The sequence below is a fragment of the Pholcus phalangioides genome, unplaced genomic scaffold (assembly GCF_987345545.1).
Source record: "Pholcus phalangioides strain wild (caught in Gottingen) unplaced genomic scaffold, Ppha-v1.0 ptg000004l_1, whole genome shotgun sequence".
Lineage (NCBI taxonomy): Eukaryota > Metazoa > Arthropoda > Arachnida > Araneae > Pholcidae > Pholcus > Pholcus phalangioides.
The window spans coordinates 35,362,946-35,435,034 of record NW_028301597.1 but is presented as its reverse complement, the minus strand read 5'-3'; positions in this window follow the sequence as shown (position 1 = coordinate 35,435,034).

Below are 72,089 nucleotides of genomic sequence, written 5' to 3'. Positions count from 1 at the left end.
TTTCTTTCTTATATATTTTCTTTTAGATGTATTTTTTTCTTCTTCATCCCCATCAGTGGTGATGCACGTTTAGAATTCATTGATGCGTCCGGCTGGTTTGAAAAGCTCACTTGATCCTGCGGTCATTTTGGTATTTGTCATCCTTTGGGTGCTGAAGAAAAGACAAAAAAATAAAAATAATGTTTAAGAAAAAGTGTATAAAGAGAAAAAATGGTGTTCAGTGTATTTCAGTATTTTTGATGGTTTTACTCTATTTTTTTTTTATCTGGTTTCGAAGGTCGAATCTATTTGACACTAATGGGTCGATCACTACCGATGTTGGAAGAAGACAGTTTGACCGTTTCGTGATTATATAGTGCTATCATATTTATGTATTTTTAGAACATGGGGGGTTTCAGATGGTTTTCGGTTGGTTTTCTCGTGGTTTCTGTCATGTTGCATATGTTCCGGTAATAGTTTAATAGAAAATTATCAGAATTCAAGTGACATTTTTACATATGACTATTGAAAACATTCTGTAACTGATCATTCAATTTTTTATCACGCAAAATGAATTACTGATATAAATATCAACTGAAATACCGTATTTACTCGCGTATAGTACGAGGTTTTCAACTTTCACTGCTTCAGAAACCGCTTGAGCATCAATCAATCTCGCTTGAGCACATAGGACAACCTATATACTCAAGCGAGTATCTAAACACAAAATTTCACTAAGAACAAAAAAAATCAAAAATGGGAATTAATTTATTACTCCAGAACTAATGGTAATTTTGACTGATTGATGATGATATAATTCGGGATTTATTGGAAATTCAATATTGATGAGAAAATTAGTCAGAATCAGGGTATAAAATAATCCCAAACTGACGAATAAAACAATCAAAAACGAATGAAAGAAAGAGTTAAAGAATTAATGAAAATTTAGATTTTATGAAAGATGATTTTCGGAATTTGTGAAAGTTTCCAATGTGGGGCATTTATTTAGGGTTTCCTGCTTGATTCAGGACCCTGGGTCGCACAAGGATCCTGACAGTGGCGTCAGAATCCAGAGTTGCAATGGGTGTTCAAATAACCACAGTATTTTGCAACACCATTCTTCGCGGGCCCCAGAATTTATTCAGAAATCCCACACACACACACACACATATATATATATATAAAAACGGAATAAGTAGGTGATTTAATAAATATAGTTTCTTTGTTTGGATTTCTTAAGATCATGCCTCGTTTTATATGCAACATCATCATATACGCGAGTAAATACGGTAAGTGTAATTTGAAGTGAAAGATTTAGAGGTGAATGATTATGAACATAATTAGGAGTGAATGATTTTATGAACATAGAACATCAACACAAACAAAAAATACCTTAAAGTAATGTTTCTGTATCAATTATTAAAGTAAAAAAACTTCAAAGTAGAAGGATATGTTTCTTGAATAATTCAAATTTCCACTTGACTATTGAAGTCTTTTGATGCTAAGTAAGCAAAACACTTGCGAAAAAGGTTTTCGTAAAAATTTACACTCATGAAAAAAAAGTTACACAAATACACAAAACTTTTATACAGATACATACAAAACAAATAGTTGAAGTGACAAGTAACCCATAAAAATCATGGGATTTTTGCAGATTTGTTTACTTACAGACAATTATTTTTAATGTTTTACTGTGTTATATGATTTTTCGAAAGATTTTACATTTAATCCATCATACAGGGTAGATTGGTAATTTTTTTATGCTCATCAATCACAAATTATTGATATAATTATAGTTAATATAATAATATTGATATAATAATATTCTATAATTATGTCAAATAGATTCTATTTGCCCGAAAAAATGTAGTGGTACCGGTTGTATAGTTAACAGATGCGCTGTAGTTAACAGAAAAAATGCGTAGTCATTATTTTTCTATTGTAAGTACAGCTTCACTGCATACCGCATATATGTGCAAAATAAATGGTTTTACAGGAGTAAAAGTTCTAAGCACAAGTCAAGTACTTGGATTGATAAAGAATGATAGCCTAGAATGATTTTCGTATCTAGAAATAAAAATCATACGGGAACACCGGGGCGAAATTTCGCCCCTGACATTCCACCTGCCCTAATTGTATGAGCGACAGAGTGACAAAATGAGTAAGTGACTGACAGTGTGAGTAGCCAAGTGATTGGGTGAGTGACTATGAATGTGAGCGTCTGCATGACTTACCAAGTGAGTGGCTATGAGTTACCAAGTGAGTGGCTATGAGTTACCAAGTGAGTGGCTATGAGTTACCAAGTGTGCAGTGAGTAACCAAGTGAGTGACCGCATAAGTAAGTGAGTGACCGCATAAGTAAGTGAGTGACCGCATAAGTAAGTGAGTGACCGCATAAGTAAGTGAGTGAGAGTAACTGTATTGGTGAGTGAATGAGTCATTCTTATTTAAAATTAACATTTTCAAAATTTCAAAAAAAATATTTTTTTTGTAAATCAAATATGAATAGATTTGAGAAATATTTTAGTTCATTTTATGAAATGAACCGTTTCTTTCATTCTAATTTCAATATTGTATGGTTATATTGATGCCATGTCATTTTATCAAGAGCGCAAGCTGTTTTTAATATATTTTTTTGAAAATTAAAAAATAAAATAAGTATTAAAGGTATGTAAAATTTTATTCTAGCATTGGATAGAATATTTAATAAAAAATATGTGAAAAAAGTTCTTATAAATCAGTGGTTAAACAGTATTTTTGATAATATTACGACTTTTTCCCATGTTAAGAGGTGTGTGACTCCTTAAGAGTATATATTCAAATTATTATTTATAATGCTAAATATTTCCTGCGACTTTTAATGAAATATCGCCTTATTTCATGCAAATTTTCAAAACTAGATTTTCAAAAGATAGAAAACATTCAGTTTACCAGGTATATATGTTATGGTGAATGTGATAAATCAGTTATTATACATAATAACCGCATTTTATCGGCCTTTATGCATAATAACTGGATTTTTCACATTTACCGTAACACATACAAACATATACAGTATATATATATATATATATATATATATATATATATTTTTTTTTTTTTTTTTTTTTTTACACGGTTAATTTAATTTTCTATCACTACCCATCAATGAATATTTAATGACATGATGTCACTCTCCTCTTGTTAATGGAAGATATACAGAAAACTGGATGTTGTGAAGATATTTATTTTTGAGATGTTGATTTTTTCAACATCAGAATATTATCATACACAAACATAAAAAAATTAAAACACTATGGTGCCTATAAATTCACTATTCGTAAAGCTCAATTTATTAATGCACTAATAATAGAAAATAACAAATATCACATAAAAAATGATTGAAAACAGATTTGTCCATAACCTTGAATAATACTACTAATATATATATATATATATTTAGTAAGACATTTCCGATATAAAATGTAATGTATGCACTCAAAATGTCTACACAATCTCTCTCTCTTTCTTATCCAAATTTTGTTTTCGGAAAATTCATATATATGAATATTATACTTAAATTTCATGAATATATTTGATATCGATACTATTATCGATATAGCATAAGAATTCTCCCATTATGCCGCAGGAATCTTGCCCCCTTAAAGAAATAAAAAAATATTCGCGTTCCAGAGAACAAACTGACCCTTCTCGGAAACTGACCAATGCCTAAAGGCAAAGCGAACCTTAAAATAAAGCAAAAAAAATACAGAAAAATGAAGTAGAAAAAAGGAAAAGGAAAGAAAAAAAAACTCTAAAACGAAGTTGAAAAAAAAAACGGATAAAGGTTCAGAGGATTCTGTAGAGAGTGTTCCAGAGGAGTAGAGGACGGTGGTGGTGGTGGTGCGAGAGGGATTCCTAATGGTCAGTTCCGGCTACTACCAGAGGCCAGCCAGTGGAAGGGAGATCCGTCGTGGAAGATCCAGGCTGCAACAACAGGAAAAATAAAAAAACGAGTATTCCCCAGGCAGGGGGTGAGTTGCGTGCGTCTTTGGTCGTGCATCGTTAGGGACCGTGGAGCAATAGCAAGGAGATGATGGTAAGAGCGGAGGAGAGGCAAAGAAACGTGTAGAAGATGTAGTGGCCAGTCACATAGTGGACGGTGGAAGTAAGAAAAAAAAAAGGACTGGCCATCGACCGTCCCCTGCAGGTGCTGTTACTCCTACCGGAACATCCGTTTTCTATTCCTTACTTTTTTTTTTTTTAAGAAACGCTTTCACATTTCGCTTTCTTATACAATACTGAGATATTCTCCGATTGTTTCTCCTACTATATCTGTGATAGCAATTAGAATTTTTTAAAATTAAATTTTTTAGTGTAAAATTTCACATGTCCCTCTCGTGCACACTTTTTTTTTCAAATTGGACGAAAACATGACGAACAATCCAAAAGACAAAAAAAGTTACACACAAAAATTATATAAATAATGTATATTCATTTTGTGACCCCCAAAAAGCATGGGCTTCCAACTGGTGTTCCGCGGAACCCTGGTCTCCGTCACGGAACGCTCAAAAATTCCGGAACCCGGGAGAGCTTTCAAAGAAGAAAACTTTCTTGTGACTGATAATCGCGAAGCTGCTCTTTATTTCGAATTTTAACGAGATTATGGCGTTTGTTATTATTTATTACACACTCAATAACTTAGAAACAGTAACACCACATTTACACATTGAATTTTAAAACCAAGAGCTCCGGAAGTTCGTGAATGTCATTTTCCGTTTCATCAGGTAATTATAAGTTGTAAGAAAACGATGTTTTTTTGGAAGTGTTTTATCCTCCACTAGAAGTTAGGATTCTTGCATTGCAAAATTATCGTGTACTTTTCGGGGCACCCAGAGTCATCTTAACACATAAGTCCCATGCAGGCATAGCGCGGAGACGTCGATACAATGATAATCCCTCTACACCAATATTTCTTCTTCGTCAGCATAGTATCGTTATATCGTGGTTTCACTGTAGATAGTTAGTACATAACGAATTAATTTACCCGGTATTTGAAAGTACCCCATCAGTACCTTACACTTATAATAATAAAAAAAACAATTCGAATATGTTGCATAATACAGTTGCATGAATATTACTTCAAAGATCAGCGTAATTTGTTAGGAAACATCTTGTTGGGCACATTATACAAAAGTTTAACACTCTAAACGCTTTTACTAGGGCGAAAAACGTGAAACTGAATTTTATTATTAAACTTATTAATTATAATTTTTAGCGCAAATAAATACCAACTGTGACACTAAAGCCGTGGATACGGAAAATATGCCAAAGACAGCATGCATTTTGATGGTACAAGTTATGATGCCTTTATGCAGGGTGTCCTGTAAGTGCTAATGCGGCCTTTATCTCATCAACCGTAGAGGTATGATTCCTGTTTTAAAAAAAATGCCTAAAATGCATTCAGAATTTATCCTGTAGCAGTTTTTGGATTGAAAATACAGTGTGTGACTAAATTAAGTTATCTAAATTTTATACGCCCCTCCTCCCTCCGTACTCTAACTTCCAATTAGAAAGTTGTTGCACTGTCTGTACCCAACAACAAAAACAAATTCCATATTTGTTAGTGTAATTATTCACTAAAATGTTTGAATTTAAAAACCGGAGAAAAGCAAAAACTTACGGGCAACGCTCCTTTCATCCCATTTATGCTGTCCTTCCCCAACTTTTCCCCAATGTTTGAATTTGAATATTGCAGCGAATATTGATCTTAGAAACTTGGATTTTTTTTGTTGGCCTCAGGAGAAACAGGCAACAACTTTCTAACTAGGAGTTATAGGACAGGCGGACAGTATAAAAATTTTGATTTTTTTTTATTATGAAACACTGTATTTTCACTCTCAAAACTAGCACCGGGTAATTTTGAAACGCATTTTGAGCATTTTTTCAATTGAAACTATACCTCTACGACGGACGGTTGATGAGATAAAGGACACATCAGCACTTACTGAGCACCCTGTATAATTAAACAATTATTACTGCTCAACACTGATTTTGTTCTCAAAGATATTTCAGTGATTTTATGATTTTTTTAGAGCGTTTATTTCGAATCTATTAATGGTTTTGCCGAATTGGCTCTAGTTTTTTTGAGATAACGCATAATCACAAAAATGTGATTTGTACGTTACTTATGGTATCACATTGAAATTAAATTTTCACTTTGCCTGGAAAACTAGAGACAATTGGACAAAACCGAAACCTGATTTGGAATCAGCAGCCCAAATATGCCATTAAAATTTCATTAAAAACATGAATTTTGTTTTTTTTCTTTTGTTGAGCAGTGTTGTCAATATCAACACCATAGAATACTCAAAATATTTTATTTGAACATAATTGTCCAAAAACTTTCATTTGAATTTCGTTTTGACCGATCGTGATGGAAATATTCTCAAATATACGTAGAGAGTGTGAGAAATCGTTTTCCGCTTAACGAGCACGAATGTACCGTGTAATGTGTAATTACATATTGCATTTATACCTATTTCTGTACGCTGATAGCCTGGAGACATGTGGCACTTAGATGGTTTGAAAGATCATTTCCCTGATTAGTGTTATCGTTATTGCTTACGTTATCGTGATTCCGGTTTCTTGTGTTTCGTGCAAACGAGGAGAAATTGACGTTAGCTATTATCGAATCACATGAATGCAAAACATGACAGAGCTGATCCTTGGAACGCCATATGATATTTCTGGGAATAGCATAATGAGAGGGAAAAATGGTGAAAGGTAGACATTTCTAGGACGTTACTAAGGCAACCCCATGTCTCATTTTCAACATTTCAAGCTTAATACGTGAAGCCTTTAAAGTTTTCTCCAGTAAACATGGATTTTTAAATTCCATTGAAAATTCCGAATTTAGTGAAGAAACCTCACATTTTCCCATTTTCACCACCGTATTTTGCCGATGATGTTTTTTCTATATAACCAATTGGGGTTGTCATTTTTCATCTCGATTTACATGTTTAAGAACATTTTGACTGAATTGATTCGAGGTCTTGAGCCCAACTATCTATCTGTCCAACCAATCTACTTCACAGTGAATAAAAGGCGCAGACTCAGTCTTACTAAAGTGCGGCATTTCCCCGTTATAAGTTATAACTGTTAGAACGTTGCACGCTGGAATAACTTCACAGGGCTGGCGTCCGCGTCTTTTATTCTCTGTGGCGCAATTTGCGTACGGTTTCTTCTTCCCCAGGTTACATTTGCATGCATGGTGTTCTTTTTCTCCCGATAAGTTCTAACAGGAATGCCAAGCGGCCGTATCGAAACTCGCAAACGCGTTTGCGTTTCATGTTAGACAATGCATTCTTTGACGACAATTGTTTGTATTGGTGTTTACAATCACCTATTAAAGTTTTTCCCCATCTTTTCTGAATCACCCTGTAGAGTTATAAGTGGTAACAAGTGAAGTTGATAGATTGAAACAAAAATCGGCATTTATATCTAGAGAGCGACGCAAGCAAGATGAACGAAGATTATATTGCAAATGGAGCATTTGAGTTTTCTTGTGTTGCCAACCATGACTTTTAATTTGTAAAGAAAACAAAAGATGTGCATGAAGTTTGTTCAATGTTTCATTGTGGAAATAAACTAAATATTTCAGGAGTTAAATAAAGGAGAAATTTTCGGAAACGAGTTTTATTTGGTTTCATTATAGTATGACGCGTGAATTAATGTAACTTCAGATTGAGATGACCACTTCCTTTGTGAAACATTTTTCAACATTTATAAATATGAAAATATTGTAGCGGGAGTATCTTTAATTGATTAAAAAATGGAAATGTATTCTGACGAAAATTATTTAAATAATGATTATATATTCATCATTTATTACGTCATCTTTCAATTGTAAATAATCGGTGGCGCATATCTCTGTGAATCTCGCCAAATTACCTGCAAGCATGGCACGTTTGGCGACAGCTCTGCCAAAGAAGAAGCGCAAAGATGCCCCGAGAAGATGGTAGAATAATCTCGAAGCTTCTCCCGTGCTTGTAAAGCGACACCGTTTTTGCGGAACTATGTGCAGTTGTTTAAATTGTATCGTGAAGACGAAACCAATTTTTCGATCGCACTCTATTCGTAGATCGCGTTCCGTCAAGAAATCTCTGCTTATAAACGCGTGTAAATAGCTATTCTGTGAAATAAATATGTGACGTCCTACATTTTGTTTCATCTTCTGCTCATTTCAAGGACTTGTGAGAGAAATTATCCGGGACAGTATGTTTGAGTCTGTTTTTACTCCTAATGATACGGATGAAGGACTTCTGTATGACGAAATGTGTAAAAAGTGACTCGATCTCGATTCTACTAATACAGAATAAAGACGTTTTAAAATGTATTGGGCATATTCACTCCTAATAAAATGAATTCCCAATGTTGCAATTATGCACTCAAATACTTAATGTGTGTATTTGAAGATAGTGTTGAATCGCTAAAAAAATGCACCAAATACTTGAACGTGTCTAGTATTTGCAAGAGTGCACATGCAAGCCAATATAAATTTAACATTGAGGCACCGGGCACACCCCGCTTCTCATCTTAGAGAGCTATCGAAGCGTTCCCGAAGGATGGGTATATCCGGAAATTTATTAATTTGTGTGAAAATGACAAACAACGATATTCCATATATATAGTTAATATCTACAATAAAGTGTCTGGAATAAAAATTTTAATCAGAACATCGACCACAGTTAATTAGTCCGTAATCGTACAGTGTCCTTATGTAAATAGTCACACAAAAAACTCACCCTGTATATGATGGAAGCTGGGATTTAATTTTTTCGATCTATATAGAATATACCAATCTCATTGATTTTCAGTATAATCAATCACGCCGGAAGATGTAAATTGTCGTCTACATGGCCATTTCATTCACACCCGCCAATAGTGGATGAAACGGCTGACGCTTGTCTTCTTGGGCGTAAATCTGAGATACGATCATCTGTCATATAACGGTATTTCAATTTTTATTTACTTAGCCAAGCCAATGGATTCTCAGAATAAATATATTTAAGAAACGGGTATTACCGGAATGGCCTCCCTCACTATTTCCCAGCATTCCCGCTAATGCGGTGGGTCGTATAGTTTGTGGAGAAAATAATTTCGATTTTTTCCCGAAAAACAAAACGACGCCGAGATCCTGTACATCTGACCATCCAAACGAAATTTCGATGAACCCATAACATTCGATTAGTGTTTTTTATAATGTTCTTGAGCTTTCTGTGATAAACCTGAGATTGGTTTCTTTTCTCTCTTTTTCTCCAAGCAATTAAAAGCTGAAATGTCTTACCTGGCCGCGATCTTTTTTGCCATGTCTGCGCTATTTTGGACCAACTTTGTCAAAGATTTCCCCGAACATCTAAGAGACGCTGAAAATCAAGAGGAATTCGAAGTACTTGACAAGCCTGACTTACCCACCAGGATGATCGAGCCTCTGTTCAAGTATCTTCCAGAATTTTTTATTTTGGCCTCGGTGATTGAACTGTTCCTGGTGGTAATGATCTGGAGACGCGTGAGTGAAAATCGGTCGGACACCGGCAGGACCTCGAACCGGAGACGCCGTAGACAAGAGGATCAGTGTTTCAACTGCGGATCCGGCGATGTGCCCGACCGTGGCGGGTACTGGACATACTACGAAGAGGATGGATATTGGTACTGGACCGCATGCCCACCACGTACACAAGAACAACGCGATGAGTCCACGCCTGCCGACCGACGCGAGTCCAACACCAACTGGACCATCTTCGACACTCTACGCCTCAACGGTCACGCAAGTTCGCTCCAGAAACTCGGCAACGAACTCGGTACTTTGCGTGACGAGATGAATCGCCTGGAAACTTTGGTGGAGGGATTAGTCCAGCGTCTGACGGAAAACCTCCCTGAAGAAATGTCCAACAGCTCGTGGATCATCCAGGACCCGGAACTTGGCGTAATGGAAGAGGACACAAACCCGTAGAAGAGGGGCGGGGAGGTATTGCTGGACGCTGCTCGATATATTCCACCAACGTTAACCCCGTATTATTTACCCTCATTATATATATATACAAAAAAAAAATGTGATGGCAAGGCATTGTGACCATGGGGTGCTAACGTTTCCTTAAGTCGTTAATAATTTCATTTTAATGTATTGATGCATTCACTGTTGTTATAATATATATATATATTTATATTTATGCTGTTGAGTGACATTTTTTAGCGTTTTCTTCAGCATTTATGCCACTGGAACAGTGCTCCTCAAAATCTGTCATCCTTGGCTCCCTTGCCCAGTTTGTGATTCATCTGTGACTCCCAACAATAGTTTGGTATAGATATTTTCACCATGTAAAAAGCACAGATAGGCCCACAAATAAATATCTCCACGATGCCTCCTGACGAAGGTCGATGTCCCTAGGAGCAGCGACGCACTCTTTGAGAAGCTCTGCACTTGAACATACAGGCCACTGTATCAAGGGTGTTCAACCTTTTTGATCACTGTGGGCCACTTTATTGGTTTGGAAAAGTGTCGCGGCTCATACTTATAAGTGATGCAGGAATGTGCCGCAAGCAACTTAAGTGTATCTGTAACTGGTTCGCGGGTCACTTAAGTGGCCTGGAATTGTTCTACTCAAAGAATCTTGTTGTGTTCTGCTCAATTCATTTTTGCATAATTAAGTTTTCGTTTGAGGGCCACATTTGGTCCGCTTGTCATGGGTTGAGCGCGTATGCTTTGTATTAATATGCTGACTATTGCGCTTTTGAGGCCACTAAACAATATTTGTCCAACAAGAACAAGGAAAAAAAAGTCCCTGATGGGCCACATGCAGCCTTTGCTTTTTTTCTGTTATCTACAGATACGTAAATTCATCGACAAGATGCAGGTCACTCATCATGCATCCGCATCACAAAACTCATGCCCCAACAAAGGAGTGCTGTTAGGCAGAGGTTTGATTTATGGTTTCGCCTCCTTTGGGCTATACAAATTTTGCCGCCCCTCTTGAAATTTTTTGAATTTGACTCACATTTTGTAAATAAACCTTCTTAATTATCGAATTTATTTTTTGAACGAATTTATATTGAAGAAACATTTTATGAGTAAAGTCAACCCTTGATTCAGTGAGGGGGTTCTGAGGGCTCTGGGACTGCGTCCGGGTGAGGAAGTGTGTTATGACGGCCTCGCTCTATGAATAGTTGTGCTTCATTCTGAAAGTAATCATACTTTTCATCCACCATATTTTACTTGAAATTTAATTCTTTATAACTGAATTTTTCACAGAGCATTTTGCCCCTCCCCTCCCTCCATTAGCAGCCTTTCATGACTCCCCTTAAACTTGATTTTCACCCGTGTCCCCTCCCTGTAGTATCTCATATGGGGTCATATGGCACTAGGTTGAAAAACACTGCTCTAGGTCACTCATTTATTCGCTTGCCAACCAAGTCCTTTATATTTTACTGACTTTCTTGACCAGGGTCGTGTTATGATTTTCGTGGGGTTCCCGGGAAGAATAATTTTCCTGAGGCCTTATATACACCTGAGTAAAAATATCTGCATACCAAAATTCCCGAAAATTTGTACCAGAGGATGCCTCCCTGAAGTGGTGGTATCTGGGTGAGCCCAAGCGTTAAGACGGCACTGTTCTTGACAACTCATTCCTCGAACTTGTCGTTCCGCCACACTAAGAGCCCCCCCCCCCGTAAATACACCTCTGACGACAAGGCTCCATCCCGGAAAAGGAATTCTATTTTGTTTTTGATTCTATAAATTCCCTTTAGAAGGGGACTGTGAGAATCCTCAATTGGGGTCGGCCAAAGAGCTGAGCCTAGAGGCAGTACCGTCGTTTATTGCATGAGCCCACCCGAGCACGGCCCACGGATCTTCATGAAAATGAGATCTAGTTGAAAATTTTCAGAGTAAGCATGTATATTGGTGACAGACATTTGTAGCCAGGTAATGGGGCTTCAGAAAAATCACTCAAGACAGCCCTACCTAGACGAAGGACGGCCGGCTCTTCAATGCGAATAGAGGTCAATCACAAAACCCTCTGTATAACTATCTGTGCCTTTCGAGAAGTTGTGTTTTTTCCTGATTAAGTCTGTATTGCCATAATTTCCGAGGGAAAATTACGAGGGACTTTGAAATTCCTTTGATGGCTCCAACATGGGAGATGCTGACGGAGCTCTAGCCATTTGAGGAGAGGGCAGTGATAAATTTGATTTTTTGAACTATAAATTTGCTGCAAAGCAAAGGTGCGCAACATCCAGCCACTGGGCCAAATGCGGCCCGCCTAGGCGTTCCATCCGGCCTGCGGAAAATGTTCAATCGAAAAGTCCGGGAAATTGAGATCCACATGGGATACATTGCCAATTACCACCAAAAAAAAATTGGCAAATGCAAGAAGAGTTGTCAATTACAATCACTTAAGAAGACGAACGCAAATTCAAATACGCTTAAAAAGTACGAAAGAGTGCAATATACCCAAAAGCCTTTCGTATTTTTTCGGAGTATTTGGAGTGTAGGCAGGCATCTTCAACTCTGAATGAAGCCGAGGCAGATATTTTCAGCTGCGAATGAAGCCGAGGTAGACATCTTCAGCTGACAGTTAAGCAAAGACAGGCATCTTCAGCTGTGAATGGAAAAAAAGCCAGACAAAACTGACGACGACCTAAACGCGCGAATTGCCACTTTTAATCTAATGATAGCCACGAAAACCGATTTTTGCGTAACATTCCGACAACAATTCAACGCCACTCAATTCACCGACAGGAAAATTCACTGACGGAGAAAATCACCATTCGGAAAATACAGTTCGGCACCAGTGATTGAAAGTGATTGAGCAAGTGCGTGAATGCATGAATTAGTGATTGAGCAAGTGAGTGAATGCGTGAATTAGTGATTGAGCAAGTGGTTGAATGCGTGAATGAGTCACTGACCGAATGAGTTGGTGAATCACCTTGCGACTAGCGAAGCAGCCAGTGAAAGAATGAGTGACCATATAAGTGACTCTCACTTTCTCGATCTTTCGCTCACTTACTCGCTTGTTCATCCACTCACTCGCTTGTTCATTCACTCACTCGCTTGTTCATCCACTCACTCGCTTCTTCATCCACTCACTTGCTTGATCACTAACTCACTTACTCACCTGCTCACCTCACTCTTACTCACCTGCTCACCTCACTCTTACTCACCTTCTCACCTCACTAACTCTTGACTCACTTGGTCAATCACTCACTTACTCACTGACCTGCTCATCCACTCACTGACTATTTGTGTTGCAACGAAAATAACTAAACACCCAATATAAGGTGCTGGAAAAAATGGCAATCGAAAAAATACCATATCTCGAAAACCCGTTGACGTGAATACATGAAAAGTTTGGAGTGATAACTACAGGTTAAAAACTAAACACTTAAAACAGAAAAAAAAATTGATGAGTTGCGCAGTCTCAGAAAATAGAATATTGAATTTATAGAAAAGGTATGGAAAAATATAGCAATGGAAAATATACAGAAAAAACCTAGAAAAATGTATAAGGGCACTGGAAAATTATGCGCGAAATCATGTTAAAACCAAGAAAATCACCCACCCTTTTTCTTTATAATCTTTATCATTCTGGGTGTCTGCAGCCTGTTTGATTGCTACCATAAAGTCATGTTTATTTTTGTACTGCGGACTATTCCTATGTACTTCTCCGTCCAAAATACCCCACAAGAGTTCTCTACAGGATTCAGATCACGACTTCTGGCTGGCCGGTCAAAGTGATTCCACCGAATTGACTTCAAACCAAGACTTTGTAGACATTCAAACATGTACGGAAACATTGTCCTGCTGAAACAAATACTGTGCAGATGTTATAAGAGATGCCTTGACTAGTAGATTTTCTGCCGGAATGCCTTGATATGCCTCTGAATTGATTTTGCAAATTATGCACGCGATTGGAGATTTTCCTTGGGAAGCAAAACCTCAACAAAAGATCACTGATCCACCTCCGAATTAGGCATTTCGAAGATATGGTTCTGCGACGGCGTAGGTCATGCCAGAAATATTTGAAACAACCAGGTACATCCAAATCGTTATTCAAGTGTAATAAAGTATATCTTGAAGTGGTCACTTCTGTGATGAAAAGTGAAATTAATTAACATCCTTCAATATATACAGGTTGCATAGCTAACTAACAGCTGGCACCGTAATTTACTCTGGGGAATCGTTGATACTACAGGCATATTTCCAATTAAAACAAGTACAGTCAAATCTCGTTAGTGCGTCACCCGCTTAACACGTCACTGCTTACCTGGTCACTTTTTGGAAATTCCAATTGTCCTCAGGCTGGAATCGGCACAGCTATGGCTTACTCCGTTTAACGAGTCATTCCGCTTACTAAGTTATATTTTTGCTCTCCCAAGAGTGACTCACTAACGAGGTTTGACTGTATCCAAATAACGTGTGGACCTTAAATACAACATCCATATTGCATTTTCTCTGATACATTCGAATTAAAAAAAAAACTTGAGAAACATTCTTTCTCAGAAAAAGCAGCAAAATGAGGGAGAGGGAAGCATTTTCCGTTGGTTTATGCTGGTCCCCCCCCCCGAATATTTCCCCATTTTTGAATTCATGTATCTAAATGAATATTGCACTAAAGGAACGCGGAATTTATTTTGTTGGCCTCAGAAAAGACAGGGCAACTGGGTTTTTGTGAACACATGGTTTCCGTATTAAATATAAGTAATTTTTATTTTTTTTATACGTGGCCCTCACGTATTTCCAAGAGATCCGTAAGATCTGCCTATGGAATATGTGAGTGTTAGCAGACATCCATGGCCGAACCGGAATCGGAACCCAGACCTGCACAGTCAGAGGCTAGCTCTCTAACCACTGGACTGCCAGGCAGCGTTAATAACAAAACCCCCCTTGTGATAATGAATGACGTATTTGAGGTCCACACTTAATTTGATACCTTGTCTAATTGGAATTACACCTCCAGGATCAACGGTTCGCCAGTAAATTGCGGTGCCAGCTGCTACTTGTGCACCCTGTATATGTGAACACAAAATTCCCACCACGCAATAACTCATAAAAAATTTTATTATCGTATTAGAATAGAATTTTTTCTTCCCAGAAAGTCTGTCCTGGAAAGATTCTTCTCGTTACTGACGATCATTTTCCGTTTTCCCTTCTTCTCTCCAGTATTATTTATTTTATTTTTTTCGAATCTCATAATCGTTGTAAAGAAGTACAAAAATCAGGAAAAGGATCATTTAGTTTATTTTCCTTCTTCTTTTTTTTTTGTTTTATTTTTGGTCCCGGATCACACACACACACGGAACATCACACGGAAGAAGCGAAAACAACGTAGTATGTGAGTGTTTTCTCGTTGTAAGAGGGGGTAAAAAGTTATTCGAACATCATCTATCGCTGATTTTTTTTATATTTATTTTACTTTCGTTATATACGAAGGCAATGATCGCCATATCGTGACACGCTATTCTCCACAACTCGCGAAAATCTCATTCATTTCCAACTTTTCTTTTTTATTTCTTATCACTAGAATCGCTCACGTGACCTCAAATCACGTGATTTTTTCTTTCCTTTACTCTCCGGATATACACGGCCTTTCGCACGCGATAACAGTACATATAACACTCACTCAACGTATTGCATTGTTTTAGTTTTCTGATTTTTATTACTAATACGTACTTGTATACTCTTCAAAAATCACGGCATGTTATATTGATACGTATTCTTGAAAAAAAAAAATGTAAATTTATTAATTTTTTTTATGCATTAAATACTTGTTTTAAATTTGATTTCAATACTGTTGTGTGAATGATGTTTTGCGTGTTGAATACTGGTGAATAATGCTTATAAGACGTGATTGGATACGACATGTTGAAAATACTTTTTTCGAAATGGTCTATCACGAGAAAAGACGTCACCACGCCTCTTTCTCGAATAGAGCCAATAAGGAAGATTCTAGAAATAGTCAAGCTGAATTCTCTTTTGTTTCCTTCTGTATGAAGTTAAAGGGGGAATTTTTTCACACCGAAAACAACACTGAAATACGCCAAAATCACTCGTGATATGTTGCCAAACCTACACTAACGTCGCCAAACAGGAATTACAGACATTGATCATACTGGTGCTTATGATCTTTTTTATATAAAAGAAAAAAAAAAGAAAATATACACAACAGATTTTCCCCAAATGAATTCTAAGGTGAAGCCAAATGGTTTGTCCAAGTAGAAGTTTTTTTCTTTCCTTCATTCAAACGAAGTTCAATTTCGGTCTATCGCCATGGACAATTTACTTCCGATTGAGTGGTACCAGAAGTGTGCATGTGTAACTAACATTCTGATTGCGTATCTAACGCAGTGCATACATTTTTAGTGCTGTCTTCTATTTTTCAAACTATGAAAGAATTATAATGGTTAAATATTTGTTCCCCAGGTGGAAACCAGGCCTGATTTTCATGATAAGCTTCCGTATTATTCGGATTAAACTTTTACAACGGAAACTTCGGATAAAAAAATTCATGGATTAAATCTTTTTGTATTAAACTCTTTACATTAGTTTTTTTCTTGCATACTATTGTTAAATATTATGTAATGCATTAATGATAACCAAATTGCATTCTTTCTTTTTTTCAATCGGATGCCAAAATCGCTTCTGATATGAATCCAAAGCCGCATAAACTTGCCAAACAAGAATGCGAAACTCTGGTTATGCTGGTGCCATCCTAAAGCCTTCAACAGATATAGAGGATATTAATCAATCAAGTCAAGCTGGTTCCACTGAGCTATATATACATATAACACTCAGTGGCACCAGCCACTGAGCCTTATAACGATTTGAAAAAAAGAGTAAACGATTTTCGAGGTTTTCCAAAGTGATGGTTTGGTCACAGCGTCATTGCGGTATTATGGACAACGATGCTGACCAAATTGTGGCAACAGTTTGGTGAGCGTCTGTTTCTGTTTCAACATGATCAGGCATCAGCTCATACTGATCGTGTATTTCTTTCGCATCTGATTACTTAACCAGGCAACGCCTGCGTTGTTTCCAGCCATTCCTTATAAAGTAGGCTCATCCTCTTAACCAACGCATATGAGCTTCTTCATTCTATCGATAGTTTTGTTTCAGTTCGTCATCTTTCTACTGCTGTTCAAAGACGTGTCATTTTGGTCTTGATTTGTTTTGTTTTTTTTCGATAAGGGAAACGATTTACTGTATAGCAATTTGAAGCACGTTATTTTCAGAATGTTTCTCAAACTTTTAGCTCAAAATCAATTACTGGGTTCTATGAAGATGAAATGAAGGGATAAAAGGCCATTTCGCTTTATTGTTGTAAGCAGTCGTATGGATGTGGTTTATTCCGAACAAGCTGTTCAATTTGCGGAAAAAATGTGATTCGAATTGCGAACCCTGGTCCGTCGTGATGGTCTTGGGAATTCCATATCGTGAAAACCAGTAGGAGTATAATGCTCTGCACAAGTCTCTCTGCGGACGTATTTCGGATTGGGATTGCTTTGTCCATCTTGAGATTCGGCAGATAACAGAAGATATTCATAACCTTGGGAATTCGGGAGTTTGCTCACAATGTCGATGTTCAGATGAGCAAATTTCTCTGACGGCACAGGAAAAACTCAGAGACGCGATCGGGTGTGTTTGCGCACTTTGGTACGTTGACAGGCGATACAAGCACGGGCGAATTTAGTGACGTCTGATTGGGTCGACAGTCTTCCTTCGGCTCTTCTCGGCCTCCGAACATGCTTGCGACCAGATCTCAACGCCACCACTGCCGAAATGATCTTCTGTCAAACGCTGAGATTGCGTGGAGAGATTTTCGTAGAAAAACATGTCCCGGATCCATTAATCACCTATCTCGACAAATTGAAACGCACCATGGACACACTCAAGCCGATCCCGACTTCAAGGCATGGGGTCACACTCAATGCCTACGTTCCGCAAGCCCTGACGACCTGTACACACGTTTTCCTTCGCACCGACGCAGTCCGACGTCCTCTACAACCGACCTACCAAGGTTCCTTCGAAATGCTGTCGAGATCCGAAAATTTTTTTCGTGTACGTGTGAAGAACAGGGAACCCGTCATCTCGATCGACCGAATCAAACCGGCCTATCTCCTCAACGACCAGTATCTGGACGGGCCAGACATCGAAGTTCCATCAATACCAGAACAGCAGATGACGATTATTCCAACCACCCGACACGTGACTTTTGCGCCCACTACTACTCCTACTCAGCGTACCCGTTCCGGCAGAATAGTCCGAGCTCCGGATAGACTAAATTACTCAACGATGTCACTCCGTCACTTAGGCGAAGGGTACTGTGGCGACAGCTTCTACCACTGGATGGCACTGTAGTAGGGAAAAGAGTGCACCTGCGCGATGGTGGAACTGGACTTGGGTTTTTCCGCTCAAGCGAGATAATCACGTGGCCCGCTAGTTCTTGTGGGTTCTGTTTATTTAATTATGTAATAAATGTTTAATATCTTTTTGAATTGTAGAAACAAGTATTTGTCTCCATCCGCCACATTCCCGCTACAACACGGCTATTAAAAATGTCTCAGATGAAAAAAAAAACTTCAAAAGAAATGCAAAGTAAGTGAATCATCACTGTTCAAGACGCTCACTCACAGTTTAGAATGTGACAGAGTATCTGAAGAGAAGCAATTAAAACGAAGAAAACACTGAATATATTTGAGTAAAAGCTTTTTGAATTTTTAAAAAAATTCATGTACTTTGATAATACACTAAAATGAAACAGAAAAAAAAACAAACAGAAACAAAAATATCTGACAGACCACACACGTGAATCCTCGAATATGAATATTAATGATTTCCCGGTTCTCCGACCGGGTGGTTTGAAATCGAACTGGACCGATGAAATCTTTGGCGTAAATTTCATTGATCACCTTTGGGATGAACTGGATATTCGGCTGCGATCCAGCCTACAACATCTAAAAATTCACGCGGAATACAACAGGCAAAATATTCTGTTTATTGTTCGCTCTTGGAGATGTGAAGCGACGTGGGAACGGCCCGTCAATGCCTATTGTTGGCTTCCGAATTCGGAAGCAGGTAGCAACAAGTTGTAATACATAGCAAGCATTCTTCACAAAAAAAAAAAAACAACACCAACAAGAAACTTCACATTAGGAACAGAACACATCCCGGCTATGCACCAATTCGTTGGAGGAATGTTTACGAGGTGTTTGTTTGGTTTAATAGTAGTGGACCCCAATGGGCCAAATCCGTGCCAGAATCCAATCCAAACATTCCAAAAGTTGGAAAGAAAATGCCAGCTTGTATCCCAAAGCGATATACAGTCAGACCCCGATATAACAAACCCAATTTTAGAGCAAAGGTACACAACCTCTGGCCTGATGCGGCCCAACAAGGGTTCCATCCAGCCGGGAGAAAAGTTTCAACATACACAATGCACTAAATACCTGGGCTGTCCATATTTCCTACATAAAAATACGGGATATCACCAAAAAAAAATTCTCAAAGCAACCCTTGAGCTTTTGAAAGTTTCCGTTTCGATTGTGTTTATGCTCCTGATCGATTTCACCTCAATTTAACGATCAAAAAACTGTCGTTTTCATTAGATTCATTAAATTGAGGTTTGACTGTAGCTATTAATTTCTGCTCCATTGGGCAGTAACTGGAAACATTTGGATGGATGTTCAGATTCTCTTGGTCAGATACTGCACCAACAAAAACTGCATTTTTGCCTAATTTTCCGACATGAATATATGTTTGAATATATCAGAGGAAAGAACATTCCAGTTTTCTAGGACACGGTATGGGAAGAGTCGATGGATTTCACAGCTGGGATACACGCACAGATTGCTGTAAACATCACGAGAGAATCTCCTCCTTCTCCTTCCCGGAATTTTTGTGCTCTTAACATAGGGTAAAGTCTAGAACACACACACACAAACTCTCTCTCTCTAAAGTTGAAGGCACTTCCAACGCAAAATTTCCTAAATTTTCCTCCCCGAAAGAATCGTTTTCGTCTTCTTCTTGTGTCGAGTAACTCCTTCTCTTCTCAAGGCCTTAATTATCCTGGAAAGGAAAAGTTAAGAGGCTTCTTTCTTATTTTTTTTTCTTTATTATTATTTTCCCACGAGACCCCCGTGTTGTGGCCATTAACGTCATGGGAAAGCCTTCCCGAAATTAAAAATAGAAGGGAAAAAAAAACGCAATATGTCTGTGAAGAAGTCGTTTTTTGGTGGGTCTCCTGGAGAGAAGATAAACGAGTAATTTTTCCTTTGGAATTCATTAGCTTTTTTCTAGCCTCTCTCTTATATACGTCTGTATGGAACTGATAAGTTGGAACCTTTGCCACACGATAGATTTTGAAACCTTTCATAATGGATAACTTCTAAAAAGAACTCCGATGCCATAAAAATTTATAAGATGTAGTGAAAAAATGTTACGTTGCAATAATATATATATTTTTGCATTTACTGTTTTCTGTGAATGAGACTCTTCAAATATTTCATTTCATGCCCTGCTCTATCGACAATTGTCAATCTTAGCCATTAACCCGGATGAGGAACTGGGCGGTGTCGGGTGCTTTATTATGCATATATATGTAAATTGCAAATGTGCACGACATTATATAAAATGCATGACAATAAAATATATTTAAAAAAAGCTACAAATATCAAAAATTCACAAAAGCAATAAGAAAAAAACATCCAAATGGCAAAAAATTCACATTACCAATAAATTTACAAAAATTACAAAATAGCTCTCCGATATCGCCGCCACGTGAATCGAAAACTCATTCGGCACAGCTGTTTTTCAGCCATGTCTCCACATTGCCGACCGGCCCAGGTTCCGGCCACTGGGACTTTGTTTTGTCCCCGACAGACCGTTTGGTTCCGGCCACTTTTACTTTAGAACGGTCCGGTTGGCCCCTCAGATTTTTATGCTCTGCCAGGTGGACCAGGTCCGTACCACTGGGACTTTGGTATGGCTCGGTTGCACCTTTAGTTCTCTATTCTATACGGCCGGAATAGGCCCCGGCCAATGGGTCTTTGGTATGGCTCGGTTGGATCCTTAATTCTCTGTTCATTACTGGCAGGACCAGGTTCCTGCCACTGGAACTTTGTTGTGACCCTGAAGTATCCTTGGACTCAAGATATGCTCCCCGTTTTGATGCTTGGTATGTTAACAACAAAAACCAAAAGCATAGCCATTTGGTTTTGGTATACTTGAAATCGAACATTAATAAAAATCATTCATAAAGCATAGATATTTTCTTCCATATATTCACATACATAGCTAATCATTCTGTGTTTTTGATTTTTAAGAACTATGCAATTTTGAAATCGGGTGGTTCTCATTGAGTCACCCTGAATAAGTATTAACCGGATGTATTGATTCTTGTACAAGTATAATTTGATAAAATTGCATTGTATGATACATGGTATTCAGCTGAACTGAGTAAAGACATTTTTCAGTTTGACATACTTTTAAAATATATAAATAAATAAAAAATAAATAAATAAATAAAAAATAAATAAATAAATAAAAAATAAATAAAATAATAAATAAATAAAAAATAAATAAAATAATAAATAAATAAAATCATAAATAAATAAAATAATAAATAAATAAAATCATAAATAAATAAAATAATAAATAAATAAAATCATAAATAAATAAAATAATAAATAAATAAAATCATAAATAAATAAAATAATAAATAAATAAAATCATAAATAAATAAAATAATAAATAAATAAAATCATAAATAAATAAAATAATAAATAAATAAAATCATATCTTTCGTGGCCCCCTCCCTAGCTCATTGACGCGACCCGGGACATAACCTATACTTTTGGAACCATTTGTTTAGTAGATTCATTGCCTCGGTACAGGGTCCCATATGTAATAATAACAGTTAGCTCAAGAATATGAAAAAAAAGACAATAATCAGCATTTTAAGGGTATCCGACTATCTTATCTTTTAGCCCTTTTCGTATCTCCAGTTTCTCCAGTCCTTTTCTATAAAATGGTACCGGAGTGATCTTTAACAATATTTTTTGATAAAAACTGTCGCAAAATAGTGAAAACAATAACAAATTTTGGATTAAATATGTCATTTCCTACGAAAAACACATTTTTATGCCAAATCTTAATCAAGAGATTCATGTAATATTCCAAATACGATTGCAAAAAAAAAAAAAAAATGGATGAATGAAACGTTTTATTATTTTGTCCGTACTTTTCCAGCCATTTATAATGCAGGTTATGAGATGAAACTTTAAGGATTGCAGGATATGATATGCTCATGAGTTAGACCCAAAGCTTTTGATGTATATGTGAAATTTTGAATTTTCATTTTACATGTCGTGTGATTAGATAAATACATGTGATAGACATTTCGATTCTCTCTCATAACCTTAACAATATATGGCAAAACACTATAGTAAAATTTTATAATGATACAACCAATAGAGAGATATTATTCAAGTAAAATGCCAAAAATACCATTCTCTTCGTAAAACGCGTTTAAAGTTTCTGTTCACGGATTATTTGTATGCAATAACGCAACACTAAAATGGGCGTAACTTCAGTTCTAAGTGTCATATAAACAAAACAAACTCAGTTTTGGAATCAAAAATAGGGCTTTCATAATAAGTGAAAAAAAAAACCCTTATATTTTCTTCCAAAATGACGTTTTAAACGTAGTTGGATACCTCAAATTAATCAAAAACTATCAACCTACGTTTAAGCAGAGGTATTAATCAACGTGACTATATTACTGAGAAGGATATCGAATATTGTCAGCAATGAATATAAATAAGTAGATCTGTCTTTCACGGATCCTATGATATATAGGTTTTGATCAATATCGATATGTTTCCTATGTAAAAAGCCAAAGAAGGTACCGCTAGACGAGACAGAGAAAGAAAGCGAGTGTGTGTAGAAGAAAGAATAGTTTCTTGGGCCAGAATTGCTTATCTCGATAACTGATCACGTACCGGCGATAGGATAAGAAAGAACAGGATCCGAGAAGGAGGCAAGAAAAAGAAGAAAAAAAAGAATGATTAGACATTGCCCGAGAGGATGCTCTTGACGAAAACCATGAGGTCACTTGGGGGTTTCTTTCGATCCTGCTAAAGTCTGACCTAATTTGCGTCACCGGTATCACGTACCATCGTCATATCACCAGATACCAAAATGCCACCGAGAAAACAATTCCTTATTCCATCCTGGTGCCAGCCTTAATGCCAGCTTCTATACTACCATCTCCATAGTCGTTTAAACGACCCGTGAATTTTAATGAATATATGAGCTCTTCTATTCTTTTTTAATTCATTAATTACAGTAGAAACAAGCTAATCCGAAATAACTAGGGACCGGGACCTGTTCGGATTAACGAGATTCATTTTCCAAACAGGATTTTTTTTTTTGCTCTTTCAACACTAGAATTTTCCTTCAACACACGTGGTCATTCTGACCGCTTCTCAGATTTTTAACACTAGAAGGGCCGTACTATACGGTATGCCAATAAGGGCCACCAGTAGCCATGTTGACTGCTGCTTCTTTTTTTTAGAATAATTTGTTTTATCGCTCTGAATATTTCGAATTTAAGTAACAAGCATTGTTCCACATGATTATTTTATTGATTTTGAACAAATTTGCCGTTTTTTAAGCATACAGGGAGTCCATAAATCACTCAACAACTTTCAATATGAAAATATAAAGGACAGTTCTGGACAAGATTTTCACCGTGAATATAGATAAACATTTTACTTACATCACATCGTACATTGTTCCATTTTGATTATGTGTACCTTTTTTTACATGTGTGCATAACGGTCGTTTCTATTCAGACTATTTAGTTGTTCCGTGCGCTATAGATAACATATTATGTCATCATCAATTTGCACTATTGAGGAAACAATTTGTTCACAACTAAAGTTTCATTTTACAAGTTAATTCTTAAATATTACACAAATTAAAAAACAGCAAAAAGTCCCTTTTCCGGTGTCATTACTACTCTTTCGGTGGCTATAGCTGAAAATCATGATCTTCATTGTCTCAGTTTGCATTGTAAGTCTCCTCAGCCTCAGATTCGTTCTCCGAATTATCATTTAATTCAAAATATTATTTGATATAATATCATTATCGTTCAAACATGTCGGTCTTCGAAGAGCCATTTCTACACACTGTGAATTAACATGATCTGTAGTTTTCAGCGTCATGTCCGGCAATGGTTTTACTTCTTGCTTCGAGCCCATTATTCAGTTCATTCCAGAGACTCCTTAGCTTTGCTAATATGTGTGTGGAAAAATCTTTTCTTGGAACCATCTAACCACTGTTTCCTAGGATGCTTTCAAAGCAGCTCTTTAATGCCACATGAAGAGTATAGCGAAAACGAAAACTCAACGTGACAGATGAACGGTGATAAAAAAAAAAGGTTCCTCAACTTTGATATTTGAGGCTATAGCTAAATAAGAAATGTTGCTTTGACTACTGTTAATGGATCGACAAACACAGAGAGTTGTTATGGAATGGAGCATGGTGTTGCAAGCCACGTTGAGAGGGTAAAAATCGCGAAAAACGCATGCAGGCTCTGAGTCCTAAGGAGACGAAAGGTGGATGTCAGTTGATCGCTGAATGCGTTCGTGGGTTCGCTCACCATATCTGACGTAAGCGGCATGTGGTTCATGCATGATGGTGCCACTGCACATTTTTCCCGCGAAATGCGTAATCACCTTGATGTTACATACCCAAGGAAGTGGATTGGACGCACAGGACTCATTGCTTGGCCTCCACGTTCTCCGGATCTCAATCCGTGTAACTTTTTCTTATGGGTTACCTTAAATCACCCGATTAAACGACGCCTGAGGACACACCGGAGGATCTCATAGCGGAGATTGTCATCGCTGTGGTGACATCAAAAGCATACTTGGTGAGTTCGCTCATCATATCTAACGTAAGCAGCGTCGCGAAACGCATGCGCTGGGGTAGGATCACGTACTGCGGGAGACGTAAATTATGCGGACATCATCAAAATCATACCTGGTATCTTTGAGCGCGTCCGGGAATTGTTTTTATGTCGTTGTACACTGTGCAATGACGTCAGCGGCCGCCACTTCCAACAATGCTTGTAATAATTAATCAGATAAATCTTTTTGAAGTTACTATATATATATTGTACTTTTTGTCTTTCCAGCGTGACGTCGAAACCTGCATGCGTTTTACGCGATTTTCACCCTGTGAACGTGGTTTGCGACACCACGTTCCATCGCAATTTTTGTTCTTCTTGATGTCTACTAACAACCCTCTGAGATTGTCAGTCCATTAACAGAACACCCTGTATACAACTTACATATAGCACTCAAACTGACTGCTCTTTCTTGACCTTTCTTACTTCTAGGAGAGATGGAGATTCTGTTAGTGCTAAACAATTAATGACAGTGGGTATCCTAATGTGTTAGATGGAAGTTATACATTTGACAATTCTGTTCAACAAGGGTCGGCTCGAAGAGTTCGAGGCTCCGAGGCCAAAAAATATTTACGAACTTTTTAAACTTTCGTAAATATTGCCAACATAATGGTTTTAAACGCTTTTTTTGAGTTGGGGAAAAATTTTAAATGTGCTTGAATTATATAATTGTGGTAAAAATATTACCTACCTACCTTGAAATGAATTTCATCAAAATTTTCGAAATTTTATTTATTCGTTCACTTCAAATTGTAGTTATTTTAAAATCTAAAACTGTTTCATTTTTGTCTCTACGATAATTAGAAGCGACGTTATTGCTAAATATGTAAAAAGAATTTTAATGATCTTAGTTTGATAATGAAATCCTTAAATGCGTTTTCTGAAGATTTTTACTTTTTGCGTTTTTACTTGACCAAAATCTCGATTTCCTCAAGCTTCCTTTATTTAAATAATGGCACTTTTTCACTGTACAGTAAAACCTCTCTTTTACGTAAATCGGTGAGACAAGAAAATTCGTCCGTAAAAGAGGGGGTGATCAGGTGTTTCAAAAGCATACTTTTATTGTACACGGGGAAATTAGTATTTGGCTGTAAAAGAAGGGTGTCCGTAAAGAGGTGTTTACTGTATTTTAATTAGTTCTCTGGTTGCCCAATAAATCAGAAACGAAGCAATATGTTTAATACTTTTTGATTCACGTGATTTTGAATTGAGAATATCAAGCATTATTAACGAAAAATGTGCAGTTTCCACGTACACAGTCATATCTCAAACAGTTTTTATTGTATTCGAAAAATTTTAGTTGACATGGCGATGAACAATGTCCTTGAAATAACCTTTTTAAAGAACATATTAGTACAAGTGTAGTAGTTTTCAGTTTACAATTTCCAGCAGAAATACTGAAAATATGGTAATTTTACACATGTATAACCAACAATATAATTTTTTTCTCACAATATTTATGAAATAAAATTTATTTGGTTAATTATACTAATTTATGCATACACATATTTTGAAACCCCTGATTAGTGGTCACCCTTTTTTTATGGATGAAATTTTTTGTCCCACCGGTGTCCGTAAAAGAGAGGGTCCTACTGTAAACATACCAATCATTACCAAGAGAATTGGTGCCCCTTAAGGGCCACATAGTGTGTGTTATATGTATGTTTTTGGTTTTTTTTATTCCTTTAGTACAGCTTGTATTTTTTAATTTTTTTTTGTATTTTATGTAGTGTTTACATAATTTACACGTGTATGTTTTCTGCCGTACCAGGGTTGAGTTTTCGTCTTCTTCATTTCTTCATGGATAGAGACATTGATCAGTCAAAGGCGAAATGACTGTTTATAAACAACCACTGGAACAGTCAAACTCCGATATAATGAACTCTGATTTGACGATGAGGTTTCTGTATTTATATTCGTGTTAACCTGAATCCCGATATAACGATTTCCCTCAATTTTACAAACACAAATTTTGATTTTAACTGATTCGTTAAATCGGGGTTCGACTGTGACTAAATTCTTTATATATTTAATAAACAATCTCTCTTCCCAATGAACTTAAACTTGATTAGTAACCTCCAGAGCTGTATTAATATTGCGCATATATACCTATATGCATATTTTATTCATTTATCTTTAAAAATCTACTTGTTTCAGTAGAACATCTTTTGCGGTCATCGGCGGGACAAAAAAAAAATTGTCCGTAATAGAGGGGACCATTAATCAGGGATTTTAAGCGCATACTTTTATCATACAAAGGGAAATTATTGTTTGGCCGTAAAAGAAGGGGTGACCGCATCCGAGGGGTGTCCGTTGGGGGGGGGGGATTCACTGTATCATAATACTCAAATTGAAAAAAAAATTAAACGTATTCAACGTATTCATGGGATTTCTCTTGATAATATAATTGTTATAATTGATATAATCATTGTTACATCAAAAAATCAATTAAATAAATGTATTTGCAAAAAATTGTCTAACTGAAAATGATCAGCATATTATCATTACTGCCATTTGGCACATTACAAAGTCAATGAAGTGAGTAGATGTATTTACAAAATTTGTCTAACTGAAAATTATACGGCATACTACCATTATCTGATAACAGATAATGATAGTATGCCGTATCATCATAACCTGTTACACTTCGAAACTTATGCATTTGTTTACCTATAAAAAATCGGTAGGTATTATAATGTTCAAACTAAAAAGATTAGATGTATTTACATGAAATTTCTGATGACACCATATAGCATATGTATTATACTCAGGCACGGATCCATTCGGGGCGAGAGGAGCGACCATCTTCCCTTCCAAGAGCTGAATAATATGGGGAAACTTGTGTGTCCCATAAAACTCGGGACGATCGAACGAACCTACACAATAAATCGCCTCTCATGGCACATCACACAAGATTCACCTCCGTGACTCCACTACATTCAAATTCGAAGATGACTGACTCCGCTTCATTCAAAGCTGAAGATAAAAAGGTTTTTAATAGCTGGCTGTGATAAGATATATTTAGGAAAAATAGAAAATTCAGCCGCCTTTTCTGGGAATCCAGCCCACGTCCTATCACTTGCCGGGTGAGCGCCCTAGACCACTAGACTACAAAGGCAACGAATATCTCGATCTTTCCTTGGAGTGCACTGTGTGCCTCCAAGTTGGAGTTCCTTGAGTGCACTGAAAGCGCATGGACGGTCGGACTTGATTCAGGCCAAAGCTCACAACTGCTGACACTGCCACCAGATGGCGACTTATCCAAGGATAATATCACTCTCTGCTAAATCCATACAAAGAATTTTAATCAATTCCCCGCAAGGCAATTAAATTTTCTCTCTTTTCCAAATTCATCTTCCCATCGGCCAGCTGTTAAAAACCTTTGTATGGATAGCGGAGAGTGGCATCATCTTTGGAGAAGCTGAAGATTTCTGCCTCAGCTCAAGCGCGGATCTAAAACAGGGGGCGATAGGGTTAATCTCCCCCTCCGAGAGCCGCATAGTATGGGAAATGTCTTTCTGTCTCGTAAAATCCAAGGAATCTAAACAATGAGTCACCCCTCCCAACACATCGTCCTGGATCCGCTCCTGATTATACAGCCAGATTTTTTTCCCGCAAATGAAAAAAAAAAAATCCATCCAATGACCAATAATTTACAAACTATACAACCGACAAAAAATGCTACCGATAATGATTCAGCAATGGACAAATGACATTGGAGGGGTTGCTCAATGACTTCACAATTACATTCAGTGCCCAACGGGTGGAATAAAATTTTTCCTCTTGAAGTAATAGGAAGAAATATTTCAAGAATTTCTTATTTCTGGTTATACCGATGGCGTTACACGTTCTCGAAGGTCATCTGCACAGGCAATTATCTTTTTTTTTTTTCTCCTTTTCTTATCTTCCAAGAGATAAGAATCTTTTTCTTATTATTTCTTCCCTTTATATTTCTAGATCTCTCTTTCTTGTTGTTGTTCTTAGTTCTTTTTTTTTTTTTTGGTTTTTTTTTTTTTTTCCAGATCGAATTTCTCTAATTGGAATTGCAGATGTCCCAGTGGAAATTCCATTTCGTTGGATGCCCTCCGGTGAATCAGTTTAATTTGCAATGTGAAGTAAAAAAGAAGAAGAAGAAGAAGAAGAAGCGACGATGAATTGGAAGAAATCAATGTTCGATGAAGCATAGGAAAGGAAAAGAAAGATTGATAGAAATAAGAAAGAAATAGGAAAGAGATTATAAAAGGAAATCGAAAAGAAAAAAAAAACACCTAAGATTTATACAAAAGACTATTTTTCTTATATAAAAAGCTTCAATCATGGAACTCGGGGTCTTGTAAATTTAGATGGTATTTGAAATTATTTTTTTTTTTCATTACATTATGCTTGGCTTAGTACAATTTTAAGGATATACAAAATTATATGTAGAACTTCCCGTAGTGATGATTACACAAGCCTGAAAATTTTATGGAAATTTTTTTCAGGAATTTATCAACTGATGTATTTTTAGACATTGGTCAAAAATACGTCATCAAAATTCTGCAAAAAAAAAAAATGGATTTCAATCAATTTTAATTTAAATACATTTTTTTCAACCGAACTTGGTCACAACGCCCTCAGCTGTAATGTCAGTAATGCATGGTAACAGTTGATGATTTTCGTAGAGATTAATGTTAATGAGCCTTGCTTATAACGTTGATGAAACGCAACGAATTTTTTTTTTTTAACTGTGTTTTTAAGGAATTTTAATTTGAGTTACTACAGTCAAACTCGGTTATAACGACCTCGGCCGTAATGTAAATTATTGATGGTTCCAATTTATTCCTAAAGAGAACAATTATAATGACTCACCTTGCTTATAACATCGATAAAACCTAGCAATATCGGATATAACGACACTTTTTCGACCCTTCTGCTTCAATTCTTATGGCGTTTTACTCAAAAACACTTAATCCCATTGAAGCGATTGTTGCGTAAATCATAAGAAAAAGAAGAAAGATTGATAGAAACAAGAAATAGAATATCGAAAAGAAAAAAAACTAAGATTTATATACAAAAGACTTCTTATGCAAAAACTTCAATCATGGAACTCGGGGTCTGGTAAATCTAGATGGTATATTTGGAATTTTTTTCAATACATTATGCTTGGCTTAGTACAATTTTTACGAAGTTACGAAAATTATGTAGAAGTTTCCGAATATTATGAAAATTTTTCTGGAATCTATCAACTGATGTATTTTCAGCCACCAGTTTAACATATTATTTAAATTTTGCTGCACTATTCAAGAATTAATCAAGAGATGAAGTTAGAATTTTAATCAATTACTACAGCTGAATATTCAGTTATAATGAACTGGACTGCAACGTCAGTAACAGACGGTAACAGCTGATTCCCGTGAGATTAATGTTAACGAACCTTGGTTATAACGTCAATAAAGCAGGGCAGGTTTTCCTAAAAAATGTATGTTTAAAAAAAAATTGTCTGACTCTGTTATATCGCCCTCGGCTGTAGATTCAATAATTGACGGACTCAGCTGATTCTTATAGAGAATAATGTTAATAAAAGTTGCATATAACGTCGATGAAATGCAACGAATTGTCAGAGAAAAATATCTCAGGGAATTCAATGCAAATAAGTTGCTACAGCCAAACACTCGATTGCAACGACTTCGGCTGCAATATCAGTAATAGACGATAACAGCTGATTCCCGTGAGATTAATGTTAATGAACCTTGTTTATAACGTCGATAAATCTCAACCAATTTTCTAATAGACGCATTTTCTAGAAATTATATAATTTAATTGATTTACCACAACCAAACTCGGTTGCAACGTGAATAATTGACAGTCCCACATAATTCCCAAGAATATAATAATTCTAATGTAACTTACTTAATAACGTCTAGAAAACGCAACGAATTTGACAAAAATATAAAGTAAGTTACCATAGCCAAATTCGGTTGAAACGGTTCTCAGCAGATTCTGGTAGAGAATAATATTAATGAACCTTGCTTATATATGCGAAAAAGTATCGGAAACGTTATGATCTCGGATACAACGACACTTTTTTCGACGCTTCTGCTTCAGTTTTTATGGTGTTTTACATAAAAATGCCTAGAGCTTGAGCTAATTATATTGAAGCAATTAGTGGATGAAGCATAGGGGCCGTTCAAGTATTATGTAAGCAAATTTTTAGCCATTTTTGAGCCCCTCCCCTCCTTGTCAGCAAAATTTCGTCATCACTGCCCCCACCTCCTAACGCATATTGGTGGGATCAGAAATACGTGTTGGGGGGGGGGGCATAGGGAGCTCGTGCGCCTCCCCCCACCAGACGAAAAAAAAATACTTTTTTAATGCAAAAATAATTTTAAAAAAAATTAAAATTTCGAAACAACATACCTTTATATGTTATTATAATCGATTTCTGTTAATTTCAATGCTATTTGAAGGGTAAGAACTCAAAATTTATCTTTAAGAAATTCATTATGGCCCACCACCCACATTGTAAACCCTTGACCTACGGACCAAATTTGGCCCTGATGGTTATCTGATGTGGCTTGCCCCCCCCCCCTCAAACCTAATTTTGTAAAAGTGAACTAAGTGGCACATTTACAAATCGCTTAAATGACCCGTGGCACAATTCCAGAGCATTTAAGTGGCCCGTGGCACATTTTCAGATCACTGAAGTGGGCCTCAAAGACCACTTTCACATTCAAAGATCACCTAAGTAACCCGCGACACAGTTACAGAACGATCCGTGGCACATTTAGAGTTCCCTTGTGACATGTGGCGCAGTTTTATAGCACTTAAACGGCCCCAGTGCGGTTCTCCATCACTCAAGTTGCCACGGAACATTCCCAGATTACTTAAGTGATGCGCGGCATAATTACGGATCATTTGAGTGATGCGTGGCACAGTTCCAGAGCACTTATAAGCGGCCCGGAAACATTTCCAGATTTCCAGAGCACTTGAAGGACCCGACAAACATTTAGAGATCATTAAAGTGGCTCTGTAGGGGACTTATCAGTAGGTAGAATGTTCAGGGGCCAAATAACTATCGAAAGCTTTTTTTCCCCGTTTTTGGCGCGCCGAATAAGATGTCATTAAGAATATTTCGTATCTTTATAAAGGGTGGCTGATGACGTAAGCATCATCCAAACCCCCTCTTACCCCCTTGTCATCAAAAGTCAGCAAATCGGACCCCCTCCCCCGCCCCCATCGTTGCTTATGTAATACTTGAGTGACCCCATAGGAAATAAAAGAAATATTGCTGGAAATAAAAAAATAAATAGGAAAAATTATATATAAAGAGAAATCGGGAAGAAAAAAAAACTATGATAACTATGATTTACAAAAAAGACTATTTTTCTTATATAAAAAGTTTTTTAATGCATTATGCTTGTTTTGGAGTAATTTTTAAAGTTATAAAAACTACATATTATAAGTTCTCGTAATGATGATTACCCGGGCCTGGGAATTTTGAATTATGAAAAATTGTCTAGAATCCATCAACTGATGTGTTTTCAGCAACTGATTTGAAATATTTCAATTTCGCTGCATCATTCTAGAATTTTCCAAGCAATGGATTTAGAATTAGAATAAATTACTACAGCCAAACTCGGTTATAACGACTTCGGTGGCGACGTAAATAATATAGTCCCAATTGATTCCCAAAGAGAAAAAATCTAATGAACCACCTTACTTGATAACGTCGGGAAAACGCAAAGAATTTCACAAACAATATATATTTTGATGTATTTTAATGAACTTTGCTTGTAACGTTGATAAAACTTAACGATCTCGGATATAACAACACTTTTTCGACGCTTCTGCTATAGTTCTTGTAAAATGATAAACTTTGTTATTTTCATTATTTTCACAAGTCTGAGAATATTATGGAAAATATTATGAAAAATATATCAACTGATGTATTTTCAGCAACACTGATTGAAAATATCCCCTCGATTTTCTTCCATCACGTAAGAATTTTTCAAAAAATGGAATTTAAAAAAAAAAATTTTAATTTAAATAAATTCCAATGTTACTATCATAAATTGTTCAGGACTGCATTGAACCTGTATAATTCATAAGTCAGACTTTTGCACGTACAGGATTCAGCTGTCCGCATCTGTCACTATCATCATACTGCATGAACGTTAGAGAGGGCTGGAGAAAAAGTGGCATTGATTCAAAGCGTGGAAAAGGTGATCTGTCCGGCCAAATGAGAAATGTGAAAATGTTTTAGAAATCAGTAAATACACGCTCGTTTCAAAAATTTATAGCTTCTCAGTAATTCGCAAGCGCAACCCGAATCGGAAAGCTTAAATTTTCATTAAAGCTTCAGTTTCGAGCTCTGTGTTCTGAGAATTTCTTTTTGAGCATATCGATGTTTAGAAAATCGATGTTTAAAAAATCCTTGTATAACGCAAGGCGGGATAAATTCCCCAAAAATCCGCATGCCCAGTCAGGCAGGTATAAATAATTGCTGAATCGATATTTCACATGCCCGAAATAATATCACTAAGTATTATCAGCGGATTTACTTGCATCAAAAATTAAAAAAAGATTTATTACCATAAAAATAATAAAAAAAGAATATACAAATTTTGGAAAGAAAATAAGAATTTTGGAAGAACTACAGAAATTAGAAAAGCAATATAGTCACCAATTACAAATCTAGAATAAATCAAAATGACAATTACAATTACTGCGCTGCGGCATCTGAGAAGAACCCGCTCTAGAAATCGTAGCTAGTTTACTGCATAGGGCTGGACTTGAGGCAGGTGTTAGAAAAACAGCCGCATCCATGAATCTCACATAAGAGGGCTGAAACTTCTCCAGCCTATGATGTGTGTGTGATCCCATTATCTTTTTTAACCTATCTATACAAAAATAGAGGAAGGTTAGCAAAAAATTCCATCCTATGAGGCCCACTTGTATGATGCGAAGGCTATGGCAGTATCGGGCCGCAAAGTATTATAGACTTAAAAAATAGATCAAGATACAGTGAAATCCGCGAATAACCCAAACCTTAAAATGTTATTCCTCAGGCATCTCATTTTTACAGTATCTGCTTTGTGTGGAAGAAGTAGAAGGAAGGAGGAGGAGGGAGCAGTGATTTTCAAGACGATGCTTTTTGGGAAGAGCAACATAATGTCTGTTAGTCGTTTCTTCTAAATTCCTGTAAATAAGTTGAGATATTGTAACAAGGCTTCCTGTACCAATTTTTCTGCATGCTAAAAACGTACCACAGATGAGTCTATTTCATGGGAACAATCCATTGTCGATTTAAACTTAGGAAGCCTTTGCAATGTTCCTCATAATAAACTTGTCTTCCATACCTTTTTTATTGCACCTATAGAAAAACAGCACCTTCTACATGAGACATGTGGATTCAGGGATATATAGTAGCAGGTGTAGCTACAGCAACGACTCATTGAATTTTACGTTCGTGTTTCTTAATATATTTGACTGTAGATTCACTGATGCCGTAATAACGGGAAACCTGACCAACGAAGTTAACCTTTGACAATATTTCCAATTTCCCATGCAAGTTTGTCATATTTAGAAAAATTAGAACAATTCTTGTATAATTATTTTCAGGAACACCAGAAAAAATTTTAAGAGGAATTCTTTAAACGCGCTTATTTAACACGTACAACGCACTTGTGTTTTATTTCTTTACGAGAATTATATATTACTTCAACAGTTTTTTTTTTAAAAATGAATACGGAAACCACGAATATGAAATCCGCGAATACCGAAGGCCGACTGTACGTTAACTATACATTGTATCATGCCTGCCTAACTTCTTTCTTTAGTAGTCTGTGTATCTTTCTGTGGATATTCACACAGATGTGAAAATAGCAGCGCCCAAACACTCGCATCATTGCCGATGATAAGAAACAATTTTCTTTTTTTTGTCGTGGAAGGGGGTTGCTGTATGTCCTCGTATGGCATGTGGTCTAAAATTGCATGAACGGTCAAAAATTTTACATCTCCCCCCCTGACGTGTCGGGCAATAGATTTGTCCATCCCTGATATAGGGAGTTCAATGTCTCTTAAAATATGTCAAAACACTTTTCCCCCCTTTAAAAAATTATAACAAGGGCCCAGAAATTTAGGCAAAATGCTATAAATGCCTTTTTTGCAAATTTGCATATTTTTGTTGTTATTGCTCTTTTTTGAATTTTCCCTGTCGTAAATGACTATTTTTATATTGTTTATTGTTTTTTTTTTCGTGAATCTCGGAAGCCTTATTCTTTAAAGCATCGATATTTTTAGCATTGAGACCTTCAAAAGAGTTTTTATGCTCAACCATTAGTACGAATTAATTAAGGCTGCTCGGTCGATTGCCATCAAAATGGAAGGGTGTGAATTTTTCGTGGACAAGTCGATTTTCATCACTGTAGGTAATGGAGGGGGGGGGGGGAGAAATTCGAAACTTCTCAAATGTTATTTAGGTAATCATATGTAAAAATATTATGTGCAATTTGGTAAAGAAATTTGAAGAGAGATTACAAAATGTGTTGATGCCTGTGATCAAAGAACGTTTTTCATCAGCGTCCTCTGTTGTTGACTTGAAACACTAATTTCTGAATTGATGCACATTGTATGTAGGAATTAATTTAATTTTTTTTTTTCTTAAAAATATTTATGTTGTATATTATAAGACAAATAACATTTATTATATACGAGGTCACAATCATAGTAAATTTGGATGCAGTCAAATATCGGTTAATTTATTTTCATCTTATTTTGTTATGGTGGACAAATATTATTGCATTATTTGCTTTTGAAGCAGTTTGTTTTCATTTTGTGCGTGTGAAAATAAATTAGTTTCTTTTTTAAGCGTCATATGTCTTTGACTCTAAATATCTTTCTCTAATTTCGCACGTATAAATTTTGGCCATATTTTTTTAAAAAATTTCTACCGTTTCTTGTATCCGAGAAATCAGTTTTTCATCAATTTACAGAATAATTGATTGTTTTTTTAAGTTGTGATCACTGATAAAGTTATCAGATACTGTGAAATATCGGGTTTTTTTTGTCTCGAAACTATCTCCGGCTAGTGATTATAAACTAATTCTGAATTGTAAATTTATTGTATGATTTTCATCGGCGTGGATATTTTATACAATTTTCTATATACTTATATAGAGTTTTTTCTATAAATTATTTCTATTTTCAAGCTAATTGTTATAATCTATCATTGAAACAGTAGATTCAGTGAAAGCGGCCAATTTTTAGCCACTTTTCGGACTTCGATATCGTAGCTTTTAGTTATCCTATTTTTTCCATTATTATAAATGCATTTTTTTAATGTCAATTTTAGACATTTTTAGAGCTTTTTTTTGCCTGATTATTTTGACCATTTTTAGTGCTTGATTATTTTGACCATTTTTAGTGCCTGATTATTTTGACCATTTTTAGTGCCTGATTATTTTGACCATTTTTAGTGCCTGATTATTTTGACCATTTTTAGTGCCTGATTTTCCGAGCTCTAATTATAACATCTTAAACGGAATAAGAAGATGGTCAAAATTATGTGACTCTACTATGTATCAAAAGAAATGATTGGTGCTTTTGTGTTAATATACCAAAAAAAAAATGCTATCATTAAAAGCTGGTTTATACCCTTGAAATTCAGATCGACGCAGATTCGTGACTCAGAATCACTTTCATCATTGGACCTCTACGCGAGTTTTCAATTAACACACATACACACACACAAAAAAGTTTCTTTCCGCGTGAATGTGTACAAGTATTTCCTCCAACATCTTGACGAACCAGCATCAAGGCATAAAGACATCTAATTCCCTCCACCTAAAACTGGGGAAAGCGACAACACCACCATCATCATTGAATAAATTCAAATTCTCGGAGAAGTTTCGTTCTAGGAATTTTCTTTGGACCTCTCCACACGGATTTTCCCATCTCTCCTACCACCGTCTTTGTCATCTAGTAATTCTTTTTGATTATTCTTTCAAAAATAGGAAGCTTCACAGAAAAGAGGCAAAGGGGGGGGGGGAGAAAACTTTTAAGGGGCATTAACTTGGGCACACGCACCAACTAGAGAGAGAGAGAGAAAGAGTGAGCACATTCTTCGCTTCTTATTTCCGTCGTATACAACTTTTCCAAAGCGTTTCTGGTGTTCTCACTGAGATTTAAGTTGAAGCAAAAGAATGAGGAGGTTGGAGACAGTAAAGGAGAGAACCGTTTGCAAACTGAGGAAGCAGAAGAAACAAAAGATTTTTCCCCCAACAAGAGGAGATGTTGGCGCTTCTCTCATCGTACCAACACATTCTGTGCTGTGTTCACGCTCGAGATCCTTTTCTTTTCGGTATATCTTCCAGCGGAGGTATTTTCCTCTCATCATATGACCCGGGCACGGTACATTCGAAGAAGAACTTAAACCGTGCCACTCATCACCTCGACCAACCGACCAACCTGCCAGAACTTTTCTCAATTTCCACGGAGGGATATTCATTCGGAGGAATGAGCCCTGTACCTTCCAACGCGTCACCTTTCTGGTCGGGAAGGAAAAGCTCTTGGGCAATTGGCTTGTGCAAGCGTAAACAATCGGTGCCCCGAGCCTTGAAGGCAGTAATGAGGGACTAATCATTTGACAAAAGCTTCGCACTAGATTAAGATCGATGCCTTCACCCATCATCATTCTCTATTCTCTCTCCCTCTCTCTCTCTCTCTGAGGCTCATCGCTCTCATCTCTTTTCTTTGACATCGACCAGAGAGAGAGAGAGCGCACTTATTCCAGGCCCTCTTATTTCACCCTCTTGACAACAGCTATATATATATATAAGAGAGATCCATGGATTTTTTTTATTATTATTATTTCCTTATCCCGTCGAAAGGATCCAGGATCCGGAAGATGTTGGAGATATATATATATAGGTGTGTTTTTTTCCCACGTCTTTTTCTTAAAAAAAATTGATGGGAAACCCAGGAAAAGAGTAGGAGGGGATAGATGGAAGTTGTAATCTAATTGGTGACATTATCAGTTACTTTCTTGGGCAGGTTCTATTCCGTGTATCCTTCAAATGACTTGAGATCCTTCGTGACGTTTCTTCCATTATTTTTTTTCCCATCCCTTTTTATATATATTTTACTCTAGATGATGACATTATGCTCCGTGTGAAAATGGGATTAATAAATAGCCTAGTGTATTTTATTCAGATTTTATTTTTCTTTGGGAGAAAAGTATTATTCTGTGATAATTGAGATGAGGTAGGTTTTTCGACATTTTCCATACCATCTATTTTTAAAAACTCTTATTTTGTATGGAGCCCTTCTTGTAAGGTTAAATTGATATCTGGTCGCAGAGAGCTTTATTGAAGGTAAAGTTGCTACGATTAAACCCTAGGCTGTATGTACCTATTACAACAGTCTGGAAACAGGAACTCGTACACTGTTAACTTGTTGTTTGTATTCGAATATAAGGGCTATGTGTATTGGTAGTTTCAGTAGTAAAAATGTTATTGATTTGTTAAATTTTGCTACTTCTTGTCCACTGGATTTATAATTTTATTTTTGGAATTATGAAATACGGAAAGTTACGTGAAGATTGATTCTGTTTGTAGTAATTTTTCTACACCTAATTTCTGAGTTTTATATTGCGCTGTTTATGACTCATGCTTTTTTAAAGCTTATTCCTTTTGTTTTAATTAATTCTAACCATCTAACGAGTTCTTTTCATGTACATAAAATAAATAAATATAACTAACTATATATATAACATATATGAGAGATTTATTGATAGTAATTATTGTTATTATTTCCTCATAACCGCCTGGCAGTCGAGTGGTTAGGGAACTGGCTTCTCACTGTGCAGGTGTGGGTTCGAATCCCGGTTCGGGCATGGATGTTTACTAACACTAACAATTTCCCTGGGCGGATCATACTGATCCCTTGGGAATACGTGTGGATCATGTTATTATATTATTATTCATCCCGTCGAAAAGTTCCAGTATCAGGAATATGTTGGAGATCGATATAATTTTATATAAGTGTTTTTTCCACGTGTTTTTCTTTAGAAAAGATTGATGGGAAAATCCACGAAAAGAGTAGGAGGGGATTGATGGAAGTTGTAATCTAATTGGTGACATTATCAGTTACTTTCTTAGGCAGGTTTTATTCTATGTATACTTCAAATGACTGGAGATACTTCGTGATCCTTCTTTCCATTATTTTTTTTTCCTTTTTATTTATTTTACTCTCGTTGATGACATTATTCCAGTGCCGAAATGGCATTAATAAATAGTCTTGTGTGTTGTTTTATTCACTTTATTTTTTCTTTCTGAGAAAGCAATATTATATGATATTTGAGATGGAGTAGGATTTTCGATATTTTAATTTAAGTGCTGTCGATGAAGACTTCAGAATGTAGAAATGTGTGGATTATACAAGTCCAGTGAGATCAGAATAGTTTTGTAGATCAACATTTACGTTCATTAATGTTTTAACTTGTTTTTTTTTTCTAGAACGTGGAAGCTGAAGGAAAGAAAGGAAAGGAAAGTGAAAAGAAGTGTTTTACAGATATCCTGCCAAGAAACCCCAGAGGCGATGAGTTATCATTTTTAATAATTTTTGTGGCTTTAATAATTCCATTCCACCACTAATTTTTCTTTGTTTTTATGTGTTTCTTAGTGGCGTTAATGTAATTAAATTTTTTTTTTGAAAATGGCACCTTGGAACCCTTACCTTTTAAGTAGTGCTATATCTTTCAACATGGTAAAAGATCTTTAAAACTATGCTCTAGTATAAATGTCGCTAAGTACATTATTTAAGCATTGATGTATTTCAAATTGGGTGCATATAATTTTGATTGTTATATGCTATGCTATGACAATAAAATGTTTTACATGTCTCCAATACTTACGTTTTTGCAAATATCAAGATCTTGTTTGATAAAATAGCTTCTTACTAGTGTTATTCAATAAGACTATTCAAAATTAACAAAACCGTTCAGTTCATTAAATGAGGCAAAAATTGAAGCAAAAATTATTGAGATTTAATTGATTCAATCATAGTCAAAATTAAATTTAAATCTCAAAATTTAAAAAAACAGAAGAAAGAAATTGAATTGGTTACTGATCATTTTTGTCTCACCATGGCCATTTCCAAGCAATTTTTACAGAAATTTTAGTATTTATGGCATGATATATCGCTTTTTCTACGCTATGAATGCAGCAATTTCTGTTCTTTTTACTTGCACACATAATGTTCATCTACAAAACTATTCTTATCTCATTGTAATTCTACGTTCATCAGCGTGGGTCCAAAAAACCGAAATAAGTGAATCCATATAGTAAAAAAAAAAGAAACGAACATACCATACATATGCGTAATTTCTTTAAACATCGCTTAAGGAGTCTTATGTCCGAATGATGGTCAGAAAGCTTCAAAAACTATGTTCTAGTGTTCTAGTGGAAGTACTATTAGAAATACGAATTAACCATTGATTTATTTCACATTTTGTCCACATATTCTCAATTTTATGTGTTATGCTACGCCAATAAAATGCTCAACATATCTCTGAAACTCTTTTTTGAAAATTTTCAAACGTGAAGAAAATAAATGTGTGGACAATATGCACAAAAGATGAAATAGCGTGAAATCAACGCAAGCAAATCAAATATTCATTTAAAATGAAGAAAACAGTTCATCAAATGAGGCAAAATATTGAAATTGTATTGATTCAATCTTATTTCAAATTTAGTTTTAGAATTAAAATTTATGAACGGATCTGAAATATTTTAATTCAGTTGATGAACTGAAAGGTTTACATATATGATACATATGTATTTGAAATTACGTTGATGTCGCATTATTTTATCATACGCACCAGTCGATACGGAGTTGGGAAAAAACATCATTAAAAGCGAGTAAACCGTATTACCCGCAGTAATACGTGACCGAGTAGCGCCGTGGTAAGATGCTCGTCTTCCACTATGAAGGTTACTATTAAGGTCCATGGGTTCGAATCCGGACGTAGAACGTTAGAAGCAAGTTCTTTACCTACCGAACCTGGGGCTACCACGGATGGAGCCTTCATTTCCCACCCAACTCCTGTGGTTGGAAATTGCCGTATGGCGATATATAACCGGAGTTGGTGTGCGGGTAAAGAAGAATTATCATTCGAATACAGCACTTAGAAATATCAAATTTAATTTTTTGGCATCAGGAGAGGCAGGACAACAACTTTCTAGTTGGGTTTACAGGCACAGGATGTCCGAATGAAAAGTTATTTTATTATTTCTTTAACAAACCCCCCCTTACATCATAAATGAAATATCTGAGTTCTACACGTAATTTGGATACTTTTTCTAACTGGAAGTATGCCTCTAAAATCAACGGTCCGTGCGTGCTATTACCTGCACCCTGTATATAAGATTTGAAAAAGTATTTTCGTTCCTTTAAGAAATTTGGAATAAAACGAATTTTGATGTGTGAATCACGCATCTCAATGACCGTTGGGGGAACACTTCTTCAATAAATTCAGCTGACTTACATTTTGATAGCATGTTCTTTAAGTATGACACCACGATAACTCAGTAGGATCAACATAAATTAACACCATCAGATGTCATGAAAACACCAAGAGATTGAGACATTGGCTGAATTCCTGATTGAAACTCCATTTTCCATCTTTAAAGTTTGGGAACCAGAAAGTAGTGACCACACACAATATATCAGTACACTTTTCTGAATGCCGGTTTACCTTGCTCTCTACTTTTAAGTTCTAGACGTTGAAAAATCGTATGGAAATAATTTGTCATCAAGATTTCGTCTATGTTCAATTACCTGTATCACTGCTGGTGCTGCAACTCACATATAATATCCTGGATTATTAGTCGGAAACCGGAGAAAAGTCACATTCCTTTAGTAATTGGCCGCATCTTCCAGTAAGTGACATCCAACATGTTAACGAGGTGCTGGTGCTGTTATTTAGTATGCTAAACCGCATCTAATAATCACCATATAACCTCAGTAATAGTAAATATCACCTCATGTTTCATAATTCCATTCGGAAGGGACGAAGGGAGATATAGATAATCAAAACTGACCATAATCTCATAAAAAAAATGTACGGGAACGTACGGTGATCACCATCGAACGCTTTCTTACAGGATGATATCAAACATAATTCAATTCAAATTAACCGGAATAAGACAATTCATTTTTCCCGGGAACCAGAGAAATTGATCACATCAATTTTTTTTTGTTTTTGTAAATTAAATTCCCGAAAGCTAATCTTGGAAATTTAATTTGAATTAAACTCGGGAAAAAAAAAAGTCATTTTCCAGTAAGTATAATATAATAATAAATTTATTTAATTTATTTTATCTGAAAAGAAAAAAAAAAAAACCAAATAAATCGCATCATAGCATTAATCCGATCAAGAGGCTGAAAAAACAAAATAGGTAGCCTACCTATATAACCAGAGCAGACGTCTGCAATAATTCCTATTTTGATCCGAAACGATGATGATGATGATGCTTCGCGATAATTCATACTTGCCTTTAAATTTAATTTTTTTTTTTTTATAGATAAGTATAAAGAATGCGTATTTTATTTTATTTATTTTTCCCCAGAAAACAAAAAACAAGCCAAAAATTTTCTATCCCGTCTGGAACAGTTGAGAGATAGAGATATTTTCCAGACAGTTCTCCAGACAGTGCTTTTCTAATACTTAAAACGAGGGAGAGGGGGAAAAAATAGATTTTTAGGGAAAATTCGGAAAATATAAATTTATTTTTTTTTTAGACTAACATCAGTTAGTGATGGCAAAGAGTAAATTTTTTTTCCCTCTCTCTCTCTCTTCTTATTTCCCTTTCAGATAAAGCTGGAATGATAATATAATGTAGACTAAAAATCTCTCTTTCCTCATTTGTGTGCGTACGAGAATATTGTATGCATAGTTTTGTATTTTTCTTCATCGAACTTAATAGAAATCTCAGATCCCCCCCTGCTTTATAATTGCTTTTGAGTTTCGGTATAAAACTAGAACGAATCCGTTCATTATGGACGCCGGAATGTAATGTGAGTGGACGATTCCGGAATGTATAGGGTGCCCATGAAATGACTATCCTTCTTCGTCTAAAACTGATTAGTGGATTAAAACGAAAATTTTGTTTTGAAACATTTTAAGGCAGGCGTGGTCAACCTTTAGAAGAATGCGGTTCGCTTGATTGGTTTGAAAACGTGCAGCGGGGCCACTTTATCAAGTGATTTTGAATAGCGTCACGAGTCACATAAGTGATCTGCAAATATGCTGCGGGTAACTGCAGTGATTTGTAAATGTGCCATGGTCATGGTTAAGAGATATGTGAATATGACGTGGGCCACTCAAATTATCTGTAAATGTATAGTAGGTCGTTTAAGTGATCTGGAAATATACCGCGGCTCATTTATGTGATCTGCAAATGTGCCGCGGGTTATTTATATGATCTCAAATTGTATCGTGAGAAGCTTAAGTGGTCTGGAACTGTGCCGCAAGTAACTCAAGTAATACCACGCGAGTCACTCAAATATATCAAGTAAATTAGGCGCGGATCACTTAATTGATTTAGAACTGCACCTTGATCACTTAATTGATTTAGAACTGCACCTTGATCACTTAATTGATTTAGAACTGCACCTTGATCACTTAATTAATTTATCTGGGAATATTCCACGCGCCACTCGAGTGATGCGGAACTTCACAGCTGGTCATTTAAGCGATCTGTTTATCTGCCGCTTAGTTCATTTTCACAAAGTTAGGTTCGAGGTTGCGATCCACATTAGATGACTTCGAAGGCCACATTTGCCCCACGGGAAGGGTTGAGCATGTATGCTTTAGAAGAGCATAGTTTCCCAACCTTTTTCTCTCATCGCCCCCTTCTTCAGAAATTTTTTGTCCCATCGCCCCCAACGCAATCTAACCCATAGGATCCTATGTTATACCCGTATCTTCTACCGCCCCCCACCCCCGCAGCAGTGATTCCCACGTTGAGAATCACTGCTTTAGAGCAGTTTCCAAAACTTTTTATTCCATCGCCCCCTTCTTCAGAAATTGTTTTCTCTCATCGCTCCCCAACCTAAGTGAAGCCACAGGATCCTATGTTAAATCTGTAACTTCTATCGCCCTCCCGGGCCATTCTATCGCCCACCAGGGGACGATATTGTCCACTTTAGGAAACACTACTTTAGGGCATACATGAAAAAGATTGGGCAAAAAGCAGTCGTTAGTGTGAATTTCGGCGCTGCTGGATTAAACACAGGTGGACTATTCATATTAAATGTAAAATTATAAATTTCAGGGACTTTTTATCCTCCAAAAGTAACAATATGGTGGATGTGGTTTCATTGTTGATATATTTTTTAGTGAATTATTCTTATTGGACCTATAATCTGCTTTATAACTGGCGTGAATTATCAAGGAGTGATGAAAAATTTCATAACTCTGGAGTGAAGACCCCCACTCCCTATGATCTCCGGATACCATTCCATTTTAGGATTAGTAGAAGCCGGTATTTGAAGTCAGTTGTGCATATTTTTGTGACACTTCAACTCGAATGTACAGAAACATAACGTTAATACTACGCGTTCAAGGACTTTTGTTTTTTAAATAGCGTGGTTTTTACAAAACAGGTCTGAGGTTTCAATTATGATTCAGTATAAAATGAGGAAATTTACAAATATTTCTGAGATTCAGTTGCCCCCGCTTAATTGGATAACGGATAATCGAATACCCCCGCTTATACTGATAAAAAATTCTCTAACCAAAATTTCTTCCATACAGACAATTTTGATTCCGCCTAATCGAACATCGAGATTCATAGAACTGTAAATTTATATTAACTACTAAGTAAATACTATTTGTATTACATAAATCTTTTTAAATGTCATGTCATTGCAAATATTTGACAAGTTAAGATTTATAATAATTTTAGACATGAAGGTCGGTAATGATCTTGAAGTTAGTTCAGTCTTCAGTATATTTCATTATTTTATTTTATTTTTGTTCTTTATTTAGCCTACAGAGATAGAGGGCGATAGCTTCTTCTCGATAAACGTAAAAATTTTAAAAATCTATAAACGCATCGCTTCTCTCATGCGATGCCTTGAAATTAACACAAAAAAAATGAATAAACACGAAAAGAAACGATTTTAGTTTATGCAACAAATTAAAACTTTTGGATGCAATAAAAAACAAAAAAATCAATGGAATTGCGGAAGAATGGAGCCAAAAATTATGCTCTCCATCTCAGGTGTCAAACATTAAGAAAAATTGTAATGGAATTGAAGAAAATTGGTGACAGAGAGAGAACGAGAAACTTGATCAGAAAACGGAAGAGAAAATCAAATCAAATTTTGACGGTGTCGACTAACTTGCTTTGCAATGTTTTCATACTAAAAGTACCAAAAATTCATTAATGAACGGCAATATGAGATTTTGAAAACTGGGAATTTTTTTGTTGCTTTAAAAAAATGGTTTCGCCTTAGAGCAAGGCCCCTAGGCTGAGATCTTTGATTGGCAACTCACCCCCCAAGCAAGACTTTTCACGGGCTATTTTATATTGACCTTATAGCACGATAGCAAGTCTCGGAACACAGGATTGGAACCCTGTCAGCCCCAGTCTTTCAGGGGCGCGCCCGAGTGGCGCAGTGGTAAGATGCTCCCCCTTCCACTATGAAGGTTATATCAAGGTCCATGGGTTCAAATCCGGGCATAAAACGGCAGAAGCAAGTTCTTAGCCTATAGCGACTACTGGTGGATGGAGTCTTGCATTTCCCACCCAACTCTACTGCCGTAAGGCGATATATGACCGGAGTTGGTGTGCGGTAAAGTTGTATTTTGGGGGAAATTCTATTGGTAATCCGAAAACGTTTTAAATCTCGAGGAGGTTATTTATGACATGATTTTTAGTTTACAAAAGAAAAGGTAAATATTCCCAAAAAACAATGACTAAGTAGTTAACTTTGATTTGATTTTTTTGAAAAATTTGTAATTTGGTGGATTGAAAAGAAAAATGATTCTGTGATTCAAGCAACAATAAAAAATGAATTAATATGATATTTGATTTATATATATAATATTCCAGAAGCTTTATTGATATTGGTTCCTCAACAGTTTTCAATTTACAAATTATACTAACGGTGTGAAATTGAATTATTCCCTGCTTAATAGTCGAGTACACCGCTTAATTGCTTAATAATGTATTATGTGCTTCAATCGTCGATATCCGTTTAAGTGGGGCCGACTGTATTTTGATAACGTTTTAAGATTTTGCACGTTATGTCTTCGAAATCAGCTTATTTTTTTTACTTACGAAAGAAAACTGTAATTTTAGATGGTAGAGCCCTCGTCCGGCAAGCGAGAGACCGGGGTTCGAGTCGCCGTGGGGGCAGCGATGAAGTTTCTTTCCTTGTAATCTTCATCTCCACAAATAACCAGTCTTTCAATGACTCTTGTATTAGCAAGTGGAGAGGACATTTCCATATACTGTGTATATGCAATTAATTTTCATGCAGTTCGTCACTATATAACCGGTATAAATGGTCATTTAAGCAAGAGATAGATGCTTCTCGCGCAAAATTGATGACGGGAAACAGAAATTGCACTTAATTCAAGACAAATTTCATTATTAATTTTGTTTATTTATGAATTTTGAAAACTTATTAGGTATATGCAGATAATCAGTGTAGACTTTTATACATCTGAGAAATATGACATAACACGAAAATAAGCCCTAGCGCACATTTTGGAGGAAAAAAAGTAATATAAGACGGGGTCTTATATTACTACGGGGAAACGCAGTAATATCCGTCAACATTGTTTTCAGTGAGTATTCAAACCTCAGTTACGGTAACTGTGAATTCATACAACTCATCAACATCAAATCCTCTACAGAAGGAGAACATTTTCGAAATACATAGACTGCTAATTTTGCAATTAGATAAATCAAGACAACACACATTTCAAACTGGAGTACCGAAAGGGGTTTTGACACGTGTGATGTAGTAATTTCGAATATACTATACTACGTTCGAATTAATAATATGTTCGAAATTAGTTCTTTTTAATAGTTTCGACCTCCCTCCAGATTTCGGGCACAGAAAAGTTAAATTTTCCGATAGCATATGAGAGAGAGTTACAGGGACAAAAGTGTTGCATAAGCATTCGAAAGAAGTTAGGTATCAAAATTACACTATATATGAAGGAAAGAAAGCTAGAAAGATGGCAGTAGGATCACTATAAAGAGGAAATTGCAAGCAAGTGAAGTGTGGAGCAAAAGGAGAGTATGCAGAGGATGTTGATGGAGGCAGTGGCGGAAGGATTATAGGAGTGTTAATATTGCTAATTGATGGTCATTTTACGTAATTTTGACGAATTTCTTATAGTAAATTTGAATATTTCTTGAATAAAAGATATTCCAGAGTACGCATTTCCGTAAGGCCAACAATATCTATAGCAGAAGGCCTCCGTGCGAAGCTCGTGATTTTTCTGTTAACTTCTTTTAGAACTCACTTTATTGTCGAGAGCATTATTTGTTTACATCGCTGTGCAATTACGATCGCTTCGTCAAACCCACCTTGCCGTATAAAGGCAGGACGGCGGAATGTATGGGATATTAATTTTATTTCCGATTTCCACTCACATTTTTAAGTTCCACAAAGGTCGAAATCGTGCTAATTATAAAAGTGCGGAAGCATAAATTTAACATAATAACCATTGCGTAAGTAATCAGAAAACCAGGACACACAAGCAGAATCCATCGACATTATTTTCAGTGAAAATCCAGACCTGAGTTACGGTGACCTGAATTGCCAATTCAGTTCAAGTCAATTTCTCAGGTAAGGGGAACATTTTCGAAATTGTTTATTTTCCAATTAAGACACGAAGACATAGAAACTCATCTCGTAAAAACAACACGCATTGTTATCTCGAGTGTCACAAAGTACAGTAGTTCTGACACGTGTGATGTAATAACGTTGACGGAAATATGTTCGAAATTCGTTCTTTTTAATAGTTTTGGCATCCAGATTTTGGGCAAAGAAAAGGGAAAGGTTCCAATCTCGTATCAGTTACAAGGATGGTGGTGAAGGGACCAATTCCAAGAAAAAGGTGTTGTATAAGCATTCGAAAGAAGTTAGGTATCAAAATTACACAGGAATGAAAGGATTAGTTGATCGGATGGCGGTAGAATCACTAGAAAGGGGAAATTGCAGACAAGTGAATTTTGGGGCAAAAGAGAAATGTACAGATGGAATTGACGACACGAAGGAAAGCAGTGGCGGTAGGATTATAAAAGTGTTAACATTGTTAATTGATGGTCATTTTTCCGTAATTGTGTTGATTTACTCTTCTTGTATTTGAATTTTGAATATCTCTTCAATAAATGGTATTTCAGATGTACCGACGTCCGTAAGGTCAATGGTCGATATCGTCATAAAGAGATGTGGTCCGTGTGCATCATGGCTTCTAAACATCGCATAAATGGCAGATCAAATCCATTCATTGTATATTTTGATAAGCGAAATCCCAAACTATTTCTGTACGTATAGCAGAAAAACTAGTTTTATATATTAATTTTATATCCGATTTCAACTCGAAGTTTTTCAGGTCCACAAAGACTAAAATACAGTAATGATAAAAGTGTGGAAGCATAAATTTCATTTAAAAAAACATTTTATAAGTAACCAGAAAGCACGGGCAGTCATATATAATCCATCAACATTACTTTCAGGAAGTATTCAAACCTGAGCAACAATAACTGGCGATTCAGCTCCTCAACATCAATTCCTCAAGTGGGGGGAGGGGGGAATTTCTAAGTAGTCTGTTCATTTTCCAATTAGACGACTCATGTCTTAAGGACAACAAACATTTCCAGCTCGAGTGCCACAAAGTGGTTCTGACACGTGTGATGTAATAACTTCGAAGAAAATGTGTTCGAAATTAGTTCTTTTTAATAGTTTTAGCATCCAGATTTTGGGCAAAGAAAGGGGGAAAAGTTCCAATCTCGCGTATAAGTCACAGGGATAGTGGTGAAGGGACCAATTCCAAGAAAAAGGTGTTGCATAAGCATTCGAAAGAAGTTAGGTATCAAAATTACACTATATAGGAAGGAAAGAAAGCCAGAGAGAGAGAGAGAGGTGGATCGGATGGCGGCAGGATCACTAGAAAGGGGAAATTGCAGGCAAGTGAAGCTCTGGAGCAAAAGAGGAATGTACAGAGGAAGTTGATGGAGGCAGTGGCGACGGCAGTGGCGGTGGCTGCTTGCAAAGAAGTAAAAAGAATAAAGAAGAGAACGAGAGAGAGAGAGAACCTCCTAGTTGAAGGAGAATCGCTAGAGGAAGGAAGCAGACCCCGAACAGTGGTGTGCGTGCGGAGGAATGTGGAGCAAAGGTTTCGTGTGGTGAGCTCATTTGCATAGTGAAGTGCTGCCATCAAAGCGGGGGAGGGGGGGAAGAGTCGGTAGAATGGAGGAGAAAGGAGGGTGGGGACGACGACGTAGGATGAAGGGTTTGGCGTTTGGCAGTGGTGGCGGCGACGGCAGGCAGTGGCGTCGTCGTCTCTTTCCATCCATTCCTCCTAGGCTGTAAAGGGGTGAGGTGCGTGACGTCACGCCCCAACAATTAAAACGGTCTCTTTCTCTCTCTCTCTCTCTCTCCGGAAGAAGGGGGCCCCTGGTGCTGGTGGTGGTGGTGGTCGTCGGGTGCAAGATGGTGTACAGAGGATGATTTCGAAGGCTAGAGGGGGGAAACGAAGGCTAGGAGAGAGAGGGAAAGAAGACTTGGATCTCGTTTAATTCAAGCGGCAGAACATCGAGCACAGAGTGAGAGAGAGAGAGAGAGAGAGGACCCCCAGAAGAGGAAGAATAGAAGGATGTAGGATGGCTGGTTGGGCAAGAGATGGTGTATATGCGTGTGAGAGAGAGAAAGAGAGCTAATGATGCTGGATGGCTTGCTTTGCCGGTGGTAAAGGACGATAGGAAGAGAGAGGTAGGTTGGCCGGGTTGGTCCAGAGGAAGAGGTTTCCTAGATAGTCGTGGTAGGTAGTAGTGGAAAACTAGGTAGGAAGAAGAAGAGCCGGCAACGTGCTGGTGGGCGGAGGGGGGCTCGGGCACGGCGGCACAGACATCCATATTCATGTAGAGATCTCAGCACGTCCGCCGCACGAGGCCGTGTAATTTGCGAAAAGGGTAAAAGAGTGGGACGAGACACGGCAAAGGGTAGAGATATATGGTAAGGGGAGGATGGTGGTGGTGGTGGTCCGCCTTCGCCAGATGTTTGTGCTGCTCCTCGCTGAGCAATTTTCTGCCTGGAGGACCACGCGTAAACATGGGGCCCCGGTACAGAAGAAGAAGAGAAATTTTTAGCCTGTACGCATACACACACCATCTTCTACAACTCTGCCACTTCCAGTACTGATGTGTACTGGGCATATATGTACAGGGTGTGTGTGGGGGGGGGGGGGGTCCCCTCAAGTTGAAAGAGTAAAAAAGACTTTATATGTGTGTGTGTGTGTGTAAAGGAAAGATTGTTTGAGACGAAGAAAAAAAATTCCCGGACAAGGAAACCGAACAGTTTCCACATTTTTACCGAAAAAAGGAAATAAGCGACAGGGTTTACACAAAAAAAGAAATTATTTTAAGGGAAATTTTTAAGGAAAGAAATCATTGTTCATTTGGATTTGAGAATCTCATTTCTTGGTGGAATGTATCTCTCACGAGAAAATACTCAAAAAAAAAAAACATGTAAGACATGAAATTTTAATGAATTCTAAATTGAAAATATCCGGGGAAAAAAATTCTGGATGAGCAAATTTATTTCACTTTTTTTTTTTAGTTAATATTATGTCTACTCGAGCTGTTGTGCTGACCATGAAAGATGTCAATAGTTATTGTCTATTATTTGGTTCTTTTCAATGCATTATAATTTGCATCTCATTTCATATCATTTCCATAGTTCGTTTCATCTCATACTTATTTTCTATCTCTTCTATCTTGCGCGTGCGAGAATCTATTTACTGTGCATTCTATCGTGCATCTACTTTCTGTCTGTTCGGTTCTGTATGTATTTATATTTTTATGTATTCTATTTTGCATATAGTTTCTATCTATTCTATCTTGCATCTATTTCCTATGTATTCTATTTTGCATCTATTTTATATCTATCCTATATTTTATATTTTATATCAATTCTATCTTGCATCTAGTTTCTATCTATTATCTTCGGATCTTTTCTGAATCCTCTGTAATCTATTTTATCTTGCATCTATTTTCTATCTATTCTACCTTGCGCACATCTCTTTTTTTGTCAACTTTATTTTGCTCACATCCATTTTCTATCTATTCTGTCTTGCATTTATTTCCTATGTATTCTATCTTGCATCTATTTTCTATATATTATCTTTGGATCTCTTCCGAATCCTCTGTAATCTATTCTCTCTTGCATCTCTTTTCTATCTACTGTATTTTGTCTTGCATCTATTTTCTATCTACTGTATTTTGTCTTGCATCTATTTTCTATCCATTTTGTCTTGCATCTATTTTCTATCCATTTTGTCTTGCATCTATTTTCTATCTATTTTGTCTTGCATCTATTTTCTATCTATTTTGTCTTGCATCTATTTTCTATATATTTTGTCTTGCATCTATTTTTCCTTGCATCTATTTTCTATATATTCCATCTTGCATCTATTTTCTACCTATTTTATCTTGCATCTATTTCAAATCCATTCAATCTTGCGCGCATGTCTTTCCTGTCAATTTAATTTTTCTCTTCATTCATTTTCTATCTTTTCTCCCTTGCATCTGTTTTCTATCTATTCAATTTTGCATCAAAAATCTCTATCTATTCTAATGCATTCTATTCCACGAGCATCTATTTTCTATCTATTCAATGCATTCTATTCCACGAGCATCTATTTTCTATCTATTCTAATGCATTCTATTCCACGAGCATCTATTTTCTATCTATTCTAATGCATTCTATTCCACGAGCATCTATTTTCTATCAATTCTATCTTTCGCATGCATGTGCTTTCTATATATTCTGTCTGACATATTTTTCTATCTATTCTAATCTATTTTCTACCTATCTATTTTTTTAAATTCAAAATTTTTTCTAACAAGAGAAATCACTGTTCATTTGGATATGAGCCATTGATCTCATTTGTCGAAGGAGATTTATCTCACGGGAAAATATTTTGAAAAATATATACATGTGAGAGCGCATAAAAGTTTAATGAATTTAAAATAGAAAATGTGCAGTAAAAAAAAATTTAGATCAGAAATTTTGTTTCATTTTATTTTTTCAGTAAATATTACGGCTATTAGGGCAGTTGTATTGACCATGAAAGATGCTGATGATTATTATCTCTTATTTGGTTCTTTCTGTACGTGTCCAATGTGTCCCCGTCCCGATTTAGTCCTTAAGTTTTACGATCGATACGTTTTCGATCTTTTGTCCTCGTTTCCGTCCATTTTCTTTCATGTTCTGTTTGATACAGTGAAACCTCCCGATAACAGATACCCATGGAACTAAAAAAAAAATTTCCGCTAACTGGGAATGTCCGCTAATGCGGAGCTACGATATACTATTCAATCTCGTTTATACGACTTTCAAATTCATACGGTACGATGTTTGGCTCCGGATTCGTTCAATGTATACGCTGCTGTAAAAGTGATACACAAGTTGTTATGCATAACACCAATCGTCGTTATAAAGAAAGTTTGATTGATTTTCACTATATTTGTATATAGTGATAAATCGCTTTTATACGCGATTATGCATAATTCCCAAATAAAGTTGGAAAGTCTAATAAATATGCAAAAATTTATAATCTTTCTTCTCTTCATTAATTTATTAATTATTTTTACCCGTACATAAAACGTACACTACACAAATTTTGCAATGCAAACTAAATTAAATTAAAATAAATGTGAATAAAAACACACACACATTCATAACAACATTGTCAGTCTTGTAATGCTGGCTTTCTTCACATGTTTATCAACAAATAAAACCAACATTATCATTCGAATTGATCATCCTGGACCATAGTTATGTTCAGTGAATTAATTAATTAATTGGCGATTTATCATATTTACAACATGAGCTTGAGATTTCACATAATCTCATTTGAATATGAAGAATCCTCGGTTTGTGACCAAAAACGAATAAATTAGAGTTTGGTAAAAAAATAGAGTTTGGTTAATTTTACTGTCCGCTATATCGAGAGTGACCGCTAACGGGGAGTGAAATACATTAAAGCCCTATTCCAAAGGATTGGGATCAGAAAAGTGTCCGTTAGGGGAAGGTTACACACTGTATAAGTATTCGACACCCATCGAATATACTGACTGGTCGACATACTGTATGTTGATATATAGATAACTGGTGTTTGTAGTGGCTATTGTCAATTTGGCAAATAAGGGTCATTTTGAATGTTTCAAAGACGTGTCATATAATCATTAGGATAACTTCCCTTATTATTAAAAGAATTGCATGAGTTACAAATATTTTTAGTTTCACGATTTTCCGTAAAAATTGCTCGTTTCTTGAATCACTTGAATCTAAAGATATTCAGAGTATAATTGCAGAGATGATAATTATTAAGTGATAGTCAGATAAGAATTGTTTAGTCCAGTGATTTTCAACCTGCGGCCATGTGGTCCCCTCGCTGGTCTGGGATATTTTAGAGGGCCACGGATGAAAAACAAGTGGGAGCGGAGCCACGACAGATTTTTTCTTTTTTGGTGGGGGAGGGGGGAGTTCCAATGAGAGCTGGGATTGAGTTTGGATGTGAAGAAATAAAGCCTCAACGTGAAGGCCTCTTAATTGGTTTGGAAACGTGTCGCGGGACATATAAATGATCTGTAAATGTGCCGCGGGGTAATTCAGGGAGCTGGAAATGTACTTCGGAGCTACTTGAGTGATCTAGAACAACGTTTTAAGTCACTTCAGTCATCTGTAAATGCACCGCTAATCAATTAAGCGATTTTTAAATGCACTGTGGGTCCCTTCAGTGATCCGGGACTGTCACACCACGTAAGTTATTTGGAAATGTGCCAAGGGTCACTTAAGTGGTATAGGAATGTTCCGCGGGTCACTTAAATGATCTGGTTATGTGCTGTTTTAGTTCATTTTTACAATATTAAGTTTGAGATTGCTGGCTATATTAGATGACTTCGATGGACATATTTGACCAGCGGGGCTATGAGTTGAGCAGCATAGGTGATGAAAATTGTTACTGCCAGAGAAGTGGGGGGGGGGGTCCCCTAGAAGATCAGTTTAATTGGTAGGGAGGGGTGGCATGACATAGAGATTGCTTTGCATTGCACCTCCACAAGAGGGAAGCACACTAATGGTCCAAAAATAGAATGAGTGGGCACGAGAAGGGAAAACCGTCTGAAGGGTGGGATTCATTGGCTAAAAAGGGTTAAGATACATTGGTGTCATCGATCGGAATCCCATATGTAATGAAACTATGCATTCCATAGAACAGTGTTTCTTAACCTTTTCAAGCTCATGGCCCCCTATGACTCACATTATTTTCTCGTGGCCCCCCCTGTCCTCTCCAGGGCCCCCTCATTCAAGAGTGAGATACTTTCTATTTTTTTATTATGAATTAAATTTTAATAAATCAAATCAATCTCTGAAATCCTGGCTAAGCACGGATTCAAATGGTGGATTATCATCTCTCGCAGGAGTCAAATTATAAGGTAAAAAGCGGTCTGTGTAAAATACGGTACGATCCAACGAACGTGCACTATAAATTGACCCCCCCCCCCCCCAACACATCAACCGTTGCTCTGGCGGCCCTCCATACTTAGCTGGAAGTAACAGCTTACATATGAAAATCATAGTACCAGATCCATATCTGCGGTCCCCCTCCCTCCATTATAGACATGAAGACCCGGGTCATGCCCACAAGACCCTAGGGTTAAGATACCCCTGGTTCTATGTTCTATGGACGGATCTGATGAATTCTGAAAGTAGTAATATTTTTCAACCATGTTTCACTTTTAAAGCTTTTCTCTTCATAGCTCTCTGACTCCCTTCACCACCTGTCGTGGATCACCTTTCTTCTGATTTTCTCCCGTGGCCCCCCTAGAATATCCCAGGACCACAAGGGGGCCATATGGCCCCAGGTTGAGAACCACTGCCATAGAATACGAGGTACGGTGTTTGCTGGGGAGGCTATTAAAGATTAAAACTTTGCCGTAATTTAGAAACGGAATCCCAAGGCATATATGACATCTGCCATTTTTGCAGACATGTTGCACTGCCATATCATATATCGAATATGTATATATATATACAGTCAAACCTCGTTAGTGCGTCATCCGGTTAACACGTCACTCCGCTTACCGGGTCGCTTTTTGGAAATCCCGATTTTCCCCAGGCAGGAACTAGCACAGCTATGGCTTACTCCGTTTAACAAGTCACTCCGCTTACTAAGTCATATTTTCGCTCTTTTGAGAGTGACTCCTTAACGAGATTTGACTACATATATCAAGTTTCTGAACATATCAATATTTAAATTTATATTGGGCTTTGAATGCATTCTGATTCTGTGACCCTTATTGGACCGCACTTTTCCTGTCATACTAGGAATGGGCCAGACTCGAACGTCGAAAAAACTGGCGTTCCCCGTTTTTCCCGGCATGCCGGCCAATGCGGGATAACACGGCACATATCGGCTTAACAACATATTGAAATCATTAAAATCACAGGAATAATATTCCACTGAATCGAAAAATAAGTTGTTAACAATTCTCAAAGATATTTGAATTCGCATCCCAAGATATTCGCGAATATTCATGCTAATCCCAGTAACAGATAATCCCATTAGAATCAGTTCACTGTAAAATTATCTCAGTGAAGTAGTTTTACCAAAACCATTAAAAAAAAATCGAATCTAAGCTTAAAACCGGCTAGAAATTAAATTCCGCGAACTAAACAGTACAGTGTATCGCAAAACACACGGGGAAAAAAAATAGAGAGAAATAAGAAATCTCAATAGATATAAATGGAATATTGGAAAATAGTCTTTAGTAATGTCTGTTTCGGATTTAAAGGAAATTGGAAAATACGCACATGTGAGTCTTAAGAAAGAAATAAAGACTTATAAAGAAAATAAGAAAGAAAGAAGGAAAAAGGAAAATACTTGGCACTAAAGATGTGTTGGGCGGACATCATTGGTATAGATCAATAGGAATTAGACCCAAAAGACATTTATTTATTTATTTCATTTTTCTTTCTTGGTTTGTTTCTACGTCCACTCCTGGAGATAGGATGGACACCAAGGACAGGGGGAGGGGGGCAGTGGATGAGAGAAATGGCTATAGTGAAGGGGAGAGAGAGGGCAAAGAGAGAGAGAGAGAGAAGAGAGATTCAACCTCTCTCTCTCTCTCTCCCTGTGTTTTCTACCATCAAGGGATTTGAGATTTCAAGTGACGCAAGCAGAGGATCGGTTTGATCGATGAGTTACCGGCCCAAAACGAAAATTGGCTTCGAATAGTCAGATGCTTCGGTTGCAGACTTTGCTGTCGTAATCTTCACCAACCCGTCCCGTCCCCCTCATTGGCCCCCTTCCTCCTCTCCAAACGCTCTCCAAGCGGTGAATGGACGAAGAGCGAGCAAATGTTGAAATTCTTGTCTGCTGGAAATATCTATGGTATCTCTAGCCGAGATACGAACGAACGAACGAACGATTTAAAATTTTTCCCGAGTCTAAAGGTGAAATAGTTTATAATATGCCCTCATGAAATAGACCTAAGGTGTCTGATGGTGATTTTCTTTTCGAACGGAATTCGAAATTTGATGTTCTTATGTTGTGCTGTGTAGCTATTTGTTTCGACACGGGACCTATTTATTTTTGGCTTGGGTCATGGGTGATGTTAGTTTCTCGCCAGTTCCCCATATTATCCCATTCAGACCTCAGTATCAAATTTTTATCAAAAATTCCATGTGACCGGAGCTCCAGGATGTGTGTGGCCCCCCCCCTTTCTCGATTTCTATTCACTAAGAAAGAAAAAAAATTCGTTTGTCCGAAACGTATGTCTTCGTCCGTCAAAAAAATTTCAATATTTGAGATATTCACTATTTTAATTTAGTTGAAGTTTAAGAAATTTATTTTCTGAACAAAGTATATTTATTTTTTGTATTTAATTGCATTTCATTTATTTAAATGTATGTTAATTTGTTGAGATACGTACGTTGTGGACTTCATTGGCAGTATTGCCCTCACCTGTTGGGAATATGGCCAAAAGAGGTTGACTATTTGAAACAAATACCAATTTTTTTCCCCAAATTTTCCGTTGAGATATACCCTTCTATAATTATTTTTCTTCTTTTAACAACCCTTCAAAGTATTTTTTAACATTATCTGTTTTTAAAAATTTACCATATAGGCATCAGCAAAAATCACAGTGACTTAGCATGGCCATATAACCTTCACTTATCTCATTTAATCCTTTAAATGAAATTATGGGTAAAAAGTTCGTAATTTGTCGTCTAAATTACCTTAGTTATGAGTTGATGAAGTTTTCGAAACAAAGCGACAAAACCTAAATGGTCACCTGAGAGCTAATTAGGAACATCGAATGTATGTCATAACATGGAATTAAAAATGTGTGAACAAATTCTTGCAGGAACTGGGCAGATAATAGAATAGAGAGGAATTTTCTTATCCGAGATTTGGTTATTATATATTATATTTTTATATATTATATTTTTATATATTATATATATGGATGATTATGTATGCTTTGAAGTGATCGGTATTTTCAAATCGAAAGCTCGACAAGAAAGATGTGCCCTGTACATAATACTTTTGAATTTAGTGATCCTGTTCACAATGAAGACAAAAATTTAAATTCTTGGCAATAAATTTCAAAAAAGATTTTTTGATTCAAACGATCATCATCTTTCATTTTGTATTTCTGTATTTGTATTCATTAAATTCAAACAGAATGGTTTCAGAAGAAAGAATCAGTCACAAAATTGTCTAACAATCAACGATCGATCTTCTTAGATAAGTCTCAATATAGATCGATGACATAGTCTCTTATCAAATTTTTTTTAAATTCCCCACACATCTAGCTTTTCAGTTCGTTCGTTCGTTCATTCAATCTCTGAATATCATCTCAAAAAAAAATTCCTCAATGTTAGAAATCATATGATCCATTCAATTTTAAAAGCTGACTTCTATAGTCTCTAAATACACTTGTCTTTGACAATTATTTTTGGCTTTAATTGACAAATTTGCTTGCCTTAGGCTGTTATTGCTGTAATTGGCAACTTCATTTGCTTTTGACAATTATTTTTGGCTTTAATTGACAAATTTGCTTGCCTTAGGCTGTTATTGCTGTAATTGGCAACTTCATTTGCTTTTGACAATTATTTTTGGCTTTAATTGACAAATTTGCTTGCCTTAGGCTGTTATTGCTGTAATTGGCAACTTCATTTGCTTTTGACAATTATTTTGGTCTCATATGGATTCCATTTCCCGTAGTTGTATGATGAAAATATGGTCAGCATAGGCTTTTATCGTATTGTGTTTGTGACGATAATTTTCAGAACACATTTCGTAAGCAGATGGAACTTCTTGGCGGGCCGCATTTGGCCCGCGGGCCAGAGATTGTGCATCCCTGCCACATAAAAATCGGCTAGAGAAACGCTGTTATCGACATTGTAACCTATTCTGGCAATATTTACATTTTTTCAGAAAAATTACAAAACCATAATTTACTTTCATGCAAATTTTTTTTACATTGACTTTATCTCAAGCGTAACTCTCTGATGCTATTCTCGTCTAGACCTAGAAAAAATATATATTTTTCAGTGTTTGTTCCAAATAGATTAGTTTCTACTGAGACAAGGAAAAACACAAAAAAAAACACACACACACACACGGCAAAGTTTGCAAAATTGTCAAGAACGACAACGAGGAGGGGAAAGTAGAGTGTGTTTCCTTGGAAAGACACCAAGTTACGTTTAGCCGTAAAATATTACCGTCTTTTGTAAGACATGGAACAGATAGAAGTAAAGAAGGGGAAAAAACAAAACAAAAAAGGGAACGGAAATTGTCTGTAAAGGGATGGCGATCTTTATTTTCCAGGTTCTTGGACCGGGAATGTTGGAACAAGGGCTTAAATAGGCGAAAAGAAAAATGGAAAAGAATCCTATTTTTTTTTAGATTTTTTTTGTACTACCTCCCCTTATTCGCGAGCGCTCTTTAAAACGCTCCAACGAACGCCTTGCAGCAAGTGACGGATGCATTTTTTTTTTTTTGCTCTTTTTGGTGCCTTGTTTTTATATGTATTACTATTATTTTTTCTAGTATTCCAAGAGGATCCGGGTCATTTCTTTGTTATCTACATCTCTTGAATCTTTGTGACTCGTCTCAGACATCATTGAAGCAGAGTATTCTAGTCTCAGTAGGTAGATATCTGTTAAGCTGAAAACGTGGATATTACTTTCACTTTTTTCCGGATGCCTTCGAATTGTTAACTTTGCAGAAATCGGCATTTTCTTTTCGCTGGCTAGAGTCTGTAGATGCGACGGAGCGTCATAAGTGGAGTCCCGACTCAGTCAAAATAGCATAAATTCTCACAGGATGGAGTTTCTTAGAAGATTCCCGTGCTGTATAATCTCTCTCTTAAAGAACGAGACGGGAAATAGAGTTTTACAACTTGTCTGGGAATTATTCGGAATATCGTCAGTTATGAATACTCAAATTCACACAAAACGGCACAAAGTAAAGATATGTATAGTTTTTTTCTGTTCGTAATGTTTCAACAATATTTAGTTGAATGTGGACAAATTCGGCTAAAATGACGCCTCGTTGATAATCGAAGTTCCAGGTTGATTTCTGTTGAGAACAATGTTTATGAGGGTTGCGTCGATGAACAAGATATGGCCTCGGATATAACGACAGTTTCTCGTCCCCCCCCCCTTTGCGTCTTATCCATTCTACTTTGCATCTATACACACTATCTATTATATTTTGCGCACATTTTCTGTCTATTCTAATATCTTCGTTCTATATTTTCTAACACTCGTATATATTTTCTGTCCATTCTATCTTGCGCATCAGTTTTTTATGTATTCTATTTTGCATCTATTTTCTATCATATTTTGCATACATTTTCTACCTATTCCAATTTGCAAATTTGCATCTACACATTCTATCTATTCTATTTTCCGTGCATTTATTTTCTATCTATTCTATCTTGTTTCCATATTTTCTATCTATTGCCCCTTGCGCATTTATTTTCTTTCTTTTCTATTTAGTATCTATTTTCTCTCTATTATATTTTGCATCTATTTTTTCTATATTCTACTTTGCGTCTATTTTCTCTTTATTATATTTTGTGCATCTACCTCATATAAATTATATTTTGTGCATCTACCTCATATAAATTATATTTTCCACAGCTATTTTCTATCTATTGCATCTTCGCATCCATTTTCTAACTCTTTTATCTTTCGCATCAGTTTTCTACCTATTCTGTCTCTGATATTTATTTTCTATCGATTCTCTATTCACAAAATACAATAGATAGAAAAAAATTCATCAATTAACTATCTATTATCTATTCTATCTTGAATCTATATATTTTCTCTCTTTATATTTTACCTCAAATACTTTACTTCGAAAAATGTCTCAAAACAATCCTCGATTATAACAACACCTCGATTGTAAGGAGAAAATTTCGCGAATGTCGGTTTGGCTGTAATTATTTACGAAAATTAGGCAATTTGTTAATAGAATTTATAAGAAGCATTTTACGTATGAATAGTTCGTTTTCAAATTATTCCAGATTGTTGGCACTTTTAAGTGTTCGATAATCTTCTGTAAAATATTCATATTCTTGATTATGTATAACTCGATTGGACATCATGTTTGGAGAAACGAATTCACTATCAGTATAAGAATCTCGTAAAGAAACCATTTCCTTTTGTCGTATAAATCGAAATTTGTATAATAAATAACATCGCCGTCGTGTATATAACACAGTATTATAACAGAAAATAGTGGTGAAAGACAGTCGTAGTTCCAATTGATACTTTGCCAAGAAAAACTTTTTACGGCCGCATTAATTTTATAGACATGTGTTTTCAGCAACAATAGCAATAAAAAATAGTGTCCTTTTTTATAGAATAATACAACAGTCTTTGCTATTTCTGCATTGCTATAAGAATACAAACAATATAATTTTAACCATAACAAATGTGTATTGCTATTATTCTGAGAAATATTGTTTGGAAATTGGTATATTCCTATTCAGTTGCAAAATTTGAAATTGTTTTTTGAAAACATTTAAGTTATGACACCTTTTCACAAATTAATTGCTACAGATATCGATTAAGCAGCCATTCTCTATAAAATGAAATTTCACACTTAATAAATTCGCATAATTTTTTCTAAATGTCTGGGCAATTTTGGTAGAAAATTGTGGGTACAATATGGTGTAATTGTTTAAATTATCATCAGTGGAAACGTGATTCATATAATTTTTATTGTTTTATAAATTAAATGTTTTTTTATTGAGCGTCTCAATAACAAAATCATGTTAGAAGAGAGAAAAAAGTTTTCTGTCACATCTTCACTAAGCTTGTTTAATGAATAGAAAAGGACAAGAGATTCATGTTATTTACGTCGATTTCCAAAAGGCATTTGACAAATTAGACCGATTGTTATTAATGACGAAGCTAGTGCTGGTATGATTGTTCCTGATAAAATTGTAAGGCTAATTTAAGTATTGCTATCAGCGGGGAAGATTTCATCAGTTTCACGTAGCGAGCGTCATGTCCCGAGAATGTCAGATACCAAGCGGCTTCTTCATACCATTCAAATATCGGTTTTAGATTCGATCCTATTTACTATGTACACTTAAGTCATCACTCAGGCTGTATCACCCATCCCACCTACAGTTCGCTGATGACGTGAGGTTTTTTTCTCCAGTAGAAAACACTAGTGGTCTAAAAATTGCACGCCAACAACCTTTGCAGTGGAGTTGTCAGTATAAACTCCTTATTCCAACATCAAAGAACGGATTAATGCATTTCGGCAGACGCACAGATCCTGGATATTATCAACTAGGTAATGAAACGTTGCACAGCAATTAGATACGTGAGTGGATTTACGTATTCCAATAAGCCGCGTCTTAGCTACACTGAACATTATCATAGCATAGTTTACAAAGCTAATGGAAAACCATACATGTTACTACGGCGTACCACAAATGTGATGCGCATACGTTGTCAAATGCCTTCTGTGTATACGTTCGCTCGACTCTGTAGTTCTGTTCACAAGTGTGGAGCCCTTACATAATGAAGGACCTAAAGCTCCTCGAAAAGCCACAGAAGTCCTTTCCAAACGAATAGCTGGCATGAGTGTCTGATCTTATTGCGAGGAGCTTTAATTTCTGGGGTATGCACTCCCTAGAATGAAGTAGAATCACCACAGATCTACAGATATGCTGCAAACTAATCCACCAAATGGTTTTTCTACCATCGGGAGAACCTTTCTTCGAGATCATGGACAAACGAACGAACCTACGTAGGCCTCACTTCCAAATTCAAGTAGAGATTGCTTTTTTTACTGGTACAGATGCTGTGTTGTGAGAATATGGAACATTGTACCATAAGAACTTGTACGCAAGATTTGTTTCCGCTATTCAAGATTTCTACCTGGCTCCGTATGCAAAGTGTTTTTTATTATTATCATTATTAATTTATTTATATGTATTATTATCATTATTAATTTATTTATATGTATTATTATCATTATTAATTTATTTATATGTATTATTATCATTATTAATTTATTTATATGTATTATTATCATTATTAATTTATTTATATATATTATTACTTGTCTAGTGTTTTCTAGTGTTTCATTTCATGGCTTCTAGGTTTGTTTTAAGGAAATAAATATAAGTGATTTCCAAATAGTACACCGCAACACACTCGTGAGATGGACTACGGGTGCCACGAGACAAAAACACAGTACTAGGGATGAAATGTACCAACAGTTTCAGTGTGTGACACCTAAGAGACTCGAAATAGGGCATGGGTGCCACAATGTATGTAAAAATGTTTTGGATACTGAAAGGGGGAAAAAGTAATTGACTCAACGCTTGTCATAAGGTGCCATTTAAGTATTACGTCAGCAAATTTTTAGCCATTTTTGAGCCCCTCCCCGCCTTGTCAGCAAAACTCTGACCTCTCGTCCCCCTTGTCAGCAAAATTTCGTCAGCTCTGCCCCCCCCAACGCATATTGATGGGATCGGAGACGTGCGCAGGGAAGAGGTGCTCGTGCCCCCCCCCCCCCAAGACGAACAAAAATTTATTTGTTTAATGCAAAAAATTATTTTTTAAAACAATTAAAATTTTGAAAGGAAATACCTTTTATATGTTATTATAATCAACTTCTGTTCATCTCAATGCTATTTGAATGCTAAAAACTCAAAATTTCTTTTTTAAAAAATTCATTGCGACCCACCATCTACGCCATATATGCTATACCCACGCCCTGCGGGCCAAATGTGGTCTTGGGAGTTATCCGATGTGGCCCACCACCTCAAAATAATTTTGTAAAAATGAATTAAGTGGCACATTCACAGATCACTTAAGTGACCCACGACATTTTTTCCCCTATAGAACACTTAAGCGATCCGTGGCACATTTAGAGATACTTGAGTTGCATGTGGCGCAGTTTTAGAGCACTTAAGCGGCCCTCACAATGCGATTCTACATCACTCAAGTTACCCACGGCACATTCCCAGATTACTTAAGTGATCCGTGGCATAATTACGGCTCACTTGAGTGATGCGTGGCACGGCTCTAGAGCACTTAAGCGGCACGGACACATTTCCAGAACACTTAGATCTGCGAAACATTTAGAGATCACTTAGTAGGCTCTGTAGGGATCTTATCAATAGAGAGATTGTTAGTTTAAGTGCCCACAAACTTGCGAAAGGTTTCTCTCGTTTTTGGTGCACCGAGTAAGATGCCATTAAGAATATTTCATATTTTTATAAAGGGTGGTTGATGACGTAAGCATCAGCCAAACCCCTCCCCCCGTCAACAAAAGTCAACAAATCGGAACCCCCCCCCCCATCGATGCTGACGTAATACTTGAATTTCCCCCCCACCCTAACGACTCTGAGTTATAGAAACTGTTCAATTATACAGAAATATTATTATCGTACACCCTGTTCAACAGATAAGCCAGCGGAGTATGGAGTAGAGAATTTAAATTTTCAAATAACGAAAATTTTTATTTACTATAAATAATTTATTTTGTTAATTATCAATTTATATTTTAATCCCGTAAACATTCTTTTCACACACAAATTCTGAAAAATATAGAACTATTTTAATTAAATAGTTTTCTATCAATTCTGATATCGCTTTAAATGATTCTAAGATTATCTTTGCTTTAATTCTAAAAATATGTTCTCATTATGCTATTATGAATTACCATCAATTATGAAATTATTATTTTTCCCAAAAGTTATAGAATTATTATTTTTCCCAAAAGTTATAGAATTATTATTTTTCCCAAAAATTATAAAATTATTAATTTTCACAAAAATTATAAAATTATTAATTTTCCCAAAAATTATAAAATTATTTTTCCCAAAAATTATAAAATTATTATTTTTCCCAAAATTATAAAATTATTATTTTTCCCACAAATTATAAAATTATTAATTTTAACAAAAATTATAAAATTATTAATTTTCCCAAAAATTATAAAATTATTAATTTTCCCAAAAATTATAAAATTATTAATTTTCCCAAAAATTATAAAATTATTTTTCCCACAAATTATAAAATTATTATTTTTCCCAAAAATTATAAAATTATTAATTTTCCCAAAAATTATAGAATTATTATTTTTCGCAAAAATTATAAAATTATTATTTTTCCCAAAAATTAAAAAATTATTAATTTTTCCCAAAAAAAATAAAATTATTTTTCCCACGAATTATAAAATTATTATTTTTCCCAAAAATTATAAAATTATTAATTTTCCCAAAAATTATAAAATTATTAATTTTCCCAAAAATTATAAAATTATTAATTTTCCCAAAAATTATAAAATTATTAATTTTCCCAAAAATTATGAAATCATTGCTTAGAGTAAGAACGTTGTTTTTCTCAGATCTTTTGAACCTTAGGGGACTTTCTCTAACTATTTTTTCCCATCGTTTTATAATATTTTCAGATACTTTATGAAAATATTCAGCAAACCACGGAAAGAAGCTTTTTATGGCAGTTGTGGGGCATGGCCTGAAAAATGTTGAAATAATTCCAATTTAAAAAATTCTCAAAAGGGTTTTCAAAAATTATCCTGTTCCAGTTTTGAGAATGAAAATACAGTGTGTAGCAAAATAAAATTAGCCACTCTCTCCTGTGAATCAAACAGAAAAAAATTCCACGTTTCTAAGTGCAATATTCACTAAAATATTTGAATTCAAAAACCGGAGAAAAAGCGTAAAAAAAACGGCAAAAACTAACGGACAGCACTCCTTTCCCCTCATTTATGCGGTTCCTTCACAACTTTTCTCCCATTTTTGAATTCGAATATTTCGGTGAGTATTGCACTTGGGAACTTGGAAATTTTTCTGTTAGACTCAGGTCATACGGGGCAACAACGTTTTAGTTGGAAATTAAATTACAAGGGGACCAGGAACGTCATTTCAACTTTTTTCAGGGGGGGGGGGAGGGGTAAAGAACATGTACTCAATGTATGTATATATGTATATTTGCATATATATACATCATGTTTAGTGTATTTTCAAATGCCGGGAGGCAACGGCCCCCCCCCCTGACCCCCGATATGACGGGCCTGAAGGAGACCGTAAAAATGTTAGACATCTTATTTTTTGACACATTGTATTTTCACTCCCAAAACTAGTGCAGGACAATTTTTAAACACCTTTTGATGATATTTTAAATTGAAACTATACTACGACTTTTGCGGTGATTACTTGGTAATTTAATAACATACTCGAGAGGTTTCAAGAAATTAGATATCAACTTGCCATGCTTTTCTTTGTAATCAATGTAAATGTTAATATAATTAACTTTTTAATATTAATATAAATTACATAACTTAATTTAAATAAAATAACTAGTAATAATGGGTTTAGAAAACCTCGTGCAAAGAGAAATTTGAGAAAAACGATTTAAAAAAAAAATTCTCTTCATTTCCGTGGAAAAAAAATTTCCAGATCAAAAATCGAGATAAAACTTCCAAAAATTTCATTTCTGAAAAGTCATCAAAAGCTAAGTGAATTTTCTAAATAAATTTAAAAAAATAAAAATACTATGCTACACACACACTCATTAGAAATTTCTATTCCCAAAAATTACAATTTCATGCAAAAAATTTGTAAAAAATTTTGAGGATAAGAAAAAATGCAATCCTCATCCACATCCACTACCAAAATACACGCAAAGACAAAATAAAAAAGAATTCACTCAATATAACGTACTTATATCGCTGCATGTGGTGAGATAAGAAGAACACAAACAAACACCTTACATCTCACGCTACTTTCCAACATCATCCTCTTCCTCATCCGCAAAAAAAAAAAAACTTCCTTTTACAACCTCATCCTCCAACCATCAATTAATTAACTGCAATCTGCGTGGGGGTTTTTTTCAACGTCATTTTTTGTCCCTCTTCTCTCTGTTTTCCCAACAACCTCTTCTTATAAAATATAGAAATAAAGTCCATCTAAAATTTTGTTGAATTAACCAACACACGCATAGAATTTCTGAGAATTCATCTTATATACAAATATATTAATAAACAACTCCCACACATAACAACTAGAAAATACAATTTCAATCAAAACTCGCTATTTACACAGAAATTTTCATTCCAAAAAGATCTTCGAAAACCAACCAATCTGGTCTTCGGTTAGATCAACATTACACTTGCATCATACATTTTTCCATTTTGATGATGTGTACCTTTTTCTAGGCATTTCAGGAAAACCAACAAATTAATCAATCCAAAAAACATAAGAAAAAAATCGAAAACCCCTTTGAGCACCTATTCAAAAAATGGCATATCCACACACAAAAGCGTTTCTGTTCCAATCAGTGCCGTAACTAGGCAGGTGCAACAGGTGCACCCGCACAAGGCCCAGTTGGAATGGGGCACCAGAATGGCACATTTAAGCTCATTCTGGGCCCAAGAATGGGCCAGAAGGGAGACTAAATGCAAATTCTTGCACAGGGCACAGGAATGGCTATAGTTACAGCAGTGATTTCAATCGAACTCTTTCTTTCCAAGCTCTTACCTTTCTCTCTCCTCAATATGACGCTCAACCACCAGAACACGTAAGAAGGTAGAAAAAATTACATCCTTATCCGCATCCACCACCAAAGTACACATAAAAACAGAAAAAATGCACTCAATATAGGTACTTATATCGCACTCTTTCTTTCTTTCACGACAAACACATCCAGGATCTATCGGCTTTAGCCAATTTTAGTCGTTGCCCCTTCACAGGGCCTTTATCTGATGCGGCCTACCCTCCTCAACCCTAATTTTGTAAAAATGAATTGACCGGCCCATTTACAGATCGCTTAAGTGACCCGTGGCACAATTCCAGAGCATTTAAGCAGCCCGTGGCACATTTTCAGATCACTTAAATGACCCGGGACACAGTTCCAGAACACTTAGGCGATCCGTGACACATTTAGAGATCTCTTGAGTGACATGTTAAGCGACCCCCAGTGCGGTTCTACATCACTCAAGTTACCCGCGGCACATTCTCAGATTATTTAAGTGATCCGCGGCATATAATTACGGATAACTTGAGTGATATGTGGCACAGTTACAGAGCACTTAAGCGGCCCGGACACATTTCCAAATCACTTGGATCCGTGAAACATTTAAAGATCACTAAAGGTGTTCTGTAGGGCAGTTATCGATAGGGGAGGGGAGGGTGTTACTTCAAGTGCCCACAAACTATCGAAAGGTTTTTCTCGTTTTTGGCGCACCGATTAAGATGACATTAAAAACATTTCATATTTCCATAAAGGGTGGTTGATAACATAAGCATTATCCAAAGCACCCCTCCCCCCCTTGTCATCAAAAGTCAGCAAATCGGAACCCTCCCCCCTCCCGCATCCATATGCTGACGTAATACTGAATGGCCCCCCTTACTCGTAGAATTGCTGTATATTATTTTTTTTTTCTCTCAGTCTTTACCGCAACCACACCTCTGGACGAACAGGACAAAAGAGGAAGATGTTGAAGTAGTGGAAGGGCGAAGAATATTATAATTATATTCTCAAACTCAAAAATTTCAATATAATGGCTATATATATTCATCATATTTATTTCAATATAATGTAATAAGACAAATTTTTTGAAACGGAACAACAGTATAAAATATCACACAAATGAAACTACTTTTTATTTCAAATGAGCGTCATCTGTCTTCAATTCAAGGTAATATACGCAACTTAACACGTTCACTGCGGGGCCTAAATTGCTTGTCGTGTCCGTGGGCGCATTTTTTTTTAAGATTAAAACTAGTTTTGTACATGGCGCCACCATGGCTTCATGAGCCCCCTAGTACAAGTCCTTCATGACGTCACCATGGCGTCATTAGCAGTGAACGTGTTAATATCCAAACCACAAAAATCACCGAATGGAGTTTACAGAAATATGGTAAATTACTCTGAAATTCTTCTTAAATCAACTAACACACACACACACACACACACACAATTTCTGAGATTTCATCTCTTATATAGAACGGCGACGTTGCCCGCCCCGTAAGAAATGTATAGCTTATTAATTATTTCTTAATCAAAAAATTTCTGCATCAAGTAAGAAAAAAGTAATTTTTTCTTAAATATTTTAATTAAAATCGCTTGTGGATACACAATATATTTTGTTTTTCCATCTGGTGTGTAGATGTACAAATTTTTAGGATTACCAACACGCGAACTGCCCGTGTGAAAAACAGGGCTCAAGTAGGTTGATACCTTCCACTGCTAACGACTGGCCTTGTGCTTTGTCATGGCAAAAGTTAAACGAATCGGGAACTGTAATCGCTTGAAAGTGAATGGCATTTCTTCAGTGATAATTGGGATGCGTGGAATGTGAAGACGTCTTCTCCTTTGGCACATACAGTTAGAATCGTTACTTCAATGATGTAATTGTGCAATTTCTTCACGCAGAGTCTGGTGCCATTGCAGTCTCGGTGTCTCCAAATTTCTTAAAAGCATTATAGGTGCTCCGACTTTGAGGGTCAAGTTGTGTAGTGGCACACCCGGAATATCCAAAGAGTTCAGAAATTCTGCAGGATACAGAACTGTCTGCGCTGAGTCTGTGACAGTGTCAACCGATTTGTAAGATGTGGAGTCTCCCGGAATAATTTTTATCATTTTTTCGTTGATCTTATTCACACTGTCAATTTTCGGTGCCAGAATCGCTCTCTCACACAGCCACTCATGGTATCGGTGATTTTGTTGAATGTTTGGGAAGACTTAGTTTGCAAGTTCATGAACTGAGTTTAACAACTGGCAAAATCCATTTGGGAACGTAATGCGTCCAGTGCTTGGGTCTCTACGGGAATTCTTACATTGCCAAGTTTGATCAACTGACGTGAAAATGATAGCAGTGCTGAGTCATTTTTCAGCTGAACTCGTATGTTAGTGGATAATGATAATTTTTTAACTTCGTGCCAGAGTGTTGATGATTTGAGGCAAGCATTGAGTTCATCAGCTGGCGTTAAACATTTTTATTCACAATTTTGTCGTCGTAGTTGTTGTTCTCTCTTGTTAGCTACGTCCAGCTTGTGCAGCGAATATTATTCAAAGACCTTTTAAGCATTTTTCAAATTGAAACTATACCTCTACAATGGGCGGTTGATGAGATAAGAGCCGCATTAGCACTTACAGAATACCCTGTATATAGGCTAGCAGAAATAAACGGCGCTCTTCCCGGGTTTTCTTCAATTACTGAGAGGATTGGAAGAGAGTGACAAACCGTTATAAAGGCATAAACTGTTATAATAGTAGAATTAAAAAGGTATGACAAACCATTGTAAAGGCATATATATAAACGTCTGAAACGCTTTGTAAGGGAACCACGGTAACCAAAGTAAACGTTCCGAAAGTAATTGTTGAGGCCCCAAAACCATTGTTGTCCGCCAGTTTTTCGCCCATTTCGGGCATTTTCCCAGCTCTGGCGAACTTTTAAAGTAGCCTACGGTTCAATTCCGGTCCTGTTTGGTATATATGCAAAATCTGGGGACGGTCGGCCTAAAACTGTAGATTTGTATAAGGAACAGACAGACAGACATACTTTCACATTTATATATAAGATTAGCTATAATGCCCGGCGTTGCCCGGGTTTTCTTCAATGAAGCTTTTTGAATCACGTGATATCTCTCTCTTTCTTTGAGGGACATACAAACCGTGTTCAAGTTGAACCAATATGGCGACTTACCGCGCGACTCATGAAATAAACAAATCTAGATTTAAAGAAACGTAGAAATGAATATATATATTTTTTCTTTTTCAATGAGTGCCATGTATTTCGATCCCCCCCCCCCGCGAAGTTCTAGTTATTCATCTGCCTGTTTCTGCTTCAAAAAAACAGTAAAACTGTGGAATTTCTTCGATGTACTTTATGAGCCCATAATTAATTTTACAACAATCTAAACTATATGAATTTATGCAGTTAGACAATAAGGAGACATTAATTTTCATACTTGAGAAGATATAAATAAAAAGTTGAAATCAATGTTATTGCATGGATCTCAACTCAAAAGTAGGTCTGGCTAATCACTTCATATTTAATCTCCTGGGCTTCGTATATCTCTAAGCGAACTCAATATTTCAAAAATCTAGAATTGAATAAATTTTTTTTAAATGATTGATGTGTGGCGGAAAACACCGCCAAATTTCCTCATTTCTACAGTAAAATCGGTAATTTTAACACTGATTTCTATGAGGATTACCCTTCTCCTGACCCTCAAAGCGATGATGATTATGACGTATATTCAAAAAGCCTCATTACTGAGAGTATTGAAAATGTGGCCAACCATTATAAAGGCATAAACTATTATACACATGCTAACAGGATTAAAGAAGTGACAAACCGTTGTAAAGGCATATACACGTCTGAAACGCATTGCTAGGGAACCACGGTAACCAAAGTAAACGTTCGGAAAGTGATTGTTGAGGCCCAAAAACCATTGTTGCCCAACCGTTTTTAGCCCATTTTGGGCATTTACTCTTGCTCTGACGAACTTTTAAAGTAGCCTATCGTTCAAGTCGGGTCCCATTTGGTATACATGCAAAATTTGGTGACGATCGATCTAAAATTGTAGATTTGTATAGAGAACACACACACACACACACACACACACACACACACACACACACACACACAGAAAATCAGTTTTATATATATACTAGCTATAATACCCGGCGCTGCCCGGGTTTTCTTCAATGAGGCTGTTAGAAACACGTGATATCTACCTATTTCTTTGAGGGACATGCAAACCGTGTCTAAGTTAACCAATATGGCGACTTCCTGTGCGACTCATGAACTAAACAAATCTAGATTTAAAGAAACATAGAAATGAATATATACTTTTTATCCTTTTTTAAGGGGTGCTAGGTATTTCGATCCCCCCCCCCGTAAGTTCAAGTTATCCATCTGCCTGTTTCAGGTTTCAAAAATGCTTAATTGAAGCTGTGGAATTTCTTCGATGTACTTTACGGGCCCATAATTCATTTTAAAACATCCTAAACTATGAATTAATGCAGTTGAATATCAAAAGACAATACGGAGACATTATTTTTCATGCTTGCGAAGATGCAAATAAGAAGTTGAAATTAATGTTATTGCATGAATGTCTAACTCAAAAGTAGGTCCGGCTAATTACTTCATATTTAATCTCCTGGGCTTCGTATATCTCTAAGCGAACTGAATATTTAAAAAATTGAGAATTCAATACAATTTTTAAAATTATTGATGGGGCGGAAAATCCCACTAATTTCCGCATTTCTACAGTAAAATCGACAATT